This window comes from Chelmon rostratus, chromosome 8 (genome assembly GCF_017976325.1).
Source record: "Chelmon rostratus isolate fCheRos1 chromosome 8, fCheRos1.pri, whole genome shotgun sequence".
Taxonomy (NCBI): Eukaryota; Metazoa; Chordata; class Actinopteri; order Chaetodontiformes; family Chaetodontidae; genus Chelmon; species Chelmon rostratus.
In genome coordinates this window covers 7,952,655-8,019,745 of record NC_055665.1, presented here as the reverse complement: position 1 = coordinate 8,019,745, position 67,091 = coordinate 7,952,655, and the positions used below count along the sequence as shown (strand labels likewise).

The 67,091-nt window shown below is 44.2% G+C and overlaps 2 protein-coding genes across 2 annotated transcripts; one reads left to right on the top strand and one right to left on the bottom strand.

Annotated features, from left to right (window-relative positions):
- The first annotated feature begins 3,310 nt into the window (after positions 1-3,310).
- Positions 3,311-5,899, top strand: utp11 (UTP11 small subunit processome component). Its single transcript, XM_041943220.1, has 8 exons — positions 3,311-3,494; positions 3,685-3,746; positions 3,868-3,970; positions 4,089-4,208; positions 4,914-5,007; positions 5,122-5,252; positions 5,431-5,541; positions 5,675-5,899. Exons 1-8 carry the CDS (start codon positions 3,435-3,437, stop codon positions 5,756-5,758), a joined length of 765 nt encoding a protein of 254 aa, XP_041799154.1. The 5' UTR covers positions 3,311-3,434; the 3' UTR covers positions 5,759-5,899.
- Positions 5,900-32,112: 26,213 nt separating this feature from the next.
- Positions 32,113-33,691, bottom strand: pou3f1 (POU class 3 homeobox 1). The gene has a single exon (XM_041942991.1). The coding sequence runs from the start codon at positions 33,689-33,691 to the stop codon at positions 32,567-32,569; it is 1,125 nt and encodes a 374-aa protein (XP_041798925.1). The 3' UTR covers positions 32,113-32,566.
- Positions 33,692-67,091: the final 33,400 nt, after the last annotated feature.

Sequence of the window (67,091 nt, the reverse complement as noted above, 5' to 3'; positions counted from 1 at the left end):
AGCACTTGAAGTATACTTTGCCTCATCTGAAACTCATCCACTTCTCGACACTTCTCGACCGCTCTGATTGTCTAGAGTATAAAACAGGTCATGCTACAATACGCACTTCAAAACTCAAGCAGGGAAAATAAGCACCGTATTGGAACTTAATTGAGGACAATTTTTGTTTTACAAGAGTTTGTGGTTAAGGGACTATGGTGAGAATCCCACCCAGGAGTGCACCTACTGTATGGCTGGGGCATGGAGAGGTGGATGGGAATATTTGGAGGTAGTGGCGGGGAATGGAAGAAGTATTCAGATCCTTTACTTAAGTAAAAGTAGCACAACCACAATGTGAAAATACTCTATTACAAGGAAACGTTCTGCATTCAATATTTTACTTCAGTAAAAGTACAAAGCAAGGATCAACAGTAACGTACTCGTCCTGCAGAAAAACGGGTGTTCAAATTCAACCGTCAAGCGTAGAGTGGAAAGCACTCTTTGGTGGATCTATGAACAACATGCACACACATCTGGAATGTGACAAGGAGTCACTGCTTGGGGGTTAAGACTGGGAATCTCTGGTGTAATCTTTGAAAGTGCATTGTTTTTAGAAGATCATCACATGTTTTTTTGTGTAAACACTTAATCTGAAAAGTAATGATACCTGTAGAATAAACATAATAGAATAAAAAGTACAATATTCCCCTCTGAACTGTAGCAGAGTACAAATATAAAGTAGCAAAAATGGACGTGAGTAAAGTATTCGCACCTAAAAAGTTTAACAAGCAATAACTGCACTTAGTTAAGTGCCACCACAGCCAATAATGTTATTGAACAGGCTGACCTCTGATTCTATCCAATGTTGTTTTTCTGCCTGTATTTTAGGAGATGCAACTAAATAATCACACAGGAGGAACTTCTGGCTCATGCATTTTTCAACTGGGCTGGCCTGGCGGCTCGCTGCAGATGAGGACCAACCATGGTCAGGGGAGACATACCAAAGCCCTGAGCTCAGCCCAACTGCAGCAGTCTTACAATATGTCAGCAGTGTTATTTTTACAGGGTCATATTAGAAAACCAAATGGATCTGCATCTGCCACACAAGGGCATTCCTCCATTGCTGACCCTGAGCAAACCCACAGCCTCTTGTCCTCCTGCTCTTGCATCAGCTTGTTACAAGCCCCCGATTTCCAAAGTAGTATTTACCCCTGCCGTGGCTCACCAGGCATTTCACTTGTAATGATAAATACTGCCATGAATTAAACAGCAAGGAGCCAACTAAGTCAGAACGCAGACATTTAACCCGTAAATCCTGGTTGCCTTCTGTGTCTGCCTAGTTAAACACGTTAGCGGGTGAGTGGATCAGTCGGGCCTTGGGCTGAAACCTTCACAGGAATCGAGGTCATTAGCCATCAGACTGATAAACAAGCCTGTGACATAATGTGGAAACACTGATCCCATTCATAGGTCTAATCACCCGCAAAACATTCTGCATGCCGTGCAAATCTCACACATATAAAACAAATTCCTTGTGGTCGGTGGGGGGATAGTGAGCTGCCATGGGGGGGAAAATGGCTGTTTAGTGAAATATCACTCTCTGTCCTACAGGCCCGTTTCACATCCACAACGAGTTGGGAGTCTGGGTGAGATTAGGGGACTGGTGCCTTTGCAGCTTTGTCTTTGTCTACCCTCTACCCAAAAATATCATGTCAGGAAGTGGATAGTTTCCCCCCAGAGTAGAGTGAAGACCCCCTCATCTTCCAAGTTCCTGCAGCACTGTTTTCCTCTCAAAATGGAGAGAAAAAGTGCGCATTCACATGCATATCTCTACTGCTTCCTTTAGTTCTCCCTGTAGGATCCAAACAACAAAAAGTTTGAGTTTAAATGAGATGATTGGTTTATTTCCTGTTTGAGTGTGTGTGAATGCTTTAAGAAATATTACAGAGTTTCTATGTAATCTCTTTTAGCTCTATTGGTCTGGACATAAATCAAAACAGGGTCTGGAACCCCAACGGAAACATGCAATAAATGTCCATGTTGGAAAAACATAAACTTGTTACCAATTAGTGTTAACTGTGCGCTCTGGCAAATGCAAGCCCTCATTATAATGACCAAAATAATTTGGTGTATGAACAGCGAAGCCAAAATGTATTAAGTCAGCAGCACTGTGATAACCCTCACTTGTTTTAAGTGGTCACTGTGCCAAGCCAGGCGTGTATACAACTTGGAAATAGCAGATACCAATTGTATTGGTAATTGTATTGGTCTTCCACTTGGATAAATATAATTAAAATAATTTCCACTCGCCAGTTAGCCATATAACACAACTTCTGTGGTCTTCATTATTTAAAACCAAATAAAATATTACAGGGCTTTGAACTTAAATGACATTAGAATCATAAGAAGCATTATTAAGGAAGTTGGGTAATTAGTCATTCAAATGTTATTGTATTTCCATCCATTTATTCACTTTGAAATGATTTATTCATATAATAACAGTGGTGGAAGGCATTTTTAAATCCTTCACTTGGGTAAAAGTAGCGCAAAACTGGCTTAAAAATACTCCAAGTAAGGGTACAGCAGATGGTTTTGCATTGAAACCCTTTCTTGAGTAGAAGCATGGATGCATTATAAGCAAAAATGTACTTTAAGTGTAATTTTGCATCAGAACAGCCACTGTGAATGTAATACCATATGTATGACAGTAATGGATAACTATGATTGATGCGAAGTGCCGAAGTGCCATACATTTAAATGATGTAGCTGGTGAAGATGGAAGAAAATTGAACTACTTCATGATCCTACTTTATAAACTGACCATATGTTTTGCTTGCCAAATCTTGATCTGCACATTAACTAGTCATGCTGACAGCATATAGTGGAGTGGAAAAAGCAGTTTTTTCACTGTAAATAGTGTAGTGTGATAATAAAGAAGAATGAAATGGAAACAGTCAAGTAAAGTACGAGTAGCTGTACTTAGTTACTTTCCACAACTGATTCTACTTCTATGATTTCACCATCAAAGGCTCACACAGCAGAAAATGTGCAACAGGGTGCACAACATATTTTTAAATGTGTGAAACAGCACCACCTGCTGTACGTCACGCGTTTCTACAACTTGTAATATGCAAATCAATTGCACTTTATATTATCAAGGAAATTTGTCATAATGTTTCTTGTGTAATAACAAACTGTACTTAAAGGAGTTTTTAATGTCGGTAAATTGTCCACAACGCTAATTATTTTATAAGTCCATGCGGTGTTTTCAGCGTCAGTTTCGAATCTGCGGACCGGAAATGAAAATAGGCTCTGAACGAAGCAGGAAACCCACATGTTCAGCTAGAGCAGAAACAGCAGGGAGGATTTAGTGTCTGAACAGTTCAGAAAAGCTCCATATACACCTGCTTTGACGAAACTATTTGGCTTTATTACGCCTGAGGACATTTTTCAGAATGTCTTCGTTCAGGAAAGCGTTGAAATCCCGACAGAGAAACCACCATGAAAGATCTCAGGTGAGCATTTCAGTGTTTTGCTAGTTAGCTTGCTAGCTTGCTAGCCTGCTGTCCTGTTATGAGTTGTTTTGAGATGACTACATGTTGTCACCAAGCTAATAAATGGCATGTTATGTTGCTGTGGCAGACGCAGTTATAATAGATAAATATTGAGTGTGTAAATCTTACCTGTATCATTTTGTTCGACCAGCCTGGTTTTAGGAAAAATTTGGGATTGTTGGAGAAGAAGAAAGACTACAAACTTCGTGCAGAGTGAGTTGAAGACATGTTTTGTGTTTCCAGGCTTTGTTTCAAAATCATAACACTTTTTTCTGTCAAATATGGTTGAGGAATAAGTCTTGTATTGAGCTGACATTGCCCCTTTTTTGTACAGTGACTACCACAAGAAACAAAACACTCTTGCAGCTCTGCGAAAGAAAGCTCTGGACAAGAACCCAGATGAGTTTTACTATAAAATGATCAACTCTCAGCTGCAGGTGAGATTAGCTTCATCTTCAGAGCAACAAGAACTAAACCCTAAACTTCCAAACAGACAAAATGCTGCCTCATCTTTGTGGCCATAGCATTTAATATGTTGGCTTATTTTGCTGGCAGGATGGAGTTCACGTAGCGAAAAAGGCCAATGAGGAGGTGGAGGTGACAGAGGAGCAGAAGAAAATGATGAGGACGCAGGATATCAAATATGTGGAGATGAAAAGAGTTGCAGAGGCTAAGGTACATTTATTTTTCCTGTAACGCTGTTGTGCACTGGGAACTTCTTGTGCCTGACTGACTTGATTTAAGTCACCTTCTAAAGACCACAACAATACTGGGCATGACTTCGCACTCTGACAGCTGGATTATTAGCTGCAAAACATTTTTGGTGTTAAAAGATTGTTGGTGCAAAATTCAGTTCAATTTTCAGCTCGGGTCAGAACTCGTGCTTATTCAAATGTAATTGAGTTTGCAAGATCACAAAATAAGCTACTGTAATTTTATTTAATAACCTTAAATAAGATTGGTTAAATAATGTTCCCTCTCCTGAAATGGAATACCAAATTGCCACGTGGTCTTTTTGAATGTGGTTGCAGGACAACCACAATTTACACATTGTCATCACACTGAAAATACACTTCTCATAACATCTAAAACCATCCAAATCCAAACATGATTAATATAACATGGTTAAAAGAAATAAATTTAGACTTTGATTCTGAACCTCAGTTTGCTGATATCACCTTCACATGTGCCGGTGTGCAGATTATCCACAATCAGATAGTAAAAGCCATTCCTCCAGAGGAAAGCACGGTATGTGCTGGAGGAAACTTAAATTACAGATGTAATGACTACCTAACCTCCCACTGTAAAATGAATCCTTTCTAAGTAAGGCCTTTGTAGTTGTCCCCCTGTAATCTTCGTGTGTTTATCATTTGCTTTCAGAAAATTGAGAGGCTGAAAGGGGAGCTCCATCTTCTGGATGCAGACAGCAAACAAAAAAACAAGCATACATTTTTTGTAGATTCCAAGAAAGAAGGTAAATATAGATGTACTATAGATGATTATGTTTGATGTGAGCATCCTCGTCTTTGTGGCCTTGAATAGTTCTAAGGTTACTGGAGAAGCTGAACAGTTTACTGTGTCTCCTCAGTGCAGTCATTTGACCTGGCAAAACAGCTCAACACAGCTCCTGAGCTGGTGGACCGAGTGTACAACAGACCGACTCTGGAAACTCTGGAGACTAAGACCATCCAGGGAGCTGTAGAGCCTCACAGTATGAAGGTCTGTGTTTGTGTTGCAGGAAAATCAGCCTCATTTGTTGCAAAACCACCCAGAGCCTCTGTAATCCGTACTAGCATTTATCTGAACTGAAAAAAGTGCAGCATTCATATTGTGGTGACATAAAGGTTCAGTTTAGGCTGCACTGAAGATTCATGTTTTCTACTCACTCTCTTTGTAGAAGTTGGCCAGGCAGAGGAAGCACCAGTATAAGATCCTTTCCCAGAGGATTGACAGAGAAAAGAAAATGTTTGTAATCTCCCAGAAGATTCAGACCCGCATGGACCTACAGGTGAGGAGAAGGAGAAACGACAATAAGCATTTTGGTTTCAGTTTCAAACAACTATCTTCATCGCTGGTCATTTTTATTTCCGTGTGAACTGTCAAATCAACGTTAAGCTCTTTTTTTTCACTGTGTGCGCCAGGATAAGAACAAGAAGGTGAAGGTAAAAAAGGAGACGCCCAATGCTGCTGCTGTCTACAAGTTTGAGGCCAAGAGAAAGCGCTGAGAGGGAGAGAAATCATACTGAGAAGCAGTCACCAACTCGCTAATGAGATCCTGGTGAAACAATGAACCTCTAGATCACAACATAGACAGTTTTGTACATATTTATCGAACACTTTTAGTTTCTTTCTAATAAATATCAGAAGAATATACAAATTTGTGTGGTTTCTTGATTTGCATCCAGCTTGTGAGTAACCTTTTTGTTACAGATTTAATTCAAGTTTTTTATGGACTTAATGTCAATGGAGGGACTTTAAAAATAGCAATAAGGGACAGCAGACCATGAGAGAGGCCTCAGGCTGAATTTAGGGAGGTTGGATGTGCTCAGCCAACAGAATTGTGGCAGCAGATTGTATTTTGGTCTTCCTCCAGTAGGTGGCATTAGTGTTCTTTATCACAGTACTTGGGAAAAATCTGTTGGTGGCTGAAGACACTAAATGTTGGCTTAGTATAAGCCAACATTTAGTCTCAAGAGGTAAATTGTGGTTATGTTATGTTCTGTCTTTGTATGTGTCACACCTGTCATCAGTGGAGGAGGAAAGTTCAGATCCTTGAGTAAAAGTATAAATCCAATGCTGCAAAAATACAGTATCAAGTAAAATCCTGCATTGAAAAGTTACTTAAGTAAAAGTAAGTGCTGTATAATCAGGAAAATGTACTACTGGTATTAAAAATAACCCCCCCCCCCCCCCTGCCACTGTTATATTGCTCATGCATTAATGTAAAAGCAGGATTTCACAGTTGTAGCTGGTTGAGGTGGAGCTAATTTTGAACTACCTGCAAATGATTACGGTCATTATGGATTAATCTGCTGAAAATATGGAGAAATGCCATCGCAGTTCCCCAGAGCGCAAAGTGACACCTTCATAATACTCGTTTTGTCCAACCAATAATCCACATCTATCATAAATAAATTACAATCTAAATAATTCATAGGAAAAGCAGCAAATCCTCACATTTGAGAAGCTAGATCCATGAAATGTTTGTACGTGAAAAATGACTTCAACGATTAACAAAGTAGTTGCCAACTACAGCACAGTACTTGAGTAAATGTACTTATATACATTCCACCACTGCCTGTCGGAAGAGACTGCCATGATCCATTTCAAAGGCTCCTCGAGAAAGCGACTCAGAAATGTGTTCTTCTTCTGCCAGAATTTGAAGGACAAAACTTTGGCATCCCTCATTATCCCACAGCTCATCGCGAGCGAGTCAGTTGCATTCAGGTTGTCCTCGTCAACTCATGAAGTCTGGAAATATTGGACGTCCACGGCATATTTATCAGGTATTTGCATTTGTGTGGTCATCAGCCACCAGTACAAGATATGATGTGACCCCAAAAAAGCAACTTCAACTTACACAGATATACATACCAGTAAACTGGACACAACACAGGTTTCCAGTTTGTTGGTCATTTGAAGGTAACTTCCTGCTGATAGACTTTACGTTTCATGAGTAGCCCATAAATAGTTCAGGTGTCTGTGAGGCTGGACCGTGGAGGACACACCTTTGTTGCAGGCTTTGACTTAGGCTGTGGCACACACCTCCGACAGACCCTTTTCACACATCCCAGCAGGGTAGACACAGCTGCAGCCCATAAAATTAAGCATGATTTAGGTGTCAGTTAGCCAGCATTGATAATAATAGTATTTTCAATGCTTGCTCATTAGCTCACTTTAATCAAAATTACCCATTATTAATTTTATTAGCTGCAGCTGTGCTTATGCAAAAATATCTGTGTTAAAAGGCTCCCCTGAGAGGCAAATGTAACTATTGTTATAGCTACATCCATTTCTACAGTTTATTCTCATTCATTGAGGTGTTGATGTGATGCTGCCAGATATCCCGATTTTAATGAACCAAATCAGTGCCCCGTGTAGTGTTCACAATATAGAGATCGGCCGTTCTTACAGCAAACATCTTGACTTGTCATAGTGAAGGTGTTACTAATAATGCTAACGATGGCTCTGTTCTGTGCCAGGTGTACAATACCAGGGCCCAGAAACTGAAGCCGCTAAATGGAATTCAGCCATCATTCATTTGATTAAAACCTGCGCTGTTCCTGCTGCGACGCGTCAAAATGTCTCCCATGAGAAGGCTGTCGCTCCCCGTCTCTTCCTCGATCTTTCTGCTTTCGCAAGACCCTCCAGCTCACACAGGGTTAGGGTCTTTGGCTAATTAGACTTCCCAGGAAAGTGTGTGTGCGTGCTGATCAGTTTGCCTGGGTGCCATGGTGGCGCAGGGATTAGCTCAGATTCCTCACTGTAAGATCCCTGGTTTGACTGCCACGAAGGCCAGCTCTTCTGTTGATCCTCCTGCCATTAGTCCTCGCCAAGTCCCTGTCCTGACAACTGAAGTCAAGACTTCTGGGCTCTCTGAAATGTAATGAAGCACAGGTGAGGCAAGCACACTCAAATTTTCTTCTAGCGCTGTCTTTCTCCATTTATGTGCTCGTATGTGCACATAGTGAGTACGAACTAACTGTATGTGTGGGTCCTCCAGCCAATAGTGAAATAGACTGAAGACCTGGCGCCCAGCAGCAGATCACAGTGACCCAGGTTTGATTGATCACTGTGGTGGCAGCAGCTTCATAAACAGGGCCCATCCATCAGCCTCTCCTGGGAGCCACTGGAGGGGAAGAGGGGAGAGAGGGAGCCAGGCAGAAATGTCACCAGATGCAGTGAAAGGTGGAGGGGCTGGAGGAGAGAGACCGGAGGCCTTGGCCCAAACACTGCTGACCAGAGCAAAGGTGAGCCAACACCTCAGGATGGGCCAAAACAGGGAAAGAGTGATGGTGGGTGTCCACTTGGACTGGTTGCTCTCGTTTAAAACACAGGACAGCGCTAACAGCAGTTTCCTAATTGCAGAAATGTCAATGCAGGTGTTTTTAAATCTACGAATATGTTTAAGACTAACACAGTTCATGCATGCATGTGCACCACACAAGCACGCACAAGCCCCTGCAAGGTCCTTCAGTGGCATTTCAGTGTTGACCATTCATGTCAGAACTGTGTTGCTGTAATTGAAGTCCTCGGCCAACTCTCCTTCCTTCCTTCCTCACGCCTTCCTCCCACCCTCCCTGCCCTCCGCTAATGCGTCACGCTGCTGGGAGAGCGTGCGTGTATCGGGACCCTCGGGCCCGGCGTCCATAAGCGAAGGGGGTGGAGGTCATTGAGGAGAGCCCAGGGGTCAAAACACTATGTGCGCAGTTCCGGGACCCCTATCTGACTGTGCGACCCGAGCACAGACGAGCCACTGTTCCCGCTCAAGCTCTCCTTTCATTCCCCCCAGCAACGGGACTCTTACGCCGGGGTGCAGCAGCGGGGCTCAAGGGTGGGCAGTGGGCGACCTTCTGATTTTAAAGATATAGACAGGCATTTCTCTATTGTCAAAAGCCTCGTAATTCATTTGACGACTCGCACAGGCCATCCTGTGGCCCCCCCAACCTCTACCCCCCAGCACCACCTCTAAAGTTAATGACCCTGGAGCTTTGCTTACGAATAGTCATTTTTGGAATGGGGGGAGTTAGAGTGCTATATGGTAGTCACGCAGCTGCAGGGTATGACATTGACCCCAATATATAGCAACTGTTTGAGAGTAAAAGTGTAGCCTGGTTAAGAAGGGGTCCAGTACAGTGGATCTTTGTTCTACAAGTTTAGTTATAAAACATACTGTGGAACAAAACCTACTCTTTTAAATAAGTTGTGATTCATTTCTTTTTAATCCCAGCGTCTCTTTAATACTGTGCATTGTAAATAAACTGATAAATTGTTTCAATTATGGGGGGATTTATCAATTTCTTTTAAAAGATCAGGTGACCCAAATTTAAAAAAAAAAAGAAACATATGTTTTTCTCACTTACCACACGTGTTATTGAGCTGCACATAGATTTGGTCTGTTTTTCCCAGGTTTTGAGACTTGAGCCACCGTCTAAATACAGCAGAACAACATTTCTGCTGTCCTGCTTTCTCTGGATAATGCACAAACCTCACTGTGAACAGTTGTCATTGGAACTCCTTTCTACTGAAGAAATATCCCCATGAAAACTGTTGACGGTGTGCTCCGTCACTGTTTCTGGAAAGAAATGTCGCTGTTAAATTTTTAAAATGTAATATTTCAGCGCTTACCTCAGTTATATTGTGGTGGTGGCAAAAAAAAATATATCAGAGACAAATAAAATCTGGGCATTTTTTTGAAACCGTAGCAGGTGATTTTGTGGTCACATTTTCTTTATTATCAGGTGATGCAGAATACGAATGAGTCCCACGCTGCTAACACCTCCCCACGTGGGTTTAACCCGGCACTTGATCCTTGCAAACCACAAGTGCTGCACCTCCACCCACCTTGTTCACCAACACAGCTCTGCCCTGCTCCAAAGCCAGCGCACAGAGCCGAGGGTAAGGATGGTTAAGGACAATACTAATCGATCCCCCAATTACGGAGAGCTGGAGAGCGGGAGGTGGGGAGAAGAGAGAGGTAGCCTGGGGATTGAGTGCTGGGAGGGTGTCTCAGAATGCGAGGGGTGGGGGATGAGAGGTAGTCTTTATCTTCGGATCCCTCTCTCCTTTAACTTGAAGCTGGGTGTCATGGGGCTTTTGAAGTAGTGGATAGAGAGGAGGGACAGAAGAGGGGAGGAGGGGGGGGTTCGGCTGGCGTGCAGGCAGGGTCTCTCTCTCCATGCCAGGGGGAAGACGTCTGAAGGAAAATCTTTACAGCCTTGACAGTGCCCCTGACGTGTGTGCGGTTTTTGTGTGTTTGTGCGTGACTATTTGGATATATGTGTGTATCTTAGCATGTTTGCCTGTGTGTGTGTGTGTGTGTGTGTGTGTATGTGTGTGTGTGTGTGTGTGTGCCTGAGTTGAATGTCTGGCTCATGCAATGAGGTGGGGATCACAGAGCCCCCTTTTTAAATTGCCGCTAATGAGCCCTGGCTGGCGAGAGGTACTCGAATTGATTAAATTTGCATGGGAGCCTAAATCATGACGGGGGCCTCATACTTGTGCCCCCCACCTCTAGGTGCACACACACACACACACACACATACACAGCACCTCTGATCCCCCCCCCCCAACCCACCACCACCACATCAGACCTACAGGGGGTATCTCTCTGCAGGAGAGAGGGACAGGATAGAACAAGGGGAGGGTGTGTACGTGTGTGTGGTGTTGAACGGGGCGTGGAGGGCACCCATCTGCCCCGGTATTACTGTCAGTCCATCATTCAGGGGAATGCCAGGCGCGCGCCTCGGGGACGTGTTCATTACGCTTTAACTACCGGATCTGTCCTTGTCTCGCAGCCTCCTCGTGTCATTGTCTGCCTGAGATTGCGTGTGTGTGTATATTTATGCATGTGTCTGCTTGCATCACGATTGAACGCACCCCGCTCTTGTGTATGGGGAAGGGGAGGCTTGAATTTGAGCAATACACACACTGGACACTGTACGCACATTATGGTAGCTTCCTCTTCTTTTAAGTTACTTCTATCTGTCACACAGACGCGCTCTGCGCCTGTCATGCACGTTTTTGTCACTCCAAAGTGTCAGCGTGTTGCTTCCCTACCTCTCTAATGGCAACAATGTGACGACGCATGATGAGAGCTACTTTCTGTGTGCACCTCAGATCTGCTCAACAATGATAGAGTGAGTGTGCATGTGTGTGTGTGTGCGTGTGTTTGTGTGTGTGTGTGTGTGTGTGCGCACGCTTGTGGGGGACAGTGCTTGTGCGTGGTTAGCCTGGGTGATTGCAGTAATCAGATGGGGGTGTTAATCAGAGTTTGTTCGTCAGTGGCCTGATGAGGGGCGATGAGGGCCGCTGATTGTAATGCGATGCTTCAGTCGGTCTCTCTGACGACTACAGAGACAAACCGCCAAGAGAATCATTATCATGCCGCGCACTTTTTTCCCCCCGCTTTTGGAGCACCACGACAGTGTAAACAAACAAGCAAAACACCACACTTCTATAAGCACGTACGTCACTGGGAAGATGCGGACTCAATTATTATTATACAGGATGTTTTCATTCCAGCGGACACAATGAAGCACTGTGACACGATGGGTTATATATCACTATTTAGGTGTCAGTGTCACCCCTATTGAATAACAAGAGCAGGGGGAAGGGATGTGTTGGGGTTAGAGGGGAGAAAAGATGTAGTTGAGAGAAAGGTTGGGGGTGGGGAGGTAAATGTGACCCCGTGGTTTATAGTCCTGTCTTGTCACAGACAGGCTTGCATCAGATCTTTTTTTTTTTTTTTTTTTTGCGGGGGGGGGGGGGGGGGGGGGGGGGGCAGCAATCGCTGATGCTATTATGGCTGCCTCATCAGCCAAGTCCCTACAAGGGCTGATACAAATTAATTAACCTAATTAGGGGCTGCGATTGCGGGTGTGATTATAGGGGCTGGAAGGGGAGGGATGGAGGGATGAGGCAGAGAGGGATGGCTCACGGAGATGGGGGTGTGCTGGCAGCCAGGGCCCAGGCGATGATGAGCCGGGAGGTGTGGGAGAGGAGCCAAGATGCTCTGCATGGCTAATGAGGAAAGCTCGCTAGCTTCAGCCTTCCCTCCTCTGTCTCCTTTCAATTCCCCATCTTCTATTTACTTGTGTTTTGTCCTTTTCTTGTTTTCCTTCTGTTATGCTTCATTTTCCTCCTCCTCCTTTGCTTAAGTGTAATTTTTTATTACTGTATTCTTTAGTCGTTCTAAACGTATGATTCCTCTGAATTAGGTATATTTTAAGCATTATTTTGCCCCTGCTTTGCTTTTGTTTTGATGACTGACATAGGCTACAAGAACTACCTAATGCACCTGTTGCAGTGCACAGTTGCTCTGTATTATTTTGTCTTTTCAAAGTGGAGGATCAAAGCCATTGGCCAATCTGATCCAACTACTGGACCTTCATCTGGGTTTTCCATTGATATTCAAGACCTTCGTGGCTAAAAGCTCACAAGATTTTGGGCCATTTCCAAAAGCGAAGTTGGATCCAGATCCAGATTCCTGCACAAAGCTGTAGTCTGCCTTTTGTTGGTGTTCTGTAGTATCACACTGCATAGGGTGCAGTGCAGCACTGCCTATTGTTCACTTTAACTGTACTCCACACAAGGAACAGAAATACCCTCTGGGAACACACATAGTGTCACACACACACACACACACACACAGACACACACACACACATATATACAAGCTCGCACAATTTCTCATCCTTTCGTATGCACAACCAGTCGTGGCTCAACACACAGATGCTCACTGTACACTGAAAAGGCTCTCTCTGCCTCCCTCTCTTACACAGCCACACAGGCACACTCCAGAGGAGCAATATTTAAATCTCCTTCTATTTGTATTGGAAACAGAACAAAGATATTCTTCAGACCGAAGCAAAATGTGTTTTCTTGCCGGCATCAGCAATTCTAATGTTTCTAATGAGTTGGAGGAGACGGCGAGCGACTGGAAGCGGTTAGGTATCAGTAAATAAAAAAAAAAGGAATCAAAAGAAAAGAAAAGAACCACCAGAAAAAGTTCCTCAGAAGTGCAGTTTTGGGTCTTCTACTTCCTGAAAGTGCAGGAGCCCGTGCCAGTATTGTCCACTGATTGCAATGTCACCTTTGAATGTTGTCGCTCTATCTGTGCCATACTAAGCACGCGTGGAATGTGGCATTTGATTTCCAAGATTGTGCCTTTAGCCGCCCCCCCCCTCTCCCCATCCCTCCTTTCTCGTCTTCTCGCTCGCCCTCCCTCTCGCGTTCTGTTTCTGCCTCAGTATCAGTTGCAGCGGTGTGATTAGGAAGCCACTACCAGACAGTGATAGGGAGGTGTTCATATCGCCGTTCTAATCTGGAGCCCCAGGACAAAGAGGCCCCTTCTGTTTTTTCTCTCCCAAGGATTCTGCATTGTAAATGGCTGCAAGGCTCCTCTTCATATATGGAAAAATGCAAGACGGATTTTTATCAGGCATAAAGCCTAAAAGCAAAGAAAAGGGGAAAGTAGAACATGTGAACTTAAAAGCTGCTCTAATCAATATTTTTAGATTAGCAATGGTTGAAATGAATGTGGAGGAAGTTCACAGCGAATTATCATCCGACTCTGAAGTTCCCCTCAGTTCTACAAAGCGTTTTAGCATCATTCAGCTCTTTGTTTTGGTCTTCCACTGTACGGTACCTGCCCAGCACCAAACCGCGGAACAAGTACATGAAGATTTAGCTGCTAAAGAGCCACGTTTCCCTCTGCAACCGGTAAAGCAAAATGAGACTTACATTGTCAACCATTAACAATATTCCAGGTGATGTAAAACAAAAACTAGACAGCTAAACTGCATCTGAACGAAGGTTTGGTTCTACAGTGTAAAGTTTCCACAGCAATAAATATGATGGATATCAGGTATGGTTGGTTAATTTTCCAACAGTTAATTTATCTCAACTGTGCCCTCTGCTCAGCCTGTGATCCCTTCGTGTTCGTCACGAGGGACTGGCCGCTGCTCCATCTACTGCACCACAGTCAGTCTTGCCAATCTCTGGCAAATTTTCCATTTCATATTCTGCACTATTAATCTTTTCTGCATTGCTTCTTCTTTGGCTATTCCATGTAGAACAACATGATACAACTGATACAAGTTTTATGAGCTTTTACACCTGGGTGTACATTACATCTTCCCAGGGAAAACTCCTTTGGCACACAGGAAGTGAAACATTCCAGCAGCAGTAAAAAGACTTTGTTTGTTTGGAATTATTCGAAGAATAATTAGCATGAATCGCTGCAGCCACATGACTGAACATAAGAAACTCCCCTTTCATACACTCTTATGTTGTTTTGTTTTGTTTTGTCTTAATGAGGTGTTGCGGCTGTTGATTTAGTTAAACTCTTTGTACTTACTGTATGTTTCATTAGATCATTTAAATTCCTGAAACTGATGAAAACTAAACATTAGTATTCCAAATGCATGCAAGCAGGGAGAGAGACGTCACAAGATGGGTGATGCTCAAGCTGAGGAAGAGTGTGTGTGTGTGTGTGTGTGTGTGTGTGTGTGTGTGTGTTTATGTGTGTCAAGGTAGAGGAGCCTGGGCGATTACTCAGCCCTTTGAGAAGTCCATGTCTCTTGGCTCCAGTACTCTCGCCTCACTGATAAGCATGAGCCCTGTCAGAGGGAAGGTAAATACAGCACTTAAGGATTCCTCTCTCATTTTGTAGTCACACTTACATTTTAATTAAAGCCGGAGAGAGAGAACGAGAGAGCGCGATAGCCGATGCTATGAGCTGATGCTATCAGGGGGCCAGGCAGGTGGAACCACTGGGAGATGTGGGGCCGATATCTGGCCTCTGACCAGTGTATGTGTTTATGTGCGTGAAAGAGAGACCAATACGGTGCATGTTTAAGCGTGTATGTATGTGCACATGCATGCAAAATGTTTGTTTGTGTGTTTGTGTGCTTGTGTGTGTGTGTGTGTGTGTGTGCGAGGTACTTTACGTTGCTCTCCCAGCTAAACAGCTGTAGCGGGGCTGCTATCAGATATTTATAAGCGGCTCATGAATATGGATGGGCGGCAAGATGGGACTGATGTTTGTCCTCTAAGAGGGGATGAAAGGAGAATGTGCTCCCTTCCCTGAGAGACCCAGTCAGGGCCGCTCATAGAGCAGGGAATGGGAGCTCTGGATGGGGAGTAAGACGGGGATTGGGGTGGGTGCCGGTGGTTCAGGACAGATGGTAAAATTTAATGAAATGTGATCTGGATACTCAAGGCAAAGCATTTCCCTTAAGGATTTCTAAATTAAAACCTTGTAGTGAAGTATTAACACTTCTCATCAGTATGACTGTGGCTTCTTGCTACCTCCTTTCCACATCCTCCATTCAAGATTTTCACTGCTTTTTGAATTCTATATGATAGATATTTGCATTTTTAATAATGAAATAAGATTGTCCCAGAAATGTGACAGTGTTGATAATTAGTACTAATTACTTAATAATTACACATCTGAGATGGTTGGCTTTTTAAAATCCTTTTTAAGCCTCCACGCTGGCGACAGCCACAGCCGGAGGCGTTATGTTTCTTGGGTTGTCCGTCCTGCCAGACAGCAAGACAACAGAACAACAGAGTGGGCAGACATACGTACTGTATGTATGTCCGTCACATTCTCATGAACGCGACATCTCACCAACGCCTTGACGGAATTTCTCCAAATTTGGCACAAATGTTCACGTAGACTCAAGGATGAACTGATCAGATTTTGGTGGTCAAAGGTCAAGGTCACAATGGCCTCCATCCCAGTCTAATGAACACGAGATCTCAGTAATGTCTTGAGCGTATTTCTTCAAATTTGGCACAGACATTCACTTTGACTCAAGGATGAAGAACCAAACAGCAACCTCCAGGGCTGAAAAATGAAGCCAACACGCAAGTGCCAAAAGCTGCTGTTCCTTCAATGGCCACTTGGGGCTGGCTCCAAAAGCAAGTCAATCCCCACAGACTCCCATATTAAAAATGGCCAACTTTACAGTAGAAACAAGTAGCTGTAGCTAATTTCCCTGTTCATGACAACTGCATGTGGGGTTCATTTTTATATAACGCGTATGTTTAAACTATATAAAGGCTTAAAGTTATCCATAAGTATAGGCACGGCTGCTTTGAGTGACAGCTAGCAGCCAGGTGTCACTGAGCTTCACAATGGCTCTCCAGAAAGCTGCGGGTGACAGGGTGTTAGTACCTTTTATTAAATTCCTTCTGTGTCTGGACAGACACAGATGCAAAATGCAACTTGACTGGTTGGCGGAGGCATACAAACACAAGTTGGTAATTCAAGTTTGGCATGTACTGTTCTATTGAGTGGATGTACAGTTTCTACAATTAAATGTGCATCTAAAGTCCATTTATGTAAGGTTAGGTGATGAGGGTGAAACGTGCCTTCCCCAGTTTCTAACCATAATCATGTCCTTCCGCCTAAATGGAAATTAAGTCTATTCTTCAGTCCTCCCAAAAAAAAAAAAAAAGAAGTAAAATTTCTTTGTCATTGTCACAGTGACTAACGAATGTCCTTGTCCATAGCGGTCACTCTGATTCCCAGCAGCAAACATTTGGTCAGGGACATGCATAACTGACCTAAGTGTCCACAGTAGAGGTCACCACATTGAGAGACAGGATCAGAGGACGGCAAGCACAGGGCAAGCAGCCACGGTGTACTACAATGTACCTTTCAATGCTAATCACTGAGTCATCTATCAGAGCTAATACATGGGCGCTAAGCAACCTGTACATGCATTAGACCTCTCCAATTACCATAATGGGTTGGTTTTTAATATGGCTAATAGGCTGGCACGACCTTGCCCATTCACTCAGCAGGTACATGCCCCCAGCCGAACTGAAATGGACATATTTAGAGAGTAAATGACCATTAGAGACTTTTAGCTGTTATGGGTCCATAGTTATGCATCTGAAAAGGAAAGGATAGATGGATGGATGGATGGATGGATAGATGGATGGATGACAAACAGGAACATTTGTGGGCAAAAGACAATAAAATGAGAGGAAAAAAGCTGAAATGGTGATGTATGCAGAAGAGAATGGATATTATTGTTGGTTTTGCTCTTTGGGAGTACAAAACACAAAATGAGTGTTTTATGGAGCAGCATTTTGACCAAGCAGCCTTCTTTATCTCTGAATGTGCTGGTGCAGAAGTGCCCTGTGGGCACTGCTGGGAAGTACGTCAGTGTGGGCCCAATGTGGTACCAGGAGGGCGGATTGGTAGAGAGGAGGAGAAGGGGCAGAATCTGAAAAATGTGCCTCCGCAAAAACCCCGGGGGGGTGGGGGGGTTACCATTTTGGTTTTCTCTGAGCCTTTGTGGTAGTGGACAAATGATCCCAGGAGTCGGACAATAATGTTTTTATGGAACTCTAAATGTTGAGCTCAACAAGGTCATTGTGGGAGTGTAATGGCCCAACACGTGGCCAGGCTTGAACTCCAGCAGTCTCGCAGTTGGTCCGGGGGCCAGAGGGGAGGAGAGGAGGTGGGAGGAGAGCAGGGACTCACCCCTCTGGGTCCCTCCAACAAGCCTGCACTTTGTTCTTATGAGAGACAAGAGCCACTCAGAACACAAAATACCTAGATGGCCAAACTGTGCCTGGCCAGGCCAGACCGGGTCTTGTAAACTGGGCCAGAGAGATAATGTTTCCCTGTAGCTAATCTGTGCCTGGATGCCCACGCCCTGGCATCTAGCGAACAATAACCCCTTCCTGCTTCAAACAAGAATCCTTTTCTTGGTCTCTCTTGGGACATATTGGACATTTACTGTCTGTCGCTCCCCTGTGTGTGTGAGTGTGTGGGTAAGAGCTGAGTGATTTATCTGTTTGCTACTCCGGATAAAGGACCTCACTGTAGTCTGGCTGTCCACTTGACTGTCACTAATAAAAGATGGAGGAAGGAGCTGCGTGTAGCTCGAGTGGAACTAAGGGTTTAGACAGATAACGACATCAAGCAGAATTTTTCATTTGTCTCAGAAAATAAGACAAGATCTACTCTCATGTAAATACTAACAAAGATCATGTGACTGGTTTCAGTAGGGTCTATGTGTACAACTTTTACCTCTTACTCCTGTGCACGCAGCATTTTACTGCATGTGATGTGTTGCATTTGACATTCTTGTATTTACTGCACTTTATCTCTGGGTGAGCCATGCACCAGCAAAAGACACATTTCCATTATTGCCTGCATTAATGCACAAAGACTTTTTTTGGATCTTGAATGTGTTTGATCATGTCCTGTGTGTCAGTGTCATCCCACAAATTTTGGTATAGCTGCTGTAATTCATGTTCAGGACTGTAGCTCTGAGAAAGACTGGTGGTAGATGTCTTATGAGCATCTGTGCAAGCGTGTGCGCTCTCATTTACATATAATGTTGACAGTGTACTGTGACGTAAATCTAGGGCAAATGGAGAGCAGCAGAGATTTCACTCTTTCTTCTGCAAATGTGTTTTCAGCAGACATACAATCAATTCCACTTCCATCTTTTGTCAACTGAATATCAGTCACATTATTTCATCTGAAATGCTGATATGTGACGACGATGTAAACAGTCACAAAATGTGTTTGACCAAGCATCGACTGCTTAGATTGGCTCAGCAGATGTTTAATAGGACAGAGCTTGAGGAGGCAGCCTCTTCTTGTCTCCCCTTTGTCTCTTAGTCCTGATAGTGGCATGCTAAATAGATGGACCTGTGTCTCTCCGGCTTCATGGTCCCCTGAGTGAAGCTGTATGTCTGCTGTTAAAAAGGGCACGAGCACCAGATAGCAAATCAATAGATCAATCATAACATTTCCACTTCAAATCAATTATCCCGCGGCTTCCTATCCATCTTTGTTCCTTTGTTTCAATAGATTGTGCTTCATCCTCCAAGAATGATGTGCCTCATATAAAGTATTATCAAAAATTAATCAATTTGTTTTTGTCACATACAGTAGCTTTTAATGCTCAACAACGATTTTAAAGGTACCTCACAATGAAACCATCAACACAATGAAAATTGCAGCTACGTTTACAGAGGGGGAATGATTCAAAGCCAAAGCAGAAAGAGTGAGAGTGACAGAGAAGATAGAGAAAAAGCAATAAAAGGGGCACATTGTGTCCAGTCTGCACGCATGAGCTTGTCTTTTCGACCATGTTGAATTCCAGCCATTCAGATGACTGGAGTGCGTAGGCCAGGCCTCCAACGCGTTTCCCCGTCACCATCACAACAGTCGCCATTCATGAGGCTCCGCTGGCTGTGGGGACATCTGCACCACAACTCTTGTCACCTCAGCCCCCACCCCTCATCCCTGCTGCACACAGCCCCGCTGAAACAAACACACACACACACACAAACAGGCGCACGCATACACTGACACACGTATGCGCGCACACACTAAACTTCTCCAGCTAAATGCCAGCGGAGAGAATCAGAAGGGCATCAGAGATGGCTGTTGTCTGCATACGCCCATGTGTGGGTTTGCGTGAATGGGACCCAAGGGTGGGGAGGTCTCTGATACCACAGGGTGCACATTGCTTGGCCCGCTCGGGTGTGTCACGATGGTTGGAGGGGTTGAGCGGGTGACAAACCCAAGGTTTTCAACCAGAACGACCCCCTGGCATTCCACACAACCTTGTTACACCACAGTGACGTGGGTGGGCCAGGTGACCTTTGAGCCTATGGAGCTCTCTAATATGTGTCCATTGTGCCATGGATTCTGTATCAGTTTCACACATCTACGCAGTATGGATCTTTCTGGTTTCCTATACAAAGCTTAGTGTTCAAACTCCATACAAAGCACACTGGATACAGCCAAAACTAAAAGTTATTCAGATGACTTGTGAGTTCTGTGTCATTTCACGACATGTACAACCATAAATGCAGTCAATCATCCCTGATCTGTGATTGTTTCACAGAAATATGCCCAATAAAGGAAATTATTCCTAAATCCTGACTAAGTCCTCATTCATGATATTCCCAAGCTGGCTCCTCTGCTGGTATTTCACACCATTGGGCACTGGGCGTCGACACAGGGGTTTGTTGGATAAACATCCAACGCTGAGTAGGAGCGCCAAGCATCACTGTTATTGTTACTGCTTAATGTCATGCACCAGCATTGTTGTTTTGCAGCAATCAACACATACATATGTAATAAAGCTGAGAGGCAGCGGGACAATACAAGCTATTGTAACGCCAAACTCAGATCAGCACAAAGGCCCCCACCAGTCTAGGTCGAAGCTGACACTAGCTTTGCATAACTGTTTTCCAGGCCTGGAAACAACTGTTTTCTAGTTGTGCAGACTAACGTGATTGGTCCCTGTTGGGAGTTACCTGGCATTTGTCATTATGTTGGTTTTGAGCCATCTGTTGAGCGTGTTGGCATTTTTGTGAATGATGAGGGTTGATGGATGGTGATGAGGGTTCAATGGAGGGAAGGACAAGAGGTGACGGGACATTTTGGAGCGACTGCAAAGATGTTGTGGGTTGTCTTTATGTGTGCCTCCGTATCTTTGTGAGTGTGAGTTTCTGCGTGTGTGTGTGTGTGCATCTAAGGGTAAACGTCGATGACTGTGTCAGGGGTGAGTGATAACCGTGGTCTTTTCAGCACTGCGGGGCGGGTCAGGCGGATGTGATGGATGGTTAGCAGTCTGGCCCCCTTCTTCACGCCTCTCTCCGGCCCAGTGTCTGGAGATCTGGGCTGGGGTGGAGGGCTGTAGGGTATGGACTGCTGGGAGGTTGGGGGTGAACATGTCTGGCCCTCATTAAATAAAGGTTGTCTGCACTCTAAAAGAGAAAGCATATTCAGTGGTTCTCTTTAGGCTAAAATGTATTTAATAGAAGAGTTGATATTAGCTATTTTGACTGTCAGTTATTCAATATAGCACCTGGGATTGCTCTCAGTTTTGACACAGACAGCTAACAGATACAAAAACAGCTTTGCATGGAGAGGTGTTTTTCTGCCTTTGCTTAGAACCTGTGAACAGCTACATTTTCACCATGTGTTCAAATGAAAAGAAAAACCTGCTAATTGAGAGTAAAGGGGGTGATTTTGTCACGGCTAATATGGAATATGGCTTTTATATATTTCATCATTAATCTCAATAGATGCGTTTGCAGACTGCGCTTTAGGAACAACTGCAGGACCCTAACCCACAAGGGGCCCGTTGTTTACAGTGTTGCTTTCAACACCAACTGTCTGATATAAGCTTAATGTTGGAAAAAATAGCTTTTTCGCCTGATCAGCATGAAGGAAATTGAGTCAAGTTAGAATAAAACAGATAAAAGTAGGAATGTAAAAAATTATCAGGCAGCTTTTAATCCGAATTCTCCAAATCTACTTTTTCTTTGCCCTCTCTACTTTCCTTTTTACTCCTCTCATTCATTGTCTTCCTTTAATCCTTTGCTTTAGTCTGTATCTATTCTTTCTCCTACTGCTACTCATCCTCCCTTTCTCTCCTTTCCTGTTCCCTCTTCTGTACTCTGCTTCATTTTCTTCTCCTCCTTCCCTACCTTCTTCTTTCCTTACACTTTTTCTCCCTTTCTTTGTCATCGCGTCTCCTCCTCTTTCCCTTACGTAATTACGTACACATTTCAGGGGTTATTCGTTTTTTTGCACCGGTAGAGGTGACGGTGTATCTGACACAGCCATCCTTTTCTGACGGAGGATGGCCAGGCTTGTGTTTGAAGGCTCTGTGGACACTGTGGTCTGCTGCTCCAGGCCCTGGCAGGCTTACAGAGAGGGGCAGACAGCAACCAACACCCCAGAGACGCTACAGTAACCTGCCTTGTGTCTTTTCTCAATCTTCAAACACGGGGGAGAAAGAAAGAGAGAGAGAGAGAGAGTGGGAGAGAGAGAGAGAGAGGCAACAAAGGCTCGTGTGAAAGAGCACAAGGCCTTCGCACACCCAGGCTCACTAATTGACGGCTGCAGGGAGTGGGAGAGACTGTGGGAGAGATAAGAAAGCCACCAGAACCTGCTTACACTCTGCACATAGTACATTCATATGTCCATGCAGAAAGAAATGGACACATATAGACATGTGCGAACATGGGCACATAGCACAAATGCTAGAGAATTTAAGGTTAAAACCTTCAATCCCCTTCATTCATCGTCCTTATGTCTTTGATGTGGCCACATCTGTACTTTTCCGCAGTATTCACACCTCACAAAACAACTTCTTGTTTCATCTCTCCAGCATAAGCACTCACATGCTTTGTCACTGGTTTAGTAATGGCAAACTGAAGGCCTGGGGCCACCATTTAATTGCTTTGGCCATGTGCACGAAAGAGGTGCCACACCAATTAATCCCCTCGATGACGCAGTGTCCTGTCCTGCACCCCCTGGTAGAGCTGTCCCGCAGGGGAGATGTGGGTGGGTGGAATGGGTGGAGAGGCACACGGGAAGCCCTACCAACAATGGGTACCAAATCCATACCCTCTGCTCCACTTCACCACCATCCACCCCCTGCTTCACCACCATCCACCCCCTGCATCACCTTTCATCTGTATATGCAAGTAACGAAAGCTCGTTGGTGTGAGAGTTCACACATTAAGTGGCTTCATCAATCACGTTTTAGCTGAGACGAGTGTGGAAGCTTTACAACAAAGATCTGACTTGTTGTATATGCTGCAAACAATGTGGAAGAAATATCTAGATTCTTTATTAAAGTAAAAGTAGCAATACCACCAGGTAAAAAAAATTACTCCAATACTGCAAACCGAATTTAACTTGTGTTTAAAAATTAAATCAAATTAGAAGAATTTATTATGCAGAATGGTCCCTGTCATTGTAACATTATTGCCTATTATGATATAAGATTATTATCCCTGGTCCATGAATGTGCAAGCAGCAGTCTTAACTGGCCATGGTGGAAACAATCACAATAAATGTTATATGCTAGCAAAAAAAACAACAACAACAAAAAAAACCCCACTTGATTGCAAATATGTTAAAGTTGTATGTAAGCAGTATTTGATTATGGGATATGCTTATGATCCATCACTGATTGCTACAAATACAAAAAAGTGAGAAAATGACCAACAACAGCACATTATTCTGTGGGATGTGACAGGTCTAGATTTAAGGACAGTGATTGCTCTACCCCTTCCTTCTTGTCTACCCATGGGTCATGAGTCTTTACCCCAACAAAGGACCTGTCACCCCGACCCATCATCCCCTCATTCCCAGGCCCCTAGACTGTGAGGAGGGTAACCTAACCATGTCTGACCACTGCAGGTAGAGCAGCAGGTGGACATGCAGGGCCTGATTTGAAGAAAAAAGACAGAGCGAGTGGATTGGAAATAATTATAAGGGAGTATTAGCCTAAAGAGGAAAGCAGGGGGGGATGGAGAGGAGAAGAGAGGGGTGAACAGAAGAGGAGGAGGGCTGTGGGTGGATGCAGCATCTGGCTGATATGCAGCCGTGTACTGAGGCGATGAGGCGCCTCCAGCCCAGGAGGAGGTAGGGGAGTTTGTATGAGGCCAACGCAGATAGCCGAATAGATAGACAGTGACAACAATAGCCTCCTGTAGCCATTTGTGCCACTGACAAACTCTCTCGACCATATCATTCTGTGAACTTCCCTTTACATCTTACCTAAAACTTTGCTCATCCTCATTCAGTTTGCAGGAACAAGACAGAAATTAGGCTCCATCATGAATAAAGAAGAACCGCCACGTACAGGCAGGGAGATCACTGCGAAGACAGGTCAGGACGCCAACTGACCTTTTGTCTTATTTAAAAATCAAAGGGGTGCCACCGCTGGCCCGTGGGGGAATAGTGGTGGGCTGGCTGGAGAAACAGGAGTTAGCAGGGGTGTCTGGGTGCTAATCCATGGGACTATCGATGACCCTTGACCCCTGGGGGCATGGGGTTGGGCTCTGCCAAAATGTGTCTGTGAAAGTCAGGCCTTCCCTCTGCGCTTCGGGCAAGCGAGCCCTCCTCCCAGTAATGATTTATGGGGCAGGGTGCGATCGACACACGCTCAGCCCAGGGGATGATCCTAAATGGTAGTTTTGACACCACTGAGAGACGGGGTTAAAGGTGATCAATAACAAGCCACTGGAGGAGGAGAGACAGAAGGACAGATAGAGCGGGGAGGAGAAAGGGAGGTGGTGGATGATGAGGAGGAGGGAGCAGCTCTTTTTAATTGGCCTCTGCTCATTACTTGGGTCTTTGTAGACCATCGCCTCTTTTGTGCATGTCCCGGCCTCTGGCTCCAGGGCACATATGTGCTGGGGGTTTTAGGTGTTTTTGTTCAATTCTTCTTGAGCTGACCTCAAAATGTGGTGCCGTCAAAGGTTTGAAGTTTGACCTGAAAGTGACGTTTTCTTTCATGGAATTCTTGAATCCTACTTCCAGTCAAAGACATTATTACTCACTAACTATGCTCGTCTCAGAAAAACTGTATGATGAGTGCTCCCGCCAACGTCTCTTCCTCTATCTCTCATTACATTCGTTTCCCTTCAACATGCCAGTATGTTTGCTATACTATGTATGCTGTACCCTCTGCTCTTCTCACTCGCCACATGTTTTCATCATTGCAAGTCTTTGACACTGGCTCAGGAGCAAGGGTTCATAATGCATGCAGTACAGGCAGTTATGACTCCCTGCTCTATCAATAGTGGCCCTAATTCTCATCGTAAACAGATCTTGCACATGTGTTTGGATATTCAAATTAAATGTCTGCTCATACCCGTCCCTATATTTCCCCATCTCTGGATGTCTAACTTTATGTGCATGGGGGTCCGTATGCCAGTTTCTCTAACATGCCCTCCCAGAGCTTGTAGTGAGTGGAGAGACGCCTAGTAGTGTTTCACACCCCCTCTACTTCTACCAGACACACTTTCACTCTCTCTCTCTCTCTCTCTCACACACACACACACACACACACACACACACACACATACACACCAGCAGTCTTGGAGTATCTCTCAGAAGTGAGCTGATTAGGCCTAAGACTGGGGACTGCTTTGCCTAATCATATCGCTGCATCCAAATCATCTGTGTACATTTCTAATTACATAGTGGCACGCGGTGTCCTTGAGCACAGTGGCAGGTCTCCATTTCATCTCTGTACTGTGTCTAACACCCCCTCCCTCCATCGCTTGCCTTATTTTTTCCCCCCTCTCCTTTCTCCTCCATCCTTATTTATTTATTTCCATCAGCCTTATCTTTGTTGTTGTTTCAGTTGACTGTGCGCTGAGCAACAGCACTCATTTGCCCACCGATCTCCATCCTTTGAACTCAGCATCGCAGGGCAAAGCCGACTGTCGGGGGCAGCGGGATCATCTTTGATGATCTGTTTATTGTCCGGCTCCAATTTACAGGGGTTCACAGTATAATATCCATTCCAGCATGCATAACACGAAGGATCAGTCATGGGTAAAGGACAGCAGCAAAGAATTTTGTTTGGGTTTGGATCACAGGGACGGCGCACACACAGTGTAGAGCAGAGCTGGAACTTCTTCACTGACTTTTGTGCTGCCAAGATCTCTGTGTGAGAATTCTATGCTATCCTTTCCTAGATTGTCACAGCCTTAGAAGCCATAGAGCCTCTAAGTGCATGCAAAAAGATGATCTGTCTGCTGCTGTTCCTATACATTTGTGAACTCTGAATAGCCATGTTTTTTCTTTCTTTTTTGAATATCCTTGATGAAGGAGGGCCCTGAACATCTTGGTATGCCCTAGAATTAGATGGCCTTCCTATTGTTCATTGGTGTGTGTCTCTCTACTGCAAGGCCTTGTCTTTTCTTTTCCTCCCCTCATCTCGGCAGTGAACCTTGTTATTGAACAGGAGGCATCGCAACGCCATACAGTTGACAAAAGCCAGGCTCGAAGGTGAAGAGAGGGGACAACCTTTAACATGGGAATGCCATATCCTTTTAGAGGTGACAATTAACTTTGCAACCTTGCGCAGTAGTTTAAAAGACCTCCCCAGCAGCTGTGCCATGTGATTTTAGATGTCATCCTGAAAAGACCAAAAATAAATAAATAAATAAAATCATGATTATTACTGCTTTGTTTGGTTAGTGTATTATCCCTAATACGTTTCCTTGGGCTATTTGCAACCTTTTGTCAGACATCCTACAAACTGAAGGCAGCTTGTGCAGTACAGATGATTGCATTTATCTTGCCTTCTCCACTGTGTTCTTATCACCTGTCACAGCCATTGTTTAATACCAGCCAGCTCACTGAATCACTAGTAATTGCTGCTGCTGAATGCCTCTAAAGTACGACTTTCTTCTCATTGTATGCCACCAACAGTAACATCTATGCGCTGCTGCCTGGAGGCAAGTTCCTGAGATATTAGTTCTCCACTCTCAGAACTGTTAGTCACACTGACAGACACCTGAGGCGATATAAAATGTCCCTCAAAGCCATGAAAGAGGGAGACGGGCTACTTCTCTTCTTCAAAACCTCCAAGTGAGGAGCAAAGGGATGCAGAGGGGAGGGGAGAGTACCTTTCTAAAGCTGCACTTAAACCCCTTCGCATATGGGGGCCATACCTTGGAGTAGACATGAAGGGGGAACCCATATAGCTACAAGGCCCAGTATCATAAATAACACAAGACTTCTCCTCTCCCGTCTCCGTCTCCTCCAGTTCACTGCTGGAGTGTTTCATATGGTAACTAGGTGTTCACTGTGTGGCCGCATTGTTGCCCATCTTTCAAGTGGCTCAGAGGAGGAAACCTTGAGGTAGGGGAAGAGAAGGAATTTTTGATGAAAAAATGCATTATTCTGTTCTTTTTCCAATCTCCATCCCCCCTTTCTCTGCCACTCACTGTGGGAGTGGAGTATTTATTACATAAACGGCAAGAAGAGGAGAGGAGAACTCGGCTGGAGGAAGAGGTAGTAATAGAGAGTAAGAAAGCTACAGGCTCTTTCACCTGTCAGGTTAAAAATGTGGGTTAGATGGAGGAATGAGCACTTCTTTTCCTCCTCCACGCTCTACCTACAGAAAAATATGTGGCTATGCAGCGGACGTATATTGTAATCGCCTTCTCTAAACAATTTAATCCATGTCAACCATGTCTCAGTATTGATCCAGTAGAACTTTAACATTACCTGCCTTTACCTGCATCAAAATGATGCATAAATTAAAGGAGAAAGTTTTTTCTTGAGTTTTCCATCTGTCACATCCAGCTAATAAGCACTGATAATAAGGTATGTTGTTTTGTCTTTATTGGTGTGTAATAAACCTTTAGTTGAATACTTTATAGATCAGCATTACCCAATTAATAAGGACAATTATTGGGTTGCCAGGTTATGGGTTTGGACATGTGTTGAGTTAGTACGTCGTGAGTGAAACACTCATAGAGACTTCTTTCATTCTAATAAGACTGGAGTTGTTAATGGGTGGCTTTTGGCCCACGGTGCTCTTCTGGGTTTTTTCTTCTTTGTAGTGTAAGTAGTCACATTTTCAATTGGGGGATGGAGGAGAACATACATCAAACAAATGATCATCTCACAGCCTGGCAACCCAAAACTTGTCCTTACAAATGTCTTATTACTAATCTATAAAGCAGTTATGAATGTAACTGTTATTATTAAACATTAATGAAGCCATTAACGATGTATAAACCCCTTAAAGCATCCCTTCCTAGAAAGCGGTACCCAAAACTTCAATGCTTGTCTTCCTACCAGTAGCTGGCTCTCCAGCATCACCCCGCATCTCTGTACATGAGGATGATCTGGAATCCCAAGAATCCCAACCAAGTGAATTATTCAGCCGCTCCTATTATTTCCATAATTGCCAGCATTGTAGTGGTGTTTGTAATGTCATTAATAACAGGCGTTGGCGTATAATACGCTTAATGTTATTTATCTGTTGGCAGATAGCTTGATGCTGCTAATCCTCATTCATTTGCTGTGGATCAATGCAAATCCGCTAGCGTGAGTGAAATCCCCTCCCCCTCCCGGAGCCGATGGTTCCTAATGTATTTTCCCACCATTAACCAGCCATAATCCCTGCTAATCATCACTAATCCACATCTCCTGTGTGTGACGATACTTCCCTGATGAAGGAGGCATCAGTGTTCACGAGCGCCCGGGCACTGCCGAGGCTGGAGCTCCTCTGCTGGTGCTACCGAGGGCCCACTCAGTGTAGGAGAGCAGACCGCTGAGAGGGGAAGCGGGGGAGAGGAGGACGGAGTGAACTGTGGTGATACGTAGGTCAAATAGCTGGGTTTTGCTGTTTTGTGATGAGTACCGCTCATGTATTATTGATTTATCGGCATAATGGAGGTTGTGTCCCTCCATACGGTACAGAATAAAAATTGCATATCATCAAAAAATAACAGTTGGTACCAGTCAACTGTGGACTCCTTCTGTTTCCCCATCTATGTTCGCTCTGCAGGCCTCTGTGTTTTGCATTGCATTTCAATCCATTTCTAACGGTTACTTAGGGGCCCTCTGAGGATTGAGTGGCTGTCCAGATACTAGGGGGTTTGATGGTTCATCCCTGACTGAGTCACATTTAAAACTTTTCAAAATGGGACCTGATGTCTCTCTGCCTGGCTCACCACTGTGAAGAAGTGACAGATTGTGGACAGGGGCGAGCCTTGTGCACTGATAAGTTCACAGAAACAACATTTTACCTCCATCAGTTTCATACACCTGAATCCAAATGAGATTTCTTTATTGGCTTGAGATTTGAGGGAGGGGGGACACAACTTAGTCTGTATTATATACTTCTACAGAATACAGTGATGGGGCAGGGAGAGTTACTAGTCATGCATGTTTGAGTTGTGTGCTTTACACAAATAGGTAAAATAGTGTTGAAAATGATTATCATGACATGTTTGACATAATATTGTTGTTTTTGTTTCATCGTTGACTTTTTTTTTTCAAACTTAGAGGTGAAGTTTGATGTTGCTGTACCCATAATCTGCCAGCAGGGGGCGCCTGTGACCCGCTGTTCTCTGGCAACGGGGTTGCTCCTTCATGCTAGCCTCTTCTCCCTCAGCTTGACCACCTCAGCCACGGAAGGACACTTTTTTCCACTTGCACCACAGCCGTACAAAAGGCCGACTACGGCAGGCTAACTTGGCGTCTTACGTATAGTCAGGCTTATTAGATTTTTCGAGGCGTGATACATCTGGAAGCATAACGCACACACACTTAAAAAAGAAAAAGAAAAATAGAATTTGAAAAAATTATGGAAAATACTGGTGGACAGAGGCTGTCGGGGATGTGTAAATGGAGCAGAAATGAATAACAGTCGAGATGTCTGTCTCCAAAACCTGAACTGAGTTTTCTGGAGAAACTGAACGCTCCTTCAAACTTTGTATTGCGCATCGTGTTTGCCAAGCGCACACTCAGAGAGAAATGAGCCTGATAAAATACAAATGCGCAGCTCGTAACGATCTGAAATAACTCGCGTGATGATTACAATAATGGCCTAAATGTAGGCAAGTTTGCGCATCTTTGACAAAGCTTGGCTTGACAGCTGTGTGGATTTTTACTGCTGCTGCGCATCTTTCCACCTTAAACTTTTCACGGCGGGTTTGAAATGTTCCAAATAAGATGGTGAATGTGGTGGAAAGGATTGAAAATGTATCAGCGCCTGCAATGAATCTCTGTATGGAGCCCAACTGTATCCTGATGTGAACGCAGAAACGGTGCGCACCGCCGCTGTGGCCCGTGATGAACGGAAAGCAGAGGGGCCTATAACTTTAAGACAACATTTAATATATGATTCAGAGAAGCTGAATATTGATTCAGGCGCTACATAACATGAAAATATGTTGCCTGTGAATATAGGCCTGTCTCTCCTCTTACTGAACTTTAGGGCCTGCCGTTTTCGTTTATGTGTTTTTCCTCTCTCTCTATCTTTGGAAAAGAGGCTGATTTTTGCCTGCAGGCGCCTCTTTCTCAGATCAAAGATTCGTCACAATTCGCCTTTTAAATGCTGAAAACATGACAAGTGATGGTCGATGGTTTATGTGAGGAAAACAGCTCGAATTTCGGCTTGATAGAAGAAGGCCTGTTTAGGCTCTGAATAAATAAGTCACCTGGATAAGAAGACTCCTGCTAATAATGATGGTAATAATAAAAACCACTCAATGAAAAGACAATAATTCCGTATTAATATTGCACAATTTAATACTGCGATTATTACACAAAGATGTGAACAACGTCAGAGACTGTGTGAACTTAGCAGGGAATGCCTGAGGTAAAATACTGTTGTCTATTCCCTTTAACAGCACATGTACACAGCTTCTGATTTAAACGACCCCCTGTTACATAACGAATCACTGCTATTTAAAGTGAACACATGGTGTGCTGACCGATGCTCCGCACACTGAACAGCATTAAACTTTATGATCGTGTTTATCTCGTTTGCCTGGTGGTGCCACAATAGACAGCAACAAAGGACGAGTGGTTTGGATCTTAATGAAGACAAAAGACCATTTCTTGTATATATGTTTTATGTAAGTAATAAAATATTACTATAACATAAATATAAATGTGACTTTGCAGTCTACATTTAGCAATCAACATACAACCAATGTAGTAAACAAAAAGAAAAACATACTGAAATCCACTGCAACATAACCATTAACAGAGCTAAACAAAAAGCTCCAAACACGTTTAAGAAATAAATATATATATATAAATGGTCAGATTCATAAATGAAATCATATTAAAATATCTTCTTGGAATTAGTAAGTGTACAAAACTGCCCGGAAAGAAACAAAAACAAAACAATATCTCAGAACAAATACAAGTTTACATATTGGACATATTTACATATCGGAAATAATCCTGGCAACATTTTCTCTAAAATCTTTTTTTTTTAATTATTATTCTTTTTTTTTCTTTCTTGAAATAAAAAATGTTTCCCTCATCTGTAATGAATAGCACTGCTGTAGGCTTTTGGACTGGTCCAGCATTGAGAAATGACACACAACGCATGAGATTTTCAGATTTCCTTTCAGGTCAGAAAAAAATAAATATATCTAAAGTGAAGTCCCTTCATCGCTTACCCTAAAGGAATTATTATTTTCTTTTCTCCGAATCCAGCGTTTTAATATAATACAATGGATTTATGGGACAAAGGAAAAACGGTGTGGCTGCAACCAGATTAAAACATCTAAAAACACAGAGGAACAAAAATCATGTACAGGCGTGATATTCCGACATGGGGCACTGAAGTTACCTGAGTTATTATTACTTTTCATTTCGTGTTTGACCAATCTCTCTTGAAATGTTTGGAATACAACAGGATAACAGGCAGTAAGCAGTGTGAGCTGACAGCGCTCTGTGGTGATAACCAGGAACCTGTAAACATGGGATTTATTGTGTTTAAGCCAATGGAGATTAGCTCCACTCACAATGTTACTAACGAATAGAAAATTGCAACAATATCAACGAAAGAATAAGTGCTACATGCAAAAGAAAACAATAATTTGAAAACAACCAACCCCCCAAAAGAAAAGAAGATGCGTTTTTAGAATTGCCCTTTTAGCGTCTAGTGCTGTTTGCAAATTTCGACGTGGTCAGCTGCAAAGCTTTAAATATCATTTTAAGGCATGCACGCAGGACTTGTGCGCCCTGTTGCACTGGACATTTTCTGAAATGTGTCTGACCTTAATTATGAGTGTTTTCGGGTGCCATAATTTCCATCACTTCTCCACCATCAACTCCCACTGAGTAAACAGAAAAATTAAGAGGCTGCTCTGATGGGTTACAGTACCTATAGCAAATAATGACAGAAATCATAGACAGTCTGCAGAGAGAGACACACTGAAGTTAAAGGATTTCCAAACCAAAACATCACACTTAATATAACAAATAAAGTACACACTAATATTCAGAAATCTGGTTAATCAGTTTAAGCCTGAAAAAGCAAAATGTTCATTCAGTGTAGGCGATTCGTCTCCAGTGTCGATCATTTTCAGGCAGCCACCTCGTTCTGGTGCGCGCCAGCAGTTCATGGTACACCAGGAGGAGATGGCCTCAGTTGCCACATTTAATTACTCCCCATTTGAAACAGCCATGGGATTTCAAATTTACTTTATATGCATGTCTCCTCCATATAATTTTGGTAAATAAAGATCTTTGTTTCACTTTAAATGCGCACGGAATCAGTAATAGCGAATTTTTTTTTCTTTTTTTTCTTGTTTTTTTCTTAACATTTTCCCTCCTGTCATCTATTTGTTGGACATGACGAACTCCGAATACTAAGGGCAAAACTCATCTGTTCAACTTTTCCATGTCTCTTTTTCTCTCAGGAAACACAAAAGCCAAACTTAAATACTGTAAACTCCACAGTCCCTTTCCCTTTTCTCTCCCCCCGCGGAAATGCTGGGATTGTTCATGAAAACAGTCACTGCACAGGACTCTGTAGTGTGCGGTGTAGAGGAGGGGTCTCTGCTTGGGAATATACGTCCTCCATATTCGGGTGAGGGATCCCCACTGGTGTCATTCTTTTCTCTTTTTGTCTTCTGTTGCAAAACCAAACACGGACAACCTCTTTTTCCAACTGCAGAGTGCCGGCTAAAGTGCTGATTTCATGAGCAGACGGCTTTGGGCATTTTAAGAAATGATTTTCCAGCGCCCCTTTCACCCCAACTTCAATGGAGGTCCTCTTCTTTCGTTTCCTGCCCTGCGCAGCAATCTTGTCCAAATTGGTGGGACTGCCCGTGTTTGAGTCTGTCTCCTCCAGCCACTTGTTTAGGAGCGGCTTAAGTTTGCACATGTTCTTGAAGCTGAGCTGCAGCGCCTCAAACCTGCAGATTGTGGTCTGAGAAAAGACGTTTCCATACAGGGTGCCCAAGGCCAAGCCCACGTCCGCCTGCGTAAAGCCCAGTTTGATCCGCCGCTGCTTGAACTGCTTGGCGAACTGCTCCAGGTCGTCAGAGCTGGGCGCGTCCTCGTCCGAGTGGTCCTGGTGGTGGCTGAACGCCTGCTGGGGCGATTCCATCTGGTTGTCGTGGCTGCCCGAATCGTCGTGGAGCGGGTCCCGCATGCCATGGTGCAGGGAGCCGGGCTGGGGACTCAGCATTGCGTTGAGATTTGTGTATCCAGGCTGGGAGTAGACCAGTGACTGGTGGCCGTTGGATGGGGACAGCGGGGATAAGTGGTGGGTCGTGGTCGGCGCCCACGAGCCATGGTGGCCGCTCTGCGTCTGCTGGTGCACCAGGTGAGATCTGTGGTGGAAGCCGCTGCTCAGGTCCTCCCGGGTCGCCTGCACGCTGGCTTTGTGCTCCTGCTGTCCGATGTGGGTGCCGCTGGACCAGTCGGTGTTGGAGGTGGGCAGCCACTGGTGGTGCGTCAGGCTCATCGGGTGTCCCGTGTTGGTTGCCGCGAGCCCTTGCAAGTACTCGTGGTGCATCATTTTCTGCACCTCTCTGTAGGTCGTCCCCTGGTGCATCCTATCCGAATCCGGATGCATGAGCGGGTTAGACGGTAAGGAGTTATTCCTCGGAATATACTGAGCTGTTGTCGCCATGGCTCCTACTTCGAAAACTGACGAGCACTTCGGAGGTCTCCAGGCTTTAGAGCCAAAACGCAACAACCTGCTCTGGGAGGTCTTGGGGAAGAGCGAAGACACGCCTCCCTTCCGCTTGTATTGGCTCCTCTCCGATTCAAGCCCACTAGGGACATATTCAATAGGCGCAGGGTTTCAGAGCGTGGTACAGCGCATTTTTCGCACCGGACGGATGGAGCTCCGATCTTACATATGTTATAGAAAAAACATATGTTCTATTTATTAAATGTCTCTTTGAGTTTTTAACAGAGCTCCTCTCATTTCGTGTACCTGCGCACAGATAAGCTCCAGTCTGCTGTCAGATTTCTTTTCTCCAATTCTCTCCAAGGAAGGTGAGCGGGGCTGCAGCAGCGGGGTTTGATTAGGTTTCCCTCAGTTTAGATCGGTTGTTTTGCAAATAACCACGTGGGGGAGTACGGAGATCTTTTTGAAGGGTCCCCCCCAACACACACACGCACACACCCCTGCAACAGACACACACGCACTTCCAAACACACACCCTTGCACCTTTTATAATAGGTCACTGATGATTATAGCGCTCCTCATTTTAAACAGATTATAAGGCGCGATGCTTCAGCTCTGCAGCCACCCACACAACGAGAGGCGTGTAAGTAAGCGCTGTGAGATGTGTCTGTGAATGCTGCTGTAAATGTGTGACAAATCTGAAAGCATTTGCTCTATTTCAAAGCCTCCGCGTATGTCATTTATTGGTATTGTCTCGGTAATTTTCAATGTTGTGTGATCTCATCATCACCACCCACTTAGTTATGATAGGCCAAGATACGCTCTCTCTCACTCTCTCTACAACCCCCCCCCCCCCCCCCCCCCCCCCCCCTCCACACACACACACGCGCGCGCGCGCTCAGTGCAGGTGACACATATTACACACAATTTATTCACATCATTCAAATCCTGAACGCAATCATACAGCCGTTATCAAGGTTTAGTGCCATATCCGATCATAATCATTTATAATAATAATCAAATTGAATTTTGATATGACGTTGCATCCGAGCTGCCGAGCTGCGGCAGTTGTTCCGGATTTTCCCAGTCCTGGAAATTTAGATTTAACCGATTCCAGAAAATAAAATTGGCTATATTCTTATATCATTTACCTCTCGAAGCATTTTACTAAGCAGCAACTTGGAGAGAGAAACCTTGTGTTTCTTCCTCCTGGCTCCTTCCTCACTACCTCTCCCAGTTGATCTGATTATTTTTCCCTTCACGTTTTGTCCCAATAGCAAATTACCAATTCTATGAATTGCAAAGCAGCCTCAGAGACGCTGAGGGGTAGAGAGAGAAGGGGGGTGGGGGGTGGGGGGGATGCGAAGATTGAAAGGGATCTTTGCAAACACAATCACGTTCTTAAATGGAAATGCGGGGCTTTAAACAAATCTTACATCTCTCCCGTTCCATTCGCCTAAAACTCTGCAATCAGGCACATGTTCCACTCCTTCTAAAACAGGAGCTTTTTGGAAGGTTTTTCAGGCGCAACAGTCCCATTTTAATCATTTACCTGAAAGCAATGTTTTGCCTTTTTATCTCTGCCGCGCGCTTGTTGTCATCTTCCCCATGCGACTATTTTCTTTCTATTTACAGGACGACTCAACTCCAGCGTTCATTTTAATCCGGGACTACATGACTAAAAGGTAAGTTGTCTCCTCTCTGCTGTGACCGCGTCCTTGCTGTACTCTTGTCTCCAGCGCTGACAATGTAGCGAATGTGCGCGCGCGCGCGATTGTGTGTGTGTGTGTGTGTGTGCGTGCGTGCGTGTGTGTGGAAAATGTTGTCGGGGTCACAGGTGCTCGTCATCATCTCTTGAAAGGCGTGGTTTTTGTCCACCCATCCGTTATATATTTATTTGGGATGAGCGCGAGACGATCGGCGCGAGTTATCTGCGCGTCCTTTTGGGACAATTCATTAGTAACAAAGTCCGATTTTAAGGTGACACTTTCAGCGTAGCGCAGCTTTTATTGGCGCTATTGGCAATATGCGTCATTTTAAGAGACTTGTGACGGTTAATAGGTTGCATTTTGTAAACGTAGTATTTCTTAAATTCTAGAGAAACAATCATTTGCATGATTAAATTGCCTAATTCTAACACAGAATATAATGAACGATAATAACACTACCTACCAACACACATTTATTATGTTAAACATTATTTTGTGTAATAAATGGATGATAGAATATACCCGCGGGGAAATCCTATAAAATGCAAAAATAACACGCAAGACAATGATGGACAATGCTTCTGTAACGCGGCTCGTTAATGGCAAATCCCAGCCAGGACATTTCTTATTGTCAGTGTCTTAAACTCCTGAGAGACCTCAGCGGCTGCGTGTCACTGCTGTAAGGGACCGGAGCTCCATGCAGCTCGAAGTTAATGAAGATGCGTTAGCCATTCACTCATTCTTGTCTCCCAGTCTATAAAAAGCAGTGGTCTCTGCCACACAGACCCAGTCTTGTGCTTTGCCATGCCAGCGAGGAGCTTCTGGAAAAGAAAGATCCAGATGCTTTGGCCCTTTTGTACAGAGTATGGCCTTGTGTGCGCTGAGGTGCATTTTTGCCAGGACGCACGAGGTTTCCATGGTGCGCTCGATGAAAGGGATCACACAGAACTTGGCGGTGAATGACAGGCCGCACAGGAAAAGCGGCTGGAAATGAGCACGATATGATGGATGTAAAAAATAGAAAGGAAAAAAAAGGGGAGAGAGAGAGATTGCGAGGCGCACTGAGCATGAACCGCAAAGATGAGTGTGGAGGAAGTAGGGTGACCCTGTAAGTGCGTGCACAAGTCTCTTCTTTGTATCATCCTGAAGACGCAATTCTCTGATTTACTCCTCACTTTCTCGCAAGCCTCTCTCCTGTCACGTCTTGGCATAAAGTGAACATGAAGCAACTGGACAGACATTAAAACTTACACTCTAAAACACACTTTAAAGTGGAAAGAACATTAAACAGTGTGCTTTTGCTGACCGAAGATAATTTCCTTTCTTTCTTTTTTTTCTTTTTGTTGGACACGATGTTGAACTAAATGCAGCTCAAACGCATTTCCGTGCCACTGGAATTTAGGGGTTTATTTATTAGAAGGAAGGGCCCTTTCTTTTCCCAGTCAGTCACGTGTTAATCTTTCCCCCAGCCGATTTAATATGCAGCAGTTACTGTCAGGACGCACCTCAACCAATAGGACCCCGTCGACCCTTCAATTAACCAAGTTTGCCTCTTTCTCTCTGCCTGGGTGTCGGTACAGTGAGGACGCAGTGAAAAGAATAAATAATGATCCAAATAGTTTAGAGGAGAATTGTTGAATTACATCACAGCGTTTTCTTTTCAATGAGATGATAAAAATAAGGCAAAGGAGAAAAAGATAAATTGCGTTATTAGACAGAAAACTATTGAAAACAATACAATCTTTATTTTAAAACACGAATTATAGTGTGTGTAAGCCAAAAGGAGGATTTCAGAGCAAGCTATTTTAGTCCTCATTCTATATTCAAACATTTAATTTCGAAATAAAGTTTCGGGTCATCGGGTTTTATTTCCACAGGTATGCCCGAAATAACACACTCACTCTCTTAAAACGGCCCCGGCCTCACATTAGATGTTAAATACAAGTCTTCCTCAATTCCACAGGGAGCGTGTCGACCTGCCACAAGCTATGTTTGGATTTTAAAATTCATGTGATGTACCTCCCAACTACAGCGAGTAGAATAATATCCACCAACTCACTCAATCAGATAATTGTATTTCGTTTCCAGTTTTTTTTTTTTTTTTTTTTTTTTTTTTTTTGTGTTTGGTTTGCGTAATAGGTACTAAATATGCAATAGGAAAAAAGCCTTCCCATCCATTTTGAAGACCAAATCGTCCCGTGCTTTTCAGGTAACTTTTTTTCCCTTTCTTTTTTGGCTAATGAACTTGGGCTATTCTGCCAGCATCCCCCTGAGAATGCGACGGGGGGAAACGCTTCTCTTGTGGTAAAAGGTGCGAGTTTCTTCCTCTATCTCTCGGCTAATTAGGCGGGGTCTGAACACGCCAGAATGAATATTCATGAAAGGCACCAGCGCGCAATTAGTAGTGGAGAGAGTTCCCAACTTCAATCCCCAAACAACGCAGCTTGCAGAGGAACGGGGTACCGGTCCCCCCTACTCCATGTGTCTCTGCTTCTGCTCAAGCACTCTTTGAGCCCTCACTTATACTCTCAATTCTTATCAGCCAGTCTCCTGCTCCCATTTTCAAAGCGGCCACCACCATAAGTGATTTGTCCACTTCATGTAAATCTCCATGTTGGGAATAACAGTTAATCCAATTAGATTTCTCAATAACTTCTGAAGTGGCCAAAAGAGATATTTCTTGCGTCAGTTGGGGTTTTGGAGATCTTTGGACTTTATGACAAATGAACAAAATCTCATTCAAAATTTCAATATCTATAAGCCTGAATTATAAAAGACTTTACTGATATGACTGCATGCCTCACGCTCGCTCCACGAGGTTGAAGAACGACATTTGCAGCAGAAGCCAACACACAAACGCACGCATGCACGTGCAGAAACACAACCTGCCCGTGCATCTACCACCTAATGATGCATATCATCTAACAACACACAATTTCACAAGCATCACACCTCGCTATTCTAAATCCGCTGAATTGCCAATGGCCTCTGGTGCACACATCTGCTCCCATCCCCTAAAGCCTCCCTCTACCTGTCTCACGGTTTGTGTGTCACGCCTTCGTGAGCCTTAGCCTGTGTGGCTGGCTGCCTGTCCGTCCGCCCGCAGAGGACCCACAATCCTCTGCTTTGAATTCAAGGTGATTCTTATCCCCGACCCCCTCCTGCCCCAGCGCGTTTGCCTCTTGCCTCCATAAAGACGTGTTTATGTATGTATGTATGTGAGGAGGGGAACATGGGGAGGTTTTTCAAGGGTTGGGGGGAGATAAGCAGAGGAATTTGAGGCCGGTGAATATGGATGGGGTCCCTCCTTTTAGAGAGCACCGCTGATAGAGAGGTAAACAGCTCCTGGCCAGGAGAAGGAAGAAGGGGGAGAGGTGGAGGGGGCTGGTTGATGCATGCACTGGCATACATTTGGGGCCTAACTCCATATCCCTCTCCCTCTGTTATTCACTCACCATCTCTGAGGACAATCTATCGTTATTCCTTCACCTTATTCTGTTGCTATATTGTCGAGCTTTTGCTTTTGGACAATCTTGTGGATTTCGACAATGAGGTTCCATTATCAAAACAGAGAGCGGGGGTGTTTGCAAACCTGATTTCAGACTCGGAAGTTTTCAGTTTCTCAGCGCTGATGCTGCATTTTCAAGAATGGTAAAATCAGTGCAGGTTGTAGGTTGCAGGTGGCATTGTTTTTGTGCATATGGCCTGTCAGGTTTTTACTGCCATTACTGATTGTCACCATCGCCATTCAGCTTCAACTGTACCGTCAGCTACAACTCCACACTCCTCTCTTCTCCAATGTCCTCTTGTTAAGATGATGACCAGTAACATGATGATCTTAGACTTCTGACCCTCTCTCATTTTCTTTCTCTCTGTTCCTGCCTTCTCTCCTCCTGACAGATCCTGCGATGCTGATCGGCTCGCCAACACGAAGGCCACGACCCAAACAGGGCACAGCAGGAGTGAGTCGACGTGTCTCGCACGTATTGTCACAGTGTGAGTGTGTGTGTTCGTGTGTGTGCAAGTGTGCAAACACGTTGCCTGGTATGGACGGTCAGTTGTTTGTGACTCTGCTTGCCTCCATTCCAGCATCTTTTATTTTAGAGTATGAACAAGCGTGACTGAAGTCCATTTTTGGTGAATCTCCACTTTGGTGGTTGTTAGGATTATATGGCCCCTTACTGCTCTTTTTTAAACACCCTTCAGTATTGGGTTGATGAAGGATTTAAAAAAACTGTTTACAAGGATTTAAAAAACAACATTTTCTAAACCCAAAAATAAATGTTAATTTAGGAAAAAGTCTCTTAATTCCTGATTAATTGACAATCTGGAGTTTTCACCACTCTGCGCTGCACGGTTTTTAAGACTTGAGCCCATTTTCATTAGTCTAAATGGATTTCTGTTTTACTTTTTAAAGTATTATTACTGGGATTTTCATGCCTTTATTAAAGGATTGACAGTAGAGAGATGGCAGGAAACAAGGGGGAACACATGGCAAATGACATGCAACAAATGGCCCTAGTCTGATTTGAAACCAGAAAGTTTAACCTCAAAGCTACAGGGGCGCCGGTTTTTGTTTTGTTTTACAGTTTAACAGTTTTTGCTGCTGCAGAATTTAACAGAGAAGAAAGAAGAACGAAAATAAAGTTAACTTTATTTGGTGAAGAACATCTTCTTTGCATTTAGCTAATGCAGGGGAGTTGTTTTGTTCCACAGGTAAGCCCTCTCAGGCCCTGACTCTTCTTTGGGGCAACTGCTTAGTTTTATCCCACTTGATTGCTCTCTTGGCCACGACACAACACAGCTACTCTCTCTCACACACCCACACACACACAATTCAGACACACACTCCAGAGAACTTCCACACGAAGGCCCCACCGCAAAGTTATTAATGAGCTGTTTAATTTTAATTAGATAGTAATTCATGTTAATGCCTGCTTAATGGAGCCAAATAATTCCCCTCGGTCACTCGGGGTCTTTATGCTTCGTTTACCAGCCCCTGCAGTTATTCTCTGGCTTTTGTTTTTATATTACATTTCCAAGTCTTTTTTTTTCAAGCAATGAGTGAATGATGAAACAGTAAAAGCAAGAAACATATGGAGTGAGTGAAGCGTGTGAGTGTGTGTGTTAAACAGTGTGTGTGTGTCAGTGAGAATGAGTGCTCATGTTTGTGTCTGTGTTCTTTTTATTCGTATTTCATTTTCATTTTAAGTGCTTGTTTAATTAACTGTGTTTCTGTCCATGAATGTATGTCCGTGTGTGTGAAAAGTTACTACTATGCCTCACACACACGCACATGCACAAACACCCACACACAGACTCTCCTAATGCACAGGCCACTACAGTAAATGCCTTAAGTCAGACCAAAGAAAAGGTCAAACTCAGTATTGAACGCTAAGCAGGGTTAAACCCTCAGGTTGAAGTGCAGGTGCCAAGACATTTGCAAGGGAGAGGTTGTGACCTTTCTGTCCAGGCCAGGCCTCTGGGTAAATTGCTGCTGCCTCTTGTCACACGTGCATCCACTGCCCCGCCGCGTACCTAGGGGAAGCATTTGTTCGAGACACCAACCCTTGAGGTTCAAACATCGGTAAGGCTGTGTCCGAGTGACCACACCAGCCCCGACCACCGTGTGTGTGTGTGTGTGTGTGAGGTGGAGCGGAGGGGTCAGTGTTGTTGAGTCTGTCTCGGTTCTGTCTGGGTGCCTCGGCTCTAGCGGAGCACTAAGCTGAGTGGCTGAATTGAGTTAGTGGCTACAGACAGGCTTTTAATTGTTGATTGACCAGTCTGAGTGCTTCCTGGGCTGGGGTCATTGCAGAGAGCAGGCGGGGAGGTCCCCAGGCCCCAGCGGCAATTTCAGCCACACACATACAACCGAGTGCTGCGGAGGGCCGGAAAGAGATGGAGAGTAGGATGGTGCAAAGGTGGTTAGGACACGGCGAGGGGGATGGAGAAGAGTGGAGAGACTTCAGAAAGTTAGAAAATGTGTTGTGCTTTATTCTTCTTCTTTATTTTTTACATGAAGTTTGATCTCCAGTCTTACAGGGGCCGCATGATTCGAGCAAACACAAACGCGTATTGGCGACAGCGTTCCAGTCGCTGTGAGCAGAGCGGGCTTTAAGGTCTACAGATTAGCAAGTTCAATGTTTACTCCTCCACAAAATCTCAGCTCCTTCATCTGTTTGACAATTACAAATTTACTTTGTACCCGTTCCATTCACTTCTTTGCCCCTGCACTCCCTCCCTCTTTATCCTCTCTTCTCTCTCCCCCTCTCAACCCTCTTTCCTCTAATTCTGCACGGGGCCACAAAAGCCCATTCTGCTGTTTTAGCGGGTTAGCTCTTCTCTCCTCTCCTCCCCTCTCCTCCTCCTCCTCCTCCTCCCCCTCTCGGCTCACAGCAGGTGCCCGTCCTCGGCTAACATTTGTTATCTCTAATCCTGCAGGTTCGGCGCACAAAAAGAGCGTAGTAAACTCTCTCTCAGACCTAATCCCGCCACTCCTTTTTTGATGGCGCTCCCCTCGCCCTCCTCTCCTCTTTTCTCCCTTCACTATCTCTCTTTTAGGCTGCTGGGGGGACACTCCACTTCTCTGATTGCCACATAGCTTTTTATCACCATGGCCTTCAATTTGTGGGGCAGCTGTTGGTGGTGGGGGTGGCCTCCCCCCCCACACCCACGTTCTTTATACCTTCAATTCCAACTCTCTTTTTCTTTTCTCTCTCCCTCTGTCTCCTTTTTTGCCCCCTTCTCCCTCTCTCTCTGTATCATTTACAGTCATTTTCTGGCAATTAAAATGGAGCGCTGCTGCAGGATTTTCGCCTGCAGTGCAACACTACAGTGCTGATGAATAATTCTTCACCCTGCAAACTGGAAAGCTAGCCTTTCTTTCATGTCGGCCCTTTGTTGATTTACCATTAAAACTTACTGCACCGTGCTATGAGCGGAGGGCCCGGCTCTGCGGGAACTAACAAAAAGCAAAAATGAGGATGAAGCAGATATGTACATATGCTTTGGGGTCATTTTTTCTTTTTTTTTTTAGCCTAGGATGAGGAAGTGTCTGAGTTACGTACGCGAGTCATATATATTTGTGTTTATGGTTTAGATTTATGGTGCAGGAGCCTTTTCATTTATGTCCACTGTCTCGCTCTGTACCACTTAGGTTTTATGTTAATTTTTCTTATCAACTGTTTTCATTATGGGGGCTTAGCTGTATTGTGTGAGTGATTAGACGGTCATTCATGTCTGAGTCTCGTTCTTGAACACACACGCACACACACAGAGCGACTGGTGACTGATGTGTGGATGGAGTGTGTGGGCTGCTCAGGCGGCAGAGGTGGGGTGGTGTTGGCACTATTTTAAATGATGTGGGTCTCCAGGCCAGGCCAGCTCCGCACTGTTTTCTGTGAGTAAACCATCCTGGAGCAGACTATTTCCTGCTTTAAGTATATTGGTTTAGTTTATTGTGCCAGCGGGGGAAAATAAAAGCTTAGATTTGCCATATTAAGTGTCACAATAATAAATAAAAAGACAATAAAATAAATAGACTCGACACAAGGAAATAAAACATACAAGATAAGGCAGACAGTGATCAATCATCATACATTTTTGAGCTCTGTGAGCCATATCCTGGCCTTCATAGACCCTGCTGTAAACTGACTGAGAAATTGGTCATATTTGCAGTTTAATAGCTACTTAAACAACCATGTACAATTTTGCAAATATCAAGCACCCTCTCAAAATTGCATCATAAGATTTTTTTTCCCCAACAGCTAAAAACAAGCTGTATTTGTTGTGGCGAGGTCTTAATTAGCTGTGGAAAGCCTGAGAGAGGAAGTCATGGTTTCACACCAGGGTTTGTGTCGCATCCTTTAGCGACAGTCAGCACTTCTTTTTGAATAGTATTAGCATCATCTGTTACAAACCGTAACCACTGATTTCAAATCTGTACTTAAAGAAAAAAAGTGGTGCTGCAATATCTATGTCCTACCACTGGGGGCGCCAGATCAGGAAAATGCTCACATCACTTAATTTGATTGTGATCTAATACTATGTAAAACCAAGCCCAGATTCACCAATGTTGACACCAACAAAGCAGCCCATCATTAATGGGTTACTTCTAAATTTTTTCACATTTCACATTTACAAAACAGTGGTGTTTAAGCGTAGACTGTTGCGCTAACTGTTCATGCGGCCAAAACATGATCTAATGTTGGACGAATCAACTTTTTCTTGGTACCGATATCGTTACATTTCAGGTATCAATAGCAACTATCTGCAAACTGCAGCACGCTGATTTAGCAGGCAATCCATTTTACAAGAGATGAATGTAGCTGGAGAGAAGTCTGTCCCCTTTAATAATTATAATGAATGAAGCAGTCGTCCAGGAGAGAAACAGGGAGAAGTTTAAGGAGCTTTAACCCTGGCTGGAGGGGTTGAATTAGGGCCTTCCCGTCATGTCATCTGGCTCAGTAGTTATCTCCCAGTCAGTTATATGGGCTTCAGCATATTGAACAGCAAACATGAACACACGCTCACTTGGATCCACTGACAGGCACACACATGAGCAAGCAAACACGCGCACACACATGTACACACAGTAAGTAAACAAACAAACAGTGTATTTTTCACACTGTCACACTCACATGGACACAGTCACGCGCTGAAGAGATAATGGTGGCCAGAGGCGGTCTTAGTGCTCCCTCTCTCTCTGTCTCGTTCCCCCTCAGTGTCTCTGAGGCAGAAAGCGTGCTCCGGTCCTCACTGTCTGTTAGATTTGATCACCATCACCCAGCTGCAACGGACAGTGCACAGCACAGCTCAGCTGACGGCTCATTGGCACACACACACGCACACACACACTGTGCCAGAGGATATTACATGCAGTGTCTGACACCTCTAAATAACTGTTTACTCTTAGTGTGTGTGTTTTAGAGTGTGTGTCCGTGCATGTGTATTTGCCTTTGCATCTTATTTGTCTGTGTGGTTGGCCCTCCATCCATAACCGTGTGTGCGTGCGTGTGCTTGTGCGTGTGTGTGTGTGTGTGTGTGTGTGCTTGTGCGTGTGTGTGTCAGGCAACAACAGGCCTATGAAATGTATCCAAAAGGAACATCACCCATTCCCTGCTTCTACATGGCTGTCTCCATCATTAACATAGGCAGCATGTAATTGCTAGAAGTACAACTGCTCATTTGAATTGACAATGTCCTCATCGTTTATATAAGAAAGTGAAGTATAATTTTACTGTGTAATGATTAAGTAAAATAATCTAAATAAAAAATGTGAATGAATTTCTCTCTGATGTGGAGTTTTTTGTTTTTAGAGGTCTGGGTTGTCACGTTTCTTTAAACACACTGGTGGTGTGAATGTAAACACATCAATTTATCATTCTTCCGCATATTTTTCTGTCTGTTGGTCCACACACACATAAGCTCAGACAAGGTCCTATAACGCTGTGACACACAAGAAGCAGCAAACTGTACATGCGTGTGTGTGTCTACGTGCACACATGTGCATACATGTATCTCTGTCTGTCTGCAAAGAGGTTTTAATAAGACAGAAAAGAGGGGGTACAGTAAATCCTAGATCTGAGCACGCCCATCTCAGAGACCCGAGGGTGCCATGCTATGATTGACAGGCCTCCTTTCACTGGCGCTGTCGGACGGGGAACGGATTAGGGCCGTCTCGCCCTAAAGGGCCATTGTGGCTCCACGTCTCCCAGCTGCTTCACCATGCACCCCTCTCCACAACCAAGGAGGGGCCCTTGTGAGTGTGTCTGATTTTGTGTATTAGGGTGATGTGGTGTGCATGGCATGGGTGCGCTTGACCTTCTGTCTTAATTCTCCGATCTGTTAAAACAGCAGGATGTTACCGTTTAGTCAAATGTTTTGTTTTATTGCTGAATATGTCTACATTTTTTTTAACTGGAGGACTTTTCAAGAAAATCCCAACAGACCAAATAACTTAAGTTTAACTTCACAGAGGGAATCTTATCCAAAATAATTTTCACCCTCAAACAATGAAAACTCACATCTAACGTGCTGAAAAGAAAAACACACAAGAGTTTCAAGATGTCAGACAAATTTGAGAGGAAGAAAAACACGGTACTCAAGATTTCTGACTTCTGCTAAAACAAGTAAGACTTTGTTTAGTTACTTGTTTTAATAGTTTTGAGAACTGGATATAATTATTCTAAATATTATCATCACTACATGCTGTCACGCTGTCACTCTTGAATCAAATAAATGGACGGTTCCACTCAATTGACAGAATTTTTAACCCACTTGCACAGATTCGAGACACATCTCTGGGTTGGAAAGTCACTGAGGTTAACGTATGCTATAAATCCCAGGCGTGTTGCTATAGTCGCCTGCAGCTACTGCTCCCACTCTGGTGTGGATCGGAGGGCCGTCACATCCGGGCTTGTAAGCCTTTAACCTCATCATCACTGTGATTGTGTTCATGTCTTTAACTCAAGTACATGACTTGATTTTTTATATTGGCACCATATTTTATTCTACCACATTTGAGGTATTATCAGAGATGAATACACAGTACTGAAGAGTAGTTACTGAAAATATAATAAAGTCCTGAAAATTAAGATTGCTATGTTATGGTGTGTGTGAGAGAGACAGAGAGGAGAGAGTGCACTACATGCGAATACATGCCAGTAATATGACCTTTCCTACCTTTCTGCTTCTTCCCTGGGGTTTCCCATCCGTTTCCAAAGAGGCCTTGTGGGGAGTGCCCATCATGGGGGATCCTTCTGGGTTACGAGACCCCTGGCGTGGATGCAGGGCAGAGCGGCCTGGCACTGCGGCAGCACTGGCAAGGAGCTTTGCCAGGAATGGGAATGCCAGAGGCATGCCACCCTTCTGCTGAGTACCTCCCAGGCAATTAGACTGCTGCGCTAGTGAGCTGCCGTCTGAACTGTAAGGCAGAAGAAGAGAGAACAGGACCAGTGATTAGCAGTAAAGAACAGTTTGTGTTGACACGGTGTGGATATAAACTAATCAACAGAGTGTAAATGGACATATTGTTTCAGGTTAAAGGGAGCATATTGTTCACATGCACCCCCAGCTATACTTGTAAGCATTTTGCTCTCAAAGTGTGCGCAACATGATAAGTCCTTGGAAGAAGAGCCTTGATTTGATATGTGCAAAGGGTGAAAAAAAGTTGCCCTCCTTCTATCCATGTCCCTGTCACCCCAGCGGAAAAAGGAGTGGATCGCTCTCACTCTCTGTCTCTCTTCCTTTCTCTCCTCTCTATTTCTGTCTGATGAAAGAGGAGCTATGATCGCTTCGACAACAAAGGGCCCAGCCGCCTGTGTTTGGATGAGGCTCTCCTTTCTTCTCTCCTTCCTCCTCCTCCTCTATCTATCTCTTCTAACCCCCTCTGATCTCACTTACTCTCTCTTTCCTCTATGCTGCCACCCCACCCCTCTTTTCCCCTCACCCTCTCCCTCCCTTCCTGCCCTATCTCTTGCTGCCTGATGCCACTCACTGGCGTTGCTCCTCCGTTCTTCGTTAGGGCCTCGGCGATACAATCAGGGGACGGAATTAAAAATCAGAAAGTGTCCTTGTCGAAGAGACACCCCGGATGGCGCACTTTGATGTCTCCTCGGAAATTTGAAATTCATATGTTGTCACACTTCATTTTATTCCCTCTCTCTCTTTCTCTCTCTCTATCTCTCTCTCACTCTTTCTCCTTCTGCTTTCTCCTTTTCTTCATCTTCCTCCTCCTCTTCTCCGTCATGTGCCATCATGTACTATTCAGTTAGAAAGAGAGAAACGAGGAGAAGAACGTAAAATGCACTGAACAAGTGTTTCTGAAAGCCCTTTCTTGTCTTTTATTTTTCATGTTTTTACTTTGTGAGGAAGGCGGGAAGATATAATGAATCATTTAATTTTCTTTTGATTGTAGGTACTGGGGTGCGTGGGCTTAGTGGTAGATGACAGGGAGTAAGGGACCACAGGACGGGGTGGAAATGTGGCGGTGGGCCACTTTGATGCCATTTCAGAACCCGCCGCCAAGTCAAAGCTGTTTGACAGAGTGAGGAAAGTGTGGCTGCCACACTCTGCAGCGCACACACACATTCAGACAGGCAGATAAACTCCCTGGCAGAAACCCTAGCCCGGTCCCCTGTGAAAACAAATAAATGCACATGCCGCGCAGTTTCTCTCCGCCCGTGATTTCCTTAAACCTTCAAAATGAAAGACAGGAGTCCGGACGTAATCCTGTTAGGATTTCAATAAGGGAAACATCAAAACATGTTAATTTTACTGAACAGCATGTGAGTCACTGTGTGAGTGTGTGTGAACACATTGTTGAGATCTGAAGGAATTCCTCTTGTAAGAAGTGTCGAAGAATAATTAGTCTTGAGTCAATGACATTAATAAACAGTAGCCTTCCAAAAGAAACCTCAAGAGCTGGATTTGGAAATGACACATTTCTGGACACACCTCTCACTCGTGTCTTCAAGAAAACTGGGAGGGGGGGCCCTCCCAAGACAGTTACAAATGGGCATGAAGGTGGGGTGGCGAGGGCTGGGGATTTGGTAAGGGGTGGGGGGGAAGGTGGATGAGCAGGAGACGGGGATGGGGAGTCCCACCGGTCCACTATACCCCAGATTCATCATTAATCACTCCTGCTGAGCCCCTCAGACCCTCCCACTGCTCCTTACCACCCCTGTCTTCTACCTATAAGACCCACTCCCAAAGGTGGTGGCAACCCATCCCTCCTCCCACAACACCACCCGCAACACTTGCCCCTCCTCAAAACAACAATTTCTATTATGTAGCATCTCAGGAAAGTCACCCTTCTTTGTCTCTTTCTCTCTGTTTATACCCCCCCCCCCACCACCACCCACACACACACACACACACACACACACACACACACACACACACACACACACACACACACTTCTTCCTTACGCCCCTCACTCTACATCTATGTCTTCCTCTCCCCCTCACTACTTTTTTCTCTCTCCTTTAGGTTTTCTCCCTCTCTCTTTGTGACAAATGGGTTTTAATAAAAGCTGACAGAGCGATGAAATTAAAGGAGTGCATCCCATGGCCAGCTATAGCTCCAGCCTGAGCGTGGCACTGACATATTTAAAACAGGGCCTTAATTCAGCAGCCCGCCCGTGTCTTACATCACCGCGGCTCCTCAGTCTTATCCGAGTCATTATTACTGCCTGACACTGTATTGTTGTTGTAAAAAAAAAAAAATCATAGCTGTAACTGGCACTACAGGAGACAAGCGTTAAGCAGCCCCTTCGTCCTTGTGCCAACAGTGACCCCTATAAAACAGTTTATTCCATTGACCCTATTAGCAGATATTAGGCCCATCTCCCATGTTGCCTCATTACGTCCCAGGATCATAAAAAAAAAGGGGGTTGGGAAGGAGGAGGTGGTCGTAGACAGAAAGCGAGGGCGCGTCTTTTCCGAGGGAACCCTTCCATAAGGAATAACTGACATGGAGGACTTACCCACGCCTCGGGAGCTCTCGCTCGACGTTAGAAAGCATTGTTTTGTTGGATTACAGGGTTAGGAGGGGAACCTAATCCCTTAATTTTTAATCTCTCCTGATTCCAGAGGGATGCATATGAGACTGGGAGGCTTCCCTGACACAGCTTGAGTAGATGGGTTGCAGAAAAAGGGGGCCAGGGGAGGGGTGAAGGGATAAAAGAGGAGGTTTTTTTAACAAAGGGGCAGATGATATTATTGGTGGGGCATGACTCTATTGCTTTAAGAAACTGTGAGGACAACTTGAAAAGTCTTAAAATACAGCTAACTTGGGCCATTTTTAGTCAGTTAGGTTTGAAATCTCAGGATCCTAAAAAGTACTGGAAAAAGTTCCAAAAATGAAAATATCAAAAGTAAAATCAAGAGTAAAAGATAGCTGCTTATGAGTGCCCTGTAACAGAAATAAATCAATCCTATTTGTAGGCTGTGCACTACACAACATTGAAAATCGTCCTGTGACAGTGATAACATATCCTTCTCCCAAAACATTTCTGCTTTGTCATTTCATACCCTCACCACCATGTGTCTGGGTGTGTGGATAATTTCTCAGACAGCTTACAGTGACAGGCTTTTGGGACGGAAGGGATAAGTTGTCTGGGAGCTCATCCCTATAATCTGTGAAGGATATACAGGGTCTCCCCAGGCAGGATACAGGGACTGTTCACCTGCAGCATTAGCTAAATAAGATTAGGAGCTGGACTGGAACCCAAACACTCGCTGTGGGCGGAAATATATATATGAGTATATACAAAATCTCATAGGGGAAATTTGTTTGAAATTTCTAAGCTGGAAACACAGTTAACACCTTTTGCAATGGGAATTTCAAAATCCAGTTGATGCACAAAAACGTATGAGGGGAAAGAAGGGACATCAAACCTCCAGCCGGGTTCAACCGAAGGCCTCTTTCAAATGTTAAGTTAGCTATGGAGCTGGCGGGAAGCGGAGCAGGAAGGATGGAAACAGGGATGGAGAAGGGAGGGTGGTCGCAGCGGACATAGGGAGTTAGAAATCATTGCGTCCATTGACGAAGTAACCTTGGGCGGCTTCCAGCATGACTGAGAGAGTGAGTGAGCGACGGGGTCTTGGAGACGGGCCAAGCGGAGCCTTTTGTGCCAGCAGCCGCCACATTCCAATCAGCCACGGATATTTATACTCCGGGCCTAATTGAAAGGTTGGCTTGTGAACCATCTGCATGCACCCACACTCCAACTCCCCCTTCAACACACACACACACACGCGCACACACACACACACACACACACACAGACACTCTCCTTAGTGCTTTACCACCACAGACACAGCCGGCTTTGACCCACAGAAGAGGGAGGCCAGACATGCTGCATCTGTGACGGCTAACATCCCAAGAGGCCAGAAATGCAAAGGGTGACTTATGGCAAAAGCGTTTCTGCCAAAGGTTAAATTCAGAATTTCTTTCTGATTCTTGATATTTACTCCTCCTTCTGAGAATAATGTGAGAAGATGCTGATACAAGAAACTGGTCATTGCCCTGAGCCATTGGGCCACAAATGACATTTACTAGCTTGAAAACACAGCTGCAATAAACCAATATCTTAAAACCGAGTAAGTGGTTCTGATTACATTTAGAAATAACCACAACATATCATGTGTCCCTTTCAGTAGGATTACATTTTTCATAATGAGCAACATACAGCAGACAGACATGGGAACTTGACTTTTTATCTAGTGGTGTTTTCTACAAAGTGAGCCAACAAACCTGTAGTCAGTAACACTGTGCAGCTGAGGGAGTCTGGCAGTTGATAAAAGGAACTCGGCACCAGTGTGAGATAAATGACTTGATGATTGATAACCGCCTAAAGCAGAAAAATGAGCAAAACACAAAACCGGTCAGTGACGTTTGTGTAATGAACATTTTCTCACAGTGCCTCTCTATATAAGACAGCGGTGACGGGGTGTTTTGGGATGCTACTGTATTTCAGGTTTATCTTATGAGAAGTCGTAAAAAAAAGAAAGAAAAAAAAGGGCTAAATTTCTCAAATGGCCTCAAATCTTCTGCTGTATGTCTTCTCTCTATACTTCAATAAATTCTTATCTTAAATCCCATCTACCTCTTATTTGAACTTCTATACACTCCCAGCAGTCACAGGAATAAAGTCTGACCCTTGCAATTCGTGTGGTTGGGAAGTTGTGAATATATCTGTAAAACAACTGTAAAACTTGTGCGAGGAAATAATACTTCTACAGCAAAATGCAAAGTAACATAGTTCCTCCGTGAAAACCTGAAGCCGAAAATAAATCATCTTAGCAAAAGCGATAATATTCGAGTGAATCCAGCATTCATCTGTCATGCTGATAATCACAAATATAAGAACTGGTTTTTATTCTAGCCAGTGTTTGTCTAATCTCTAATCTTCACTTTAAATCTAATCTGAAAATCTCGACTACAAGTTTAACATGTTGCCAAACCACATGCCACACAGCAAGCCAAAATCAGGACTCCAGGGAGCCATGGAGCACCGAAACACAAATATCAGACTTCTGTTTCACAACCACCGAAATGCACCACAGGCTCATGGGATCAGGTAACTAAACCCACTGATTAATGCACAATTAGTGTTGTGTTGTGTCAGTTAACAGGATGGGCTGATGGAGTTTGCAGCAATGGTGAGGAGTGTGTTAAAGCTCTCGGCGGGCATCCAGCTGGCCCTTCGCTCATCTCTGGGACGTGCTAGGCTTCCGCTGCCAGCTGGCACTGGAACACACCGTCATGTTCATTCATGACAGGCATCTCCAAAAACTTGTGGAAAACCTCGTGATTCTTGAATGCTCCCTTCACAAGATGCTTTCAAAAGGGGAAAACAGAAAAAAGAAAGACAGAAAGAACACCTTTTCATGTGTTCTGAGCCAAGGACATTTGGGGCAACTCAGAAAAGTTTATTCAATATGCTGCCCAAAACATTATTTACGTGTGTTGTGTATGATGCCTCTCACATTTACATTGAAACAAAAAGGCAGTCAAAAAAAAGCTTTGACACCTACCCAGAGTCCCTGTCATGTGGTAGTGTATATGCTAATTACGTCTGTGTTTAGAGTATGTTTTATGTTTAAAAATGAAAAATGCCTAAATTAAGCATATTCTAAAATGCCAGCATTCATACCAAAATAGCTCAGTTTTTCAGTTTGATGCTGATCGATGCTCACATTGCACAATGCAACGCACAGTAAGACTGGAAGGAAGGAAGGGAAATTAAATAAAGAAATAAAGCAATACAATATTGTGATATTATTAAGTCTGAAATTGATCGATTGTCAAAGTTGGACTTTAAATGGCACATATCAATGCACGCCAGGAGTTTCTGTCAGTAGTTGTTCGCTCAATGATTTTCTTGCTCGTGGTGGTAAAAAGAGAAAAAAAATCAAAACAGGTCAACTAAAAACTCCAAAGATTTAGCAGCAAAATGTGCTTCAAAAGCATCAAATGTTTAACTTCTCATTACAAAGAATGGCCCCTTTAAGAATCTTTAAGAGTGTTAAACTGTTGATTTGTTCATACATGAGCAGCTTTTTAATGTTGAACCTAGTCACATTGGTACAAGCATCGACATCCAAAGGCTCCTTATGCATTAACTTCTTTGAAGCCTGGTGACACATCCTACTTCAGCAGCATATGTTTAAAATGGAACGTAACTAAAGCCATCAGATAAATGTAGTGTATCTTCCTCTGAAATGTAGCAGAGCCATACAGAACTCACAAAAAAAATAAATATTCAAAGTACTTGAATAAACATAGTTAGTTACAGATCAAAACAGTACACAGTGTACCCTTTAGATTGTTTGTATACAGTTTGGAGGCAGAGTGGTGCAGCATGTGGACAGAGGAGGAAGCTCTATCCAAGGTACTGAATCGCTGAATTTAGGCGTTTCACCAAGAAATTGAACCATTGGCATGCTGCTGGGGAATGGGGACAGCCTGCCAAATGCAAAATCATCCTCTGCTCTCCCTTGGCTTGCGCCTGTGATAAATCAAAATGCCGAACAACAATTAGCACTCTGTTGACACTCTATTCACATCCAACAGTTGATACAGGAAGTGAGCCAAATGATGTAGAACACATCTTATTGTCTTGCCAAGTGCATCTGCTATCATCAGCAGTGAAAATCCATCCACTTGTTATATGAGCTTGTGAAAACAGGTCTACAGATTCCACTTAGCGCCAATGTAAACTGTGTTATACAATAGATTACTGGCAATGCAAATTCACACGACGTGCACGCTGTGGGAAAGCACGAGGGACGATTAATCCCCAACTGATTATATCACTCCAAGAATATGAACTCGCTGCATATGCCTTACAGGTCAAACATACAGTAGCGTGTCCCCCTTCTTTACATTCAATAGGAAATCATTTGCTCAAAGCGATCAAATATACTTCAATAACAACAGAGATAAACAACACTCATCCGGTCTAATCTCTCTGCGGACCACCCAGCTCAATCAATTAATTACCTAGTCTCTGTGTTTTACTTCGGGGCATTAGTAATGATCTTTAAATATTAATTTGGCTTTGTCCAGGGACTCTGCTCTGCACTCTGCTGTGGGAGGTAAACCTGAATAGCCAGAGGAGAGTTAAGAGTTTAGTTTGGTTGTGTTTCTACACATTTTGCTTGATGATCACAAACAGGACAAATAATCCTTCCTGAATGCTTAAAGATTTGGTTGTAAGATGTGTTTGCTTTAGAAACCCATGGACAAAAGTTTGGATTCGTGGTGATTGTTGCAGAGAGGCTCTGTGGTTTTTGTTGTGGGTGGCTTGTGTTGTGCTGAGTAAGACAGTGCACCCACCGAAAGCTGTTCAAAGGCCTCAAGTCTGAACTGAGAAAGACCCAATTCAAAGGTGCCCTTTGATCCATTTTATCAGTGTTGTCATGTATTCATGGTTAATTTCGAATCCGTGTTTGAGATATTGATGCAGGTGGAATAACATTTTTTTTTTCTTAGCATGGTTCAGTGTGAGTATCATTCCATTTGTTGGCAAATGAAGAACAGGCAAAATAAAATAGGGTAAATATGGGGAATTGTCTAAAGTGATATAATAAACATATGGAAATGTACAGTGCGTGTCTCCTGACCACCAGTGAGGCAAACAAACAGGAATCACAACAACATCTAAGTTAAGATTAGGCTAGTGGAACCAGCAGGCCTTCAGAGGATAGTATCTATCTTCGTTTAGGCTGTCTTTAATAATTAATCCAATACATTTATTTATTACTCTCCACTACTGAGATACCCAGGTGAGTTGAGTTTCTCTCGGGATGAAAGCTCAGGGGAGGGGAGGGAGTGGAAGATTCCTCTCCTTTTTTCTCTTCTATCTCTTGCGCTGGATCAGTGTTTGTAGCCCAGAGCAGAGGAAGCCGAGGAAAAACCCAGAATTGGCCTCTGTCCACCTTACCTGCAAAATATCCTGAATCAGCATACTTCCCAGAGTTCCAATGGGCCAAAAGCAAAGAACGGGGGAAACTGTAAAGATGGCAGCTGTGAAGCTAATTGGCTGACATAGTCTAAATAGCCTAATTTCGTATTTTCTTTAAAATGGCACACTGATATGAAATCTCTGTCCAGTATATTGTAATTGTTGACTAAAATGATTAATTTCCTAAGAGTCAGGTCAGGTAGTAACGCTGAAGGGTGGCCCAGTGGATGATAGCTCTGTTCATTTTCAATATTTGTTAAATGGTAGCTCTTCAATCCTGCCACACGCTGTGATCAAAGACTCCTTTCAACTTCAACCTATATTGAAAACCACAGCATTTGCAAAGACATATGCATATGTTTTAAAGTATATGTGCTCCTGCTGTAAAAGATATGGGTCAAAAGGTGCTGTATATACAAATGCATATAGAGTGTTTTTTGGAATGTGGTCATTGATGTTTATGTTTTATGATGCATCCATCGCGGCCTTTTTAAATTTTCCTCTGAAAGTCAGGCTGAAATAATTCTGATTATAATTTTCTGTGATCTTCGTATATCTTGTGCTCATCTTGACATCCGACCACAACTTGACCACATGCCAAGCTGGGGGTGAAACCAGCACAAACAGGGAACAGCTTAACAAATTACCACTCTGCTGCCAAGTCCTGGGAGGGAGGAAGAGGCACAGCGGCTTAAAGAAAGAACTGAAACCCCTGCCACAGAGACAGAGAAACCCCAGAGGGTGAGGGGTGAGGAGGAAGAGAGAAAAACGAGCGAAGGTGGGTAAAAGCATATCGACGGCGGAAGCAGAGGGTAAAGAATGAGTGAGATAAAGAGGCAGAGGGAGATGGAAAGAGTGAGAGGCAGAGCAGAGAGAGTACAAAAATGAGGGAACAGAAGAGGCTTGATATGATTTCAATGGAATGTTTGTTGACAGTGCTCCGTGGCCCGGGGCCTTGGGATAAATGATTGAACACTGCGCCTGTCAAAGCCAGAGGATTTCTGTGGGCTTGTGTTTCTCTCCGCGCTCTTTTGCTGGAGGGAAGGTAGCAGTCAACTAATTGACACAGAATTAAGCATGAAACGCACTAAGCGCAGCCCTCTTCTGCCATGGCTGGCCTCTCCACCAAAGAGGGGGCTTCCAGCCAGTTAAAGGCTACAGATGAAACACACACATGCGCGTACAAACACACACATACGCTCATATTAAGATGAAATCAGACATGTGCAAATATACAAGCGTGAAAACATCTGCAAAAAAAAAAGAGAGAGAAAGAAAATGAAGATAAACATCTGAGCAGATGGCCCACTATTCAATTACACAAAATCAGTAATTCAACATTTTAACATCCACACATGAGCAAGTGCACACAAGCACATAAGCAGAGGCAAAGAAACACAGGGTGCAGGAGTACATAAGCAAACACTATAGACTTTTCCTGTGACAAATTGCTCCATGAGAAAGTAATCCTTCAAGATTAACAGTGTCATTCTCTGCCACACCTCGCATATTATGCTCAGGGGGCTGCGATCTCAGCCGCAGGCTTCTTGCAAATGGCTTACCAGGTGTGTGCTTATTCTAACTGTTTTTGCCATGCTCGGAAAAGCAAAGCACATGAGAGAGAGCGACTGAACTGAGAGGAGGACAGAGCTAACAATCAAGGGGGACGCTTAAAAAGGAGAAATAAATTGTGAAAGAAGAGGGAGAGCAGTGCAAGGAGAGTACAAACAACATAAAAGTCAAAGAAAATGTGCGTGGGTGGAGGGGGGATTGGAAAGGTAATCCGCAGCACTGCGCAGGTATACAGGTGGGCCTTTGTTTTCCATACACTCGCCTGTGATTGAGCGATGCATGGGTCGATTAAGGTTGAGCGGTACGGGCCTTTCGCTGTAAATAAACAGCACCGCCTGCTGAAGCCCAGCCAGTAACTCGGTGGTATACAAGGAGTCTCACCTCATTAAAACTTGGAGCTGCGACAACAAAAACAACATGACTAAGCAGCGGGTGTGTGGGGTGGGGCACTTTCAAAACCAGAAAGAGAGGGGAGGGGTTTGTGCACCTCCTGCATAGGTTGCAGTAATGGTCTGGGCAGGAGTAGCGTCAGGCAGCTTCCTCTCCTCTCATCTCCACCGACCGCACCACCACGTGGATGCCCCTGTGAAGGAGCTGGAGACGGGGGGAGAAAGGGAGAGGCACTGAAAACGGGAAGGGAGGCTGCAGGGTCAAAGGGCCAACCCCATCCCGCTGACTACCAACCAATCAAGACGTGTCCTGCGCTGTCTTGGAGGTAACAGAGGGGGAAGAGAGGAGGAGGTGAAGAAGAGGAGATAAGCAAGGGAAAGAAAGAGGGTGGGTGGACTGCGAGGCGGATCCCCAGGGTCAATTATCCCAGAGAAGGAGGTACTGTAACCAACACTCTGCATCTCATTTGCAAGGCGGCAGCAAAGGTGCACCTGAGCACGGCTAGTGAGCGTCCTGCCAAAGCACCAAGGCAATTAATGTCTCCTTTCAATGACATGTGCTTCTCAGTGTGACAGTGGCTGGGCAGCTGCGGGCTGGGCCAACTGGCTAAAAGAGAAGGCCTTAGCGACGCCTCTTGTCTTCCCAAAGAGACTAATTTCACGTAGAGATCCCCGCCTCTGTTTCACCGACAGTCTGAGTTAGAGGGCTGTGGGTTCGAGCCTAAACACACACACACACACACACACACACACACACACGTAAACGCACACATGCAAAGATATGTATGTCTAAAGTGACACACACACAGTCTCTCATACACCAGCACATCGGACAAGCATACACAGATATGTATGTGTGTAATTACACATGCACTGTAAAAATAAGTACAAAGACAGACACACAACCACACTCTCTTTCATAGACATACACGTGCACACACACACACACAGATATGTCTACAGTCAAAATGAGGCACAGAAGCACACAAACAGAGATTTAGTGTGTAAGATTCACTGACAGCTCAGAAAATCTTCCAGTAACAGGAAGTGAACGCATGTGGAAAACACAAGGATGAGCTCCTGATTACTGGTAAACTGCAAAGGGCTTATGCTGCAAAAACTTTTTTTTAATATGCAGTTTTATTCGATTTTAAGCCATTTTTTATTTAACTTCCCATACGTTCCAGGACGTCTGAAATCAAACATTCAAGACTAGAATAACAAGGCCTATAAGAATATTTGAGCTCACTCAATCTAAATCAGCACTGTAGACAGTGAGGGGCATGTGGGAACCATTTCCCACACAGGGCAAAACTCATCAGCTGCTAATAAAATTATTACTCGTATTAGCACGCTGTGACGGAGGGCTGCAATTTACTTTTGAGTTCACTCACATGTCCACAATGATGCTTTGATTTCTCTATGAAAAGATGTTTAGGGGGGAAATTAGCCAGAACATAAATAAGCATCTGCTCTTTAATTTTGAGGGACTGGCACAAGAACCAGCAATACGGCAACAGTTGTGATATTCTTAGAAGCTTACCACGATTGTGGCAAAAAGTTTGTCCCGAGGATAATGCTGGAGGTAAAGCTCATGCAGTGTTAAAAATGGGAAGAGGCCGTCCTCTCGGGAGAACGAGTGTGCTCAGTCAATATCATACATATTTGTTACGTACAAGTCAAACTTTTGGCCTCATTGTTGCGCTGGAAGAAAGGTCAGGGGTCGCCAGAAAGATATCAACCTCAATGGGCCGTGACTATCAACAGCAAATTTCATGCTAAGTGCTAAGACATCTTTCCCAAGGTTAAAGGGCTGGATGGACAAACTGACCAACAAAACAACATCAGCATCCCGAGGCTTTACCTTATAAATAATCTCACATGTAACCTATCATATATTACCATAAACTGAGGAACTGAACGGGGATAGCCTGTACTTTGATATTAAGAGGCGAGCACATGTGAAAAGAGTGGCACTTAAATTATACACAGAATAAAACAGGAGCAATAATCAGTGTTGATGACAGAGAACACAGCGTACCCTCAGGCTGCTTTTTCCTTTATACCCATATAATTAAATTAAAGACAAAAGACTGAAGAACACTCCGACGTGGAAAAGATGCGTCATTTTAAAACCTACTTCTGTGCATCTTCTTTGGGTGTTGTATTATAGTATTATATGTCTTATGTTTCATTTAAAGAACAGTTAGTAAAAACTTGTGTTGAAAGTTTGTGTCTTTTTAGAGTGAAATATACATTTGTCATGTATTAATAAAACAAATAAAAAACATTTAAAGATCAGCCCAATACGTGTTAGAAAATGTTTTCAGAAAGCATTTGCTGATCTTGCTCTGTTAGCAGTATTGAAAGATATATGGAAGATATTCTTTGCTTACACACTGATTACCACGTAATCAAGTAATGACCTTGTATGTGACCTCATTGCCGCAGGGCATTGCAGCTAGCAAGGCTAACACGTGGCTAATGAGTGTCATTCATTGCATTTGGGCGCAAAGGAGACATGCGAGCTCACACACAAAGACACACATATTCACCATATCCAACCTTCCGATCACTGCTCCCTACAGCCCTGGAGCTCACAATGAAACCCAGTGTCTCCCTCAGTGGGCAGTCTGTGCTCTCCTCCCTGACCATTCCCACTCATCCGAGACAGAAATAGACATCGCTTTGCTTCCCTGCTCATCCTCCTAGTCAACTCGTGGTTGACACACACTGGATGAATGACTACTTCCTCCTGCTCGCCTCAGCCGACTACTGAGGTGCAGTTCCGAGTTGTCGAGCTTGCCACCGAGAGAGAAAAAGAACAAGGGAAGTTGGATTCAGCTTGCGATGCAGAGGGGGCGGTGGAGGGGGAGCGTGTGTGCTTGTTTCAGCAGACATGTCCTGCACGCACGCACACACACACACACAAACACACACGCTTACAGCAAAGCTAGCTGGCTTTTGACAGTGGCAGAATTATTATGGCGAGGTGAATATTACCCCCGTGGGACTTCATTTACCTCCAGCATATTCACTGAGTTTCTCTGTGTTTTACTGCTCCTCATAATCCGAGGCAACCGCACACATACACATAGACGCACACACACTTGCACTCGTATCACCATATCACACACTATTTTTATGTCCACGAGTGTTGTCAGGGTTATTATTGAGATCATTATGGGATGTGGAAAGTATTCAGAAGCTCCCCCCCACTTCCCCCTCCAACCCCACCCCTTTTGTTGCAGTTTTGAATCTTGGAGACCTCTCATGAAAGGTTACTAAAGCTTTCCTATTCCAGCTTCTCTTTATCAATAAAGCACATAGTCAATCATAAACACACACACACACACTCACAGAGGCAGTTTTCTATTTCGCTGTCAGTATTATTGTAATTCTCCTCTCAGTATTTAGCCAGTAAAGGTCACTGATGGACTTCTTTTGTTGTGCTGTTTGAGGTCTCTTTTGCCCATTGTGTTAACAAGTCATTAAAAATTGAGGGAAGTAAGGCAGGCCAGGAGACATTGCATATGTTTGGAAGCATTATTATTATTAAATAATCATGTTTGTCTCCTAAATTGAGAGTGACTCATGCCACAATATCAGTAATTAGATAAATTATTGATGGGCTAGCGGGTGGGTGAGAGGATGGTCGGTGGTGGAAATGGAATTGCCAAACCCAATTACTGTCTTTTTCTCAGAGTGGCCCCATTAGGGTTGTCACTTCGACCACTAAATGGCGGCACTAATAAAACCACAACTAGCACCCAACCAGCTTAATTAATAGTAAGATGATTAATATTTTAATTGCCGCAGATTAAATACCGCTTGCATTGCGAGGGAAGCTTTCCAAGAACTGAGGCTGACGTCATGCTTTAAAATGTCAAACACGGCATGTTTCACGGCCAGCGTTCGCACAGTGGCTTGCATGGAAAACAAACACACCGTCTCAACATGAAAAGAGGAAGCAGTATTTCAGATCAGGGCACTTTGATACCTCTGCAATAACGAGACAATTGATGTGTCAGAACTTTGCTGGAATTTTCATGAATTCAAATCAAAGCTACTGAATTGGTTAGATGCAGTTTAGGAGAGTCACAACTATGCGTGCCAGGTTGTCCACATTTTACTCACACTCTTCTGATGTGTAGACTAGTTAGTTGATGTTTGACATCTCTGATATATCAGTTTGTATCCTTAAAAATACTTGTTAAGGTCATGAGTAACAAGCCTGACATGTAAAACCTGCTTCTGTAAAACTTTATCAGCGTTTTACCAAACTCTGAAAAACCTGTGCAACTCTAAACTAATGGTTGCTTATATATATTAACAATTTGAGACTGATATAGTAGTATTCAACTTCTGCCTTTCTCTCCGCAAAGAACGGACTTCAACAACAGACCACCCTCAAGCAAACACAATTCCCCCGGGTTCATGTGTACCATCAGCGCTGTGAGGCACCTGCACGCACACACACATACACACACATGTACACGCATGTACTGTATGCCACAGCAAAAAGCGACTATCCCTCTTCCGCTAATACCGATCAACCCCCTCTCTCAGGAGGGCATGGTGTCTTCCATCCCCAACATGAATAAAACAAGTTGTTATTCTTTTCTAGATAAACACCCTCCAAGTGCCCGCAAACAAGAGGGGGAACGACGCCAAGCTTTGGTTTTCCTCCAGCAATTGCAATGGAGATGGGCTCCCCAGACACTCGCTGGGCTCTGCAAAGTGGTCCTACACCGTGCAAAGTGTCTGCTCTGCCAGAGGCACAGGATGGAACTTCTAAGCACAAACAAAATCTACTAAATACCTAGCAAGGCTTGCTTGCCATTTGAACAAAGCATATTATTCATTCACTTTGTCAATTCCTTATGCACATGGTATTAATCAAATTCCCCAGTGAGATTTGAGCTGTTGTTTGTTCATTTGAATCTACAGAATGACTCTGCTGGTAAGTGAATCATTAGGAAGCATCACTTTGGCCCAGATTTGACAAAGAGGCTGGGAAGGTGTACATTAGCCGACGGAAAAGGTTAAGCATGGTAAAATGAGAGAGGAAATGTGGCGGACAAATTGAGAAATTAGCAACGTGCGGGTGGGGAAAGTCTCGGAGGACCTGGCGCTGAGGCGAGACCTATTATGGCACATGGCACCCAGCAGCTGGGTGGGTAATTATCATCATGTGTTTAGCAAGGCGCCCTTATCCAGGGCAACATATATGACTTGTGCTTTAACCACTTAGTTGGCCCATTTAGCTCAGTGCCGCGGTGTGCATGTGAGAGTGGGGGATGAGTGTAAATTTTCGGTGGTATGCTGCTTTAACAGTAGGCGGCGTTTCCCCACTGCAGGTGCTGGCAAGTCAGCCATAGCTGTCAAGTTGGACTGTGATGCAGGTGTGTGACCCGTGCGGTGCCAGGGTGGCTAAGGTGGCCTCACCGTGAGCGGGTGTAGCTTCATGTCCTTGGGGAAGGTGAGAGAGTGACCCCATGAAGACCCAGCTGGGAGCCTGGTGAGCAGGGGGCCCAGATGTGAGTGTGTGTGTGTGTTTACATGTGAGTCTTTTAGTGTCTCCATGTGTGCCCACTGCCAGCTTGGTACGAAACAGCTGGTTCCCACCATCTGCTACTCCTCTACATCAGCAGCCCCAGAATGTGTATATGTTGTATGTGTGTTTTCCTTGTGTTGCAGGCTCTTTTTTTTCTCAGTATAATCCACAATTAGATTTACACAAAAAAAATGTAATATCAACTGATTTAAGAGGTCATAATGTGCACTAAAACATGCCAAGTAAGTACTAAGGTTACCTTTCAAATAGGAGAAAAAAGAGTTTTTTCTGTCATTTATTTTTGGAATAAAAACATCCAGCAGATGTACATTTCTTTGAAAGCTACACCAAGACTATCTAGTGTATGTTAGCTTTTCCCTTTGGTTGTTAATAATTTGCTTCAAGCAAGCCTAGTCTATCGAACAGACTCAGGGAAAAGAGAGATGGATTGGGAGGTGGGGTGGGGGGGTTAGTATGCTAAAATCCACCAAAAACAAGACACATGAGACATACGGTTCTAGTGTTAATTAGGGAGCCAATATTACAAGATAAATCAGAGATGGAGGGAAGGTTTGGAGGAGAGGGAGATGAGGGAGGAGGAGGAAAAGGAAGCAGGGAAAGAGAGAGTGAGAAACAGAGAGAGAGGGATGGCAGGGTGTTGATTTGAGCAGGGCCTGGGGGCAGCCTACAAGGCAGAAAGGGGAATGATAGACTGGCTAACCAGGCGTTGATCAGGCCTGTGCAGCTCTCTTCCTTTCATCAATAGTGAACAACCACAGTGGCAAGAGAAAGTGTGCTAGCAGCACACTTATTTGCTTCAAAGTCAGCGTTAAACACCATCAAGTGTCACTCGAGTTTAAGATAATCAATTATGCGTTTTGATCTACTGATGGCTGAAACCGTATTTCTATGGATCAGCGCTCAAAAAGCGTTCTCTTTTTATGAAAACTGATGCCAGCTGCAGCACTTGTGCGCACACACTGCCGGCAAGCATCATGTTGCTCACAGAAGACAGTAATGAAAAATGATGTCCCTCTTCCTCCCCAAATTTCAAGTCCAACAGCGGCGGCAAAAGTGAGTAATCTGTAATCGGAGCGATGTGGAGGAGTGCAGCGCTGCTAATGCGACTAGACCCCGCTGTTCTCTGAGGAAGACAGCGCTGGAGGGGAGGAAGAAGAGGAGGAGAAGGAGAAGCAGGAGGAAGAACACACACCGAGGTGGTTGGGGGATCGCGGGCTCCGAATATGGCAGAAGGTACGGAACAAGGCGCTCTGTGTGGGCCCCATTATTTTTTACTCCCCATTCTCTTTTCCCCTCTCTCCCTTTGAAGACGGCGGGATTTTTCTCCTCCTCCCTGACATAAAAGTAAACAACGTTGCCTGCAGGCACAATTTTCCCTGCAACACAATAAAATGTGCAGTGAATTTATGATGGTCATCCATTAGCTCTTACCAAGGAAACATCACCCGTATCTGTCGTCCATCATTATAATAGAGGGTTAATGCACTGAATTTACATAAAAAAGTCATATTGTCTGCATGAATTATTTACACCCTCAGCTGTTTTTTCCAATTTCCCTCTTTTTTTTTTTTCCTTCTTCGTCCTCTCGTTCGTGGCAGGGGCTTTTTGGTCCAGATTCTTGTGCAGAAAATCTGACAGTAAATTTTGCCATGAGGTGGTCCTGTCGCCGCCACCTCGCTGTCCCAATATTTCTCTGCGCTCCTCCTTCCTCCATCCCTCCTGCCCTCCGTCTCATCCTCCTCCTCTGTCTTTGTCCACGAGGGACAGTGAGAGCTGGGGGGCATTGTGATGTGCTTGTTTATAGCCCTCTGGATGTTAGCGAGTCAACCAACATTTGCCACTTCTAAGTAGGTTTCACTGGTGATCAGAGTACATGAGATTATCAGTTTTCTGCAGTACTTGACAGAAGATGAGCAAACCAGAAATATGAGTATAAACAGGGAACAATATTAAACAGAAAAAAGATCATCCATTAGGCCAGTCCATTGTCCACACATGCAACTTAAAGTTAATAAATCACATGCTACAATTAAGATTATTTCACCCTTATTCCTTTGTGGCCTAATCTGGTAAAGCTCACAAAATGATCACAGTGTCATTTTACTGTAAATGAATTATCCCGATATCACACCCCTGTAATGAAGGCTTGTACAGCGCGAACAGTTGCCTTTCAGACCCCGGGGAAAGGCTCAGTGATTGAGCAATTATGACAAGCTCAATTACTGTCATCATATTATCATAGCTAATCCAACTCCACCATGCTGCGCCTTCCACTGCACTGATCACAGCGCCTTTTTCACTGTCACTGAGGTGAGAAAGTGCTGTCACTGACACCGCTTGTGCTCCCATGAACACGCTCAAATGAATATGTGGCAAATATGTCAATCTACTGGTGCCTGTCTCTGTTTCCATCTTTCTACTGGATGGCTCCGGGATGGATGTCTTAATTTTTTTCTAATTCTGCCTGACAGTGCCACAGGCGCTCTGAGCTAAATTTGCGACGCGCCTTGACAGACTGCAGGTTTTGTAAGTTATCTGTTTCCCTGATACGGCTAACGCGGCGCTCGGCAACGTTCGCAGCGGCTGGCAGAGATGCCGCTACTCGTTCGGCCGTGCAGCGAAGCAAGCGGAGGCTCACTAGGGCCTGGAAGGAGTGAGAGGGGTTGAGGAGTAGTGTAAGGTAAAGGAGGAACCTATACAAATCAGTGACCCCATAACCCCTCAGATAATCCTAAAGCAGTGGGAGTGACATAGGTCAGTCAAACAGATGTAGATGAGGAGGAAGTCAAAGACAAAACTTGCACAGAGCGGGTGTTTTGCAGAGACAGTAGGAGTGATGCCAGAGGTGTGAGGGGAGGTGAATGGATCAATTGGAGCTGAGCCTCAGGTATAGCCCATTCTCATCCATATAACATCCCTTTATACCGCCTCTCCCTCCCCTCCACACTGCTAACGTTGTGTGTTTGCCTCCCTCTGCAGCCTTGTTTATTCCACTCACTGGTACACCCCTCCTAAGGGGCCTGATCCATGCTTGCCTCCAGGCCCGTTTCTCAGTCCTGTTAAGGAGGTGGGGATTAGAGGTCAGAAACATGGCCACCTCCTCAGCCTGCATCGATCGCTGTCCACATGTTTCAGGAAGTCGTGAAGGCAAGGAACGACCTGTTGAGGTGTAAGGTTAGGTTTGTGACCTAATGCCTTCCTGTGTGGTCTTTCTTGTCCGTCCTCTCACAAAACTCACTGCTTCAAGCTTGTAAGGACTTTTTGTTAATTTGTGGGGCCACAGTATTATCCAATGACAACAAGAATAAATATTTCTGACATAACATGACTTTGTGAAGCTCTGGCTTATCGCACTTGAAAATCAATCATATAATATTTATTGCTGCAATGATTGACAAAAATTTGATGATCATCATAACTGAAAAAGTTTCATGTCCTCAAACACCACGATACATATTGCGTGGTCACTAGATCATGCTGTTAGGATATAAAGTCGAGCTGTGTCAGGCTGAAGCTTTATTCGCAAATAGGAAAAAACAAAGCAAAGCTACGACTGATTTCACGCAACTTGCCAGGAAAGTAAACTAATCACTCACTTTGAAACAAAGTATCCCATGATGCTGAGAAGTGCTGAGAGGAACGCAAGCAGGTCAGCTTACTGTACAAATAAGGTGGCAAACAAATTTGCATGTCAAAATTAAAAATCAATGTGTTCCACCTCACCTAATGACCAATCTCCCTACTGCTGCTCTTGGGCTCTGATTAACATTCAGGGGGGTTCAGGAGAAAATGTTAGAGCAAAGCATTAATCTCTCTCAGCAAAAAAGCTTGTATCTTCTGACAGGTGGGTCAAAGTTGCCGTTTAATCTAGCCCATAATTTCGGGAATGTGCTGACAGAGTGTATTTTAATACATTAAAACCCGGCCGTGTTTGGGAAAGCTCAAAGCGCGACACCTCAGCGGGAAGTCTGTGTCCCCGGCTCAGAGTTATGGCATGTTGGGAAAACACAGGAGGAATGCAGCAGAATCCAGAGAAAAAAAAAAGAGAAAACTGCCAGAGAAAAGCTTTTGTTTGCTTTCACATGATGCTGAATCATTTTGTTGCCTGGTCTGATGCACAAATAGAAACCTAAATATTTTGGATTTAAAAAAAACTCTTGCCATTATTACTGCCCATACATTGATGTTCTCTCTTACACTACCAATCAGCCGGAGGCAGCGTTACAGCTGAGTAAGGCTAAAAGAATATAATCACTGAAACCTTGCATCCCTAATATATGGATTAAAGTTATGTTTTGTTTGCAGCAATGTTAATCTTTACTGATTGTTCTTCAAACAGAAAGTACCACAGGAGGAAAAGTTTAGCGTTTCCTTCTGTTAAAATTTCAACAGTTCAACATCTTTTTAAAACCAACCGTAAAAATGCCTGGATTTTTATCAAGCCCTTAAAGAACCTAAACCTGCCACAATTATTTATTTGCCTGATGGCCTGCACTTGACTTTATTGGCCATTGGCAGGAAGGTGCCTTCAGAGGTGTCCTGCTTGCCTATTGAAAAATGTGTCTCTTACCTCTTGCCCAACCTAGTGGAAATAATATCACTCACACTGAGAGATCATGGTGTCAGGGTCAATTGTCCTGCAAAAGACGGGGGAGATGGGAGACATGTATTGATTTTTCATTTTGTTGGGGTAAGCAAGCATGTTGCAGCTGGGCGCGGGTGCAATGAGGCAGACAGAATGTGCTAGACTGCTCTTCCAGCTTGTCACCCGTGAGCTGTGGCTGCTAAGAGACACCTTGAAAACAATTATCACAAAAAACGACGAAAACACTATCAATATGTGCTTTTAAAAAAAAATCTCCTCTTCATTCAACACAGCGCAAACGCTCGGGGTAATAACCCATCTGATTACATTATTCAAAGCAAAGCGGGATGGTGGAGAAAATTTGGCCGGGGATCCAGAGAGGAAACTCAGCCAGCATCACCCCAGAGCGAGAGCTAGCCAGCGCTGGCAATCGTATATCATGCTGGGCCTTGCACGGCGGAAATGCTTGTCAAACATATTACATGATGCCACAGGTCACAGACGCATCCCTGCACTCCAGCACTTGCCTAAGAGCTACAAACAATGAATGCCAAATCTAACAACCCCTGTGAACCTTACTTGGTGTGTTC

Bases quoted from the DNA above. Each gene is read 5' to 3' on its own strand.
- pou3f1 (XM_041942991.1), bottom strand. From the start codon at position 33,691: ATGGCGACAACAGCTCAGTATATTCCGAGGAATAACTCCTTACCGTCT.
- utp11 (XM_041943220.1), top strand. From the start codon at position 3,435: ATGTCTTCGTTCAGGAAAGCGTTGAAATCCCGACAGAGAAACCACCAT. The intron at 4,209-4,913 runs GTACATTTATTT...ATTTGCTTTCAG, and splicing joins AAAGAGTTGCAGAGGCTAAG to AAAATTGAGAGGCTGAAAGG. The intron at 5,542-5,674 runs GTGAGGAGAAGG...TGTGTGCGCCAG, and splicing joins AGACCCGCATGGACCTACAG to GATAAGAACAAGAAGGTGAA.